Source organism: Chlorocebus sabaeus, chromosome 20, assembly GCF_047675955.1.
Source record: "Chlorocebus sabaeus isolate Y175 chromosome 20, mChlSab1.0.hap1, whole genome shotgun sequence".
Lineage (NCBI taxonomy): Eukaryota > Metazoa > Chordata > Mammalia > Primates > Cercopithecidae > Chlorocebus > Chlorocebus sabaeus.
The window spans coordinates 22694820-22765058 of NC_132923.1; the positions used below are offsets into that span (position 1 = coordinate 22694820).

The 70239-nt window shown below is 42.2% G+C and overlaps 4 protein-coding genes across 16 annotated transcripts in view; 3 read left to right on the forward strand and 1 right to left on the reverse strand.

Annotated features, from left to right (window-relative positions):
• Window positions 1-11878: 11878 nt before the first annotated feature.
• DCLRE1B (DNA cross-link repair 1B) lies at window positions 11879-18935 on the reverse strand. Of its 4 annotated transcripts, XM_037998066.2 has the most exons (5): window positions 18485-18935; window positions 17112-17277; window positions 16110-16292; window positions 12510-13217; window positions 11879-12216 (listed from the first exon to the last, which is right to left on the reverse strand). In XM_037998066.2, exons 1-5 carry the CDS (start codon window positions 18671-18673, stop codon window positions 12191-12193), a joined length of 1272 nt encoding a protein of 423 aa, XP_037853994.1. In that variant the 5' UTR covers window positions 18674-18935; the 3' UTR covers window positions 11879-12190. The 4 variants fall into 4 exon arrangements, with proteins under 4 accessions (XP_037853994.1, XP_037853996.1, XP_007975695.1 ...); XM_037998068.2 differs by lacking the exon at window positions 17112-17277; XM_007977504.3 differs by having other exon boundaries at window positions 11879-13217.
• A 192-nt stretch (window positions 18936-19127) lies between these two features.
• On the forward strand, window positions 19128-29181 carry AP4B1 (adaptor related protein complex 4 subunit beta 1). 5 transcript variants are annotated; one of them, XM_007977501.3, is made up of 11 exons: window positions 19128-19228; window positions 19467-19655; window positions 21396-21620; window positions 22389-22519; window positions 22890-23037; window positions 23848-24344; window positions 25439-25522; window positions 26307-26410; window positions 27774-27981; window positions 28201-28482; window positions 28748-29181. In XM_007977501.3, exons 2-11 carry the CDS (start codon window positions 19543-19545, stop codon window positions 29170-29172), a joined length of 2217 nt encoding a protein of 738 aa, XP_007975692.2. In that variant the 5' UTR covers window positions 19128-19228; window positions 19467-19542; the 3' UTR covers window positions 29173-29181. The 5 variants fall into 5 exon arrangements, with proteins under 5 accessions (XP_007975692.2, XP_007975691.2, XP_007975693.2 ...); XM_007977500.3 differs by having other exon boundaries at window positions 19216-19318; XM_037998065.2 differs by lacking the exon at window positions 19128-19228 and adding an exon at window positions 19253-19270.
• Window positions 29182-37563: 8382 nt separating this feature from the next.
• Window positions 37564-49548, forward strand: BCL2L15 (BCL2 like 15). The gene is made up of 4 exons (XM_073008114.1): window positions 37564-38236; window positions 38815-38936; window positions 44377-44601; window positions 45227-49548. The coding sequence occupies exons 1-4, from the start codon at window positions 38110-38112 to the stop codon at window positions 45242-45244; spliced, it is 492 nt and encodes a 163-aa protein (XP_072864215.1). The 5' UTR covers window positions 37564-38109; the 3' UTR covers window positions 45245-49548.
• A 5173-nt stretch (window positions 49549-54721) lies between these two features.
• Window positions 54722-70239, forward strand: part of PTPN22 (protein tyrosine phosphatase non-receptor type 22) — a 61436-nt gene continuing 45918 nt past the window's right edge. For 5 of the 6 annotated variants that reach the window (XM_007977506.3, XM_007977507.3, XM_007977511.3 and 2 more), the window contains exons 1-5: window positions 54723-55152; window positions 67255-67363; window positions 67637-67713; window positions 68451-68546; window positions 69254-69292. In XM_007977506.3, coding sequence (XP_007975697.3) covers window positions 55066-55152; window positions 67255-67363; window positions 67637-67713; window positions 68451-68546; window positions 69254-69292 — 408 coding nt within the window. In that variant the 5' untranslated portion in view covers window positions 54723-55065. Of the gene's footprint in view, window positions 55153-67254; window positions 67364-67636; window positions 67714-68450; window positions 68547-69253; window positions 69293-70239 lie in introns of all 6 variants that reach the window. The other variant, XM_007977509.3, reaches the window with a different exon arrangement.

Below are 70239 nucleotides of genomic sequence, written 5' to 3' on the forward strand. Positions count from 1 at the left end.
GATCCACCCGTCTCGGCCTCCCAAAGTGCTGGGATTACAGGCTTGAGCCACCGCGCCCGGCCACGTTTTCTTTTTTAAAAAATCATCCTCCCCACTCTAAGATTCTCACCTTTTCTTTGACCAACTGTTACACAGCATTTAGCATCTGCATTCCATATGTCTTTCCCTATCATCAATTTCAAGCAACATCTAAAACCAAAATAAATGGTTTGGGAAGGCACAGAGACCCACATGAAAAGGGCAATGAAGCAGAACAGGAACTTGAAATTTAATAATTGAATATTATTTTTGCTAAGTCATTTTGCACTTCCCACAAACTCAGAAATCCAAAAGCCCCAATGAAGGGTCCCCTGCCCAGCACAATTCCTTACACATGGTTGGTGCTATAACTGTTTTGATGAGTAAATTACTGAGTGCTTATTCACAGTGCTCAAAGCATCAGGAACAGTTAACTATTAGAATAGGGGTTAAGAAACTTCAAATGGACCCGGTACAATGGTTCCTACTTGTAATCTCAGCATTTTCAGAGGCTGAAGCAGGAGGATCGCTTGAGTCCAGGAGTTGAAGGACCAGCGTGGGCAACATAGTGAGACCTCATCTCTATGAGAAAAAATTAAAAATTAGCCGGGTGTTGTAGTGTGCACCTGTGGTCCCAGCTACTTGAGAGGGAGGCTGAGGTTGGAGGATTGCTTCAGCACAAGAGATTGAAACTTGTGCCACTGTACTCCAGCCTGAGTGACAGAGCCAGATCCTGTCTCAAAACAAAAACAAAAACAAAAAAGAGAAGAAGGGAGGGAGGAAAGAAGTCAGGGAGGGAGGGAGACCTCACATCAGTCACGCCTGTAATTCCAGAACTTCAGGACTGGGAGGCCGAGGCAGGAGGACTGCTTGAGGACAGGAGTTCAAGACCAGCCTGGGCAACATAACAAGACCTCATCTCTATTTTAAAAAGAAGAAACCTCAAAATAACAATTATCATCATTGACTGTGAATTTAATTTTTTTTATTATTACTTTTGTAAACTCACTTTGATGAAACCTGTAAGCAGTCAACAAGTGGTTCTTTTCACTCAGGGTAGGATAGGGGAATGTGCTCTATGAAAACCCTAGAGGGTAAATTCTCTGATGTGAAATAGGCTTTTACCTGACCAATCTCACTGCTCCTAGGATTCCAGTATAGAAAAATAGGAGCTTCAGAGCCTGACGTCCATAGGAATCCTGACTCTGGTAGGTATTAGGGTATGACGGTGGGCCTCTTAATGAGCCTCACTTTCCTCATCCTGAAAATGAAGATGATAATACCTTTTCCTTAACTCCCTCATTCCATCCATCAGAAAATGTCTTCAGTGGTACTTCCAAAAGATACCCTGGCTGGGCATGGTGGCTCACGCCTGTCATCCTAACACTTTGGGAGGCCAAGGTGGGCAGATCACCAGAGGTCAGGAGTTTGAGACCGGCCTGGCCAACACGGTGAAAACCCGTCTCTACTAAAAATATAAAAATTAACCAGGTGTGGTGGCAGGCACCTATAGTCCCAGTTACTTGGAAGGCTAAGGCAAGAGAATTGCTTGAACCCAGGAGGCAGAAGTTGCAGTGAGCTGAGATTGTGCCACTGCACTTCAGCCTGAGCAACAAGAGCAAGACTCCATCTCAAAAAAAAAAAAAAAATTCCTAAATTTACTAATATTCATCTCTACTGATACCACCTGTGAAATTAGAAAGTCTGTGAGAAGTGAAATATAGAATAACAAATATGGATACTTGATACATCTATGTTGTGTGGGAAACATTTAAAAATTTAAAAATATTGGCCAGGCACGGTGGCTCAAGCCTGTAATCCCAGCACTTTGGGAGGCCGAGACGGGTGGATCACGAGGTCAGAAGATCGAGACCATCCTGACTAACACGGTGAAACCCCGTCTCTACTAAAAAATACAAAAAAAACTAGCCGGGCGAGGTGGTGGACGCCTGTAGTCCCAGCTACTTGGGAGGCTGAGGCAGGAGAATGGCGTAAACCCAGGAGGTGGAGCTTGCAGTGAGCTGAGATCGCGCTACAGCACTCCAGCCTGGGCGACAGAGCGAGACTCGGTCTCAAAAAAAAAAAAAAAAAAAAAAAAAAAGGCCAGGCGTGGTGGCTCACACCTGTAATCCTGGCACTTTGGGAGGCCAAGGTGGGCGGATCACCTGAGGTCTTTTTTTTTTTTTTTTTTTTCAGATGGAGTCTCACTCCATTGCCCAGGGTGGAGTGCAGTGGCGCAATCTCGGCTCACTGCAACCTCTGCCCCCCAGGTTCAAGCAATTCTCCTGCCTCAGTCTCCCAAGTAGCTGGGACTATCACACCCAGCTAATTTTTGTATTTTTAGTAGAGACGGGGTTTCACCTTCTTGACCAAGCTGTTCTTGAACTCCTGACCTCGTGATCCACTTGCCTCAACCTCCCAAAGTGCTGGGATTATAGGCGAGAGCCACCGTGCCTGGCCCTATAATAATCTTAATAATTTAAAAATAAAAAGTAAGGGCCAGGCACGATTGCTCACACCTGTAATCCCAGCACTTTGGGAGGCCGAGGCAGGGGTGATCACCTGAGGTCGGGAGTTCCAGACCAGCCTGACCAACATGGAGAAACCCCGTCTCTACTAAAAATACAAAATTAGCCAGGCATGGTGGCACATGCCTGTAGTCCCAGATGCTCGGGAGGCTGAGGCAGGAGAATCACTTGACCCGGGAGGCAGAGTTTGCGGTGAGCTGAGATCATGCCATTGCTCTTGAGCCTGGGCAATAAGAGTGAAACTCCATCTCAAAAAATAATAATAATAAATTAAAATTAAAATTAAAAGTAAGAGTTGGGTGCGGTGGCTCACGCCTGTAATCCCAGCACTTTGGGAGGCTGAGGCAGGCAGATCACTTAAGTTCAGGCGTTTGAGACCACCCTGGCCAACATGATGAAACCCCGTGTCTACTAAAAATACTAAAATTTGCTGAGCATGGTAGTTCGTGCCTGTAGTCCCAGCTGCTCAGGAGGCTGAGGCAGGAGAATCACTTGAACCTGAGAGGTGGATGTTGCAGTCAGCCGAGGTTGCGCCACTGCACTCCAGCCTGGGCGACAGAGTGAGACTCCGTCTCAAAAAATAAATAAATAAATAAAAATAAATAAAAAGTAAGTAAGTACTCTCTGATTAACGAAGTTTTTCAAATTGAAGATTCTTAGTCTCTCAGGAAATGTAACCTCTAACCCCAAAACTTGTGTTGACTCCAAAGCAAGTAAAACATGCTATTTCTTTTAAGAAGATAGTTATAAAACATGCCTATTGTAGGAAATAATGTTAATTCATAAAATATTCCAATTATTTACTTATAAACTGGCTTACTCATTTCTTCCCGTTTTCTCATTCCCCACAAATATATGTATTTATATATTATTTTGTGTATACATATGGTTATAGATACACTTTTCCTTTGTGAAAGCTTTGGTGGAGGAAAAGGTATTCTTTTTCACTGTAACTGCTTGTAATAAAAAGGTGTTCTAAAAGATTCCTATCTAGACACAGTGTAAATCCAGCCAGGTGTGGTGACTCATGCCTGTAATCCCAGCACTTCGGGAGGCCCAGGTGAGAGGATCATGAGGCCGGGAGTTCAAGACCAGCCTGGGAAACATAGTGAGAACACATCGCTACTTAAAAAAATAAATAAATAAAAATAAATCAAATAGAATGTAAATTACCTTTCCCCAGCTCAGCTCACCAATATCTCTGATTGCTGTAAGAGCTTCCTAAGTGGTATTCTGTTTTTATTTTTGCCCCATTCTCTGTTGTTTTCAAAAATATATATCAGATCATATCACTCCCCTAATTTAAAGCACTCCAATAGCTTATAAGTACATTTACAATCAAATTAAAACTTCTTACTTTAAACTATTAAGTAACTTCTGATCCAACACCTGCCACCCTCTCTGACCTCATCTCCTCTTCTTCTCCTTCTGACACGCTCTTCTTTGTTTATACATATATCTTTTTTTTTTTTTTTTTTTTTTTTTATTTTTGGAGACAGAGTCTCTCTCTGTCACCCAGGCTGGAGTGCAGTGGCACAAACTCGGCTCACCACAATCTGCACCTCCTAGGTTCAATTCTCCTGCCTCAGCCTCCCGAGTAGCTGGGATTACAGGCATGCACCACCATGCCCAGCTAATTTCTTGTACTTTTAGTAGAGACAGGGTCTCATCATGTTGACCAGGCTGGTCTTGAACTCCTGACCTCAGGTGATCTGCCCACCTCGGCCTCCCAAAGTGCTGGGATTACAAGTGTGAGCCACCATGCTGGGATTACAAGTGTGAGCCACACTGTGTGTGTGTGTGTGTGTGTGTGTGAAATATATATATTTCAACTTTTATTTTAGATTCAGGAGGTACACATAATGGGTTTGTTTCATAGGTATATTGGATAATGCTGAGGTTTGAGGTATGACTGATCCCATCACCCAGGTACCAAGCATAGTACCTAATAGTTTTTCAACCCTTGCCCCCTGCCCAGTTGTCCCCAGTGGCTGTTATTGCCATCTTTCTGTCTGTGACCACCCAATGTCTAGCTTCCACTTATAAATGAAAGCATGTGGTATTTGGTTTTCTGTTGCCATGTTCATTTGCTTAGGGTAATGGCCTCCAACTGCATCGTTGTTGCTGCAAAGGAAATTATTTCATTCTTTTTATGGCTGCATAGTATTCCCTGGTGTATATGTACCACATATTCTTTATCCAATTCACTGGGTTATTTTTTTTTATTTTACACATCACAAGTTACCATTAACCAATCCACTGTTGATGGGCACCTAGGTTGCTTTCGTGTCTTTGCTATTGTGAATAGTGCTGGGTTGGACAGATGAGTGCAGGTGTATTTTTAGTAGGATGATTTATTTTCCTTTGAATATATGCCCAGAATGGGATTGCTGGGTCAAGTAGTTCTCTTTTAAGTTCTTTCAGAAACCTCCAAACTGTTTTCCACAGGGGCTGAACTAATTTCCACAGGGGCTTTTACACTGAACACCAACAATGCATAAGCGTTCCCTTTTCTCTGCAGCCTCACCAGCATCTGTTGTTTTTTGGCTTTTTTTTTTTTTTTTTTTTTTTTTTTTGAGACGGAGTCTCACTCTGTTGTCCAGGCTGGAGTGCAGTGGCACGATCTCAGCTCACTGCAACCTCTGCCTCCCAGATTCAAGCAATTCTCCTGCCTCACCCTCCCGAGTAGCTGGGACTACAGGCACCCGCCACCATGCCCGGCTATTTTTTGTATTTTTAGTAGAGACGGGGTTTCACTATGTTGGCCAGGCTGGTCTCAAACTTCTAACCTCATGATCCTTCTGCCTTGGGCTCCCAAAGTGCTGGGATTACAGGCGTGAGCCACTGCATCTGGCCATTTTGACTTCTTAATAATAGCCATTCTGACTGGTGTGAGATGGTACCACACTGTGGTTTTGATTTGCATTTCTCTACACTCACTTCTTGATGTTCCTTAGGCACAAAGCTCATTCCCATCCCATCACAGCCGCTGATTCTGCCTGAACCCTCTACCTATTCCCTACTCTCGGCAACATAGTGAGACCTCGTCTCTACAAAAACGATTTTTAAATCGGACCTCCCCACCAGGTCTTTACCTGGCTGGCTCATTACTCAGGTCTCATTTTGTTGTCAGTCCCACAGATGTACTTGAGCAAGTAAGCCAGGAGAAAAAGTTTAAAATTGAAGTTTCAGATGTAGTATAATTTCTGGTAATGACAGGGTGGTGAGGTAGAGGGAGAATAAGGTCTTTGAAGATGAGGTCAAGGAAGCTGAGTGGCCAGGGTGTTGAAATCATCCAGAATGATGACAGGGTTCTGAAGGAGGAGAAGGCTGTGAGTCAGCGGCTCAAGTCTTGATAAGTGAGGATGGGAAGGAGGGGATGGTATAGCTAGATAGTATGCACTTCATCTCTCATGGGAGGAGAGATGGTCACAGGAAGAAATGGCAATAATGGTTAGGAGGCAGCAAGGAGAGTAAGGAGAACATCAATGTCACCTTCTTACCTTGAGGTGGGGGGAGAAAAAAAGAGCCTGTATGTGAGAAGCTGGCTGGAAAGCAGTGTGCTCAGAGGAGAGCCAGTCTTCAATTTAGGCAAAGAGGGTGATGGATACTTTCAGAAAAGATGCTGAGGACATAGAGGAATTTGCTGATCACAGGGCAGGAGACTTGAGAGCCTAGTGAAAGAGGGGAGGGAAGGCTGAGGATCCGGCCTTAAAGACTTGAACTCCTGACAATGACTGGGGTTTAAACAAGGTATAGGGGGATTCATTCTGCCACCTTTAGGGTGAGGCTGGGTGACCAGACCTGTTCTTATGGTCCAGGGAAGTTGCCCCAGGGTGTCGCAGCTTGGTATCCTTGATGCTCAAAGTTGTCTTCCTAAGGCTTCACATGTTGTAAGAGTTTGAGTCATAAAGCTTTGTCATAACCACTGATGTACATGGGAGAGGAGGTGGATCGAGGGCATAAAGAGATGAGAAGCAGCTTTGAAAATACCAGAGGCTGAAATCTGTGGTGACACCAGTTGTATGGTTCTTTTCTCCAGTGGTTCTGCCTTCCTTCTGCAGGAGTTGAAAAGGAGAATTCCAGGACTGATCCAAGGTTGTTGGTTTATACAGCTGGTGTGGGAGAAGAATCTAGAACCAGACCAAGCATAGTATCTGGCCCTTAGTTTACCCACAATGTTTTGAAATGCACAGCCCAGACTGCTCTGCTCTGCACACCTCTTTGGATTCTCTGAGCCTCTGATTAACCACTTGTTCTTCTGAGGTGTTTTGGCTTTGCCTTAGGATTTTACAGTTAAATCTACTCAGCACAGCATCTGAAGCTTATCATGATTTCACCCTACTCGTTTTTCCATCTGTACAAATGCATCCTTGGATGCTTCGGGTAACTGCCCTTTTGGTTAGACTTGACTCCAGGAACCTCTCCCCCAGGAAGTAACTTCATCAGCCAATCTCTCAGATTTTTCTGGGTCAGAAAGGTAGGATTAGCCAATGGCATTATCCAGAGCAAGCACTGAACATGTCAGTCACTCCTCTGTAAACAGAATTTAAGGTATGTCAGGGAGTTTAAGGCCAAACATTTTTTTTTTCTGCGATAGGGTCTTGCTCTGTTGCCCAGGCTGGAGTGCAGTAGTGTGATCTTGGCTCAGTGCAACCTCTGCCTCCCTGATTCAAGCGATTCTCCTGCCTCAGCCTCCCAAGTAGCTAGGACTACAGGCACATGCCACCACTCCCAGCTAATTTTTGTATTTTTAGTAGAGACGGAGTTTCACTATGTTGGCCAGGCTGGTCTTGAACTCCTGACCTCAGGTGATTCGCCCACCTTGGCCTCCCAAAGTGCTGGGATTACAGGCGTAAGCCACTGCACCCAGCCAAAGGCAAAAACTTTTTCTTTTCTTCTTCTTCTTTTTTTTTTTTTAATGTATTGGATACTCTTGTGAAGTGCTTTGGTTGCTTTATTCTGTTTCATTCTCCTCCAAACCCTATGAGGTAGGCATTATTATTCCCACTCTACAAAAAGAAACTTTATGCCGGAAAGCTGAGTAGTTTGCTAGAGATTATATGCACAGCCAGTAAGTCACAGGATCACTATTCCAACCCAAGACATCTAACTTGAAAATCCATCTTTTCCACTATGGCCTACCGTCTTGCACATTGGGAGAATCCTGGGAGATAAGGCTAGAAGGATAGGTTGGGCCTTGTATCATGTGGACCTAAAATGTTCTGAATAGTTTGGGTTTTTGAAGGTGTATGAGCAGAGAAAATGTTCTCAGTAACAGGTTAATTGAAGGATTTTTATCCCACCATTGAAAGGGAAATTAGAAAGCAGATGGTATGAGCCTGGATGATGGGTGGGAATTTGAAGAAATTCAGCTGATCAAAGCTTTCCTTTCCTCCTGAAGACATGTTTTCTCCAAACTTTGTATCCCTGACTCCCTAAACAGCCCGCATCTGCTCTTGCTCTGGTGCTTTGTCTCCACAAAGCCTAATTAGTAGGGTGAGTGAGCTTAACCCAATTTCCTTAGCTCCTCAAAAACACACATTTCAATGAGCACATTGAGGAAGGAACAGCACAGGGGGCAAATTTTTCATCCCACACTCTCCAAAGTTGTTATAAATTAACCAGAGGAGATAGGACTGGTAAGAGAGCCATAATACAATAGTGTAAATAATGTAAGGCACAGGCGAACCCAAGGCTAGCCAGAAGTTTTGTGTGATTGAAAGATTATTCAATAAGCTATTTATCCAGAAGAAGAACCAAGCCCAGATATCCTGGGAGCTTTTTGTGATCCAGTAGGTCAAGGATATGTTCAAAGAAGACAAAGTTACCCAGGAATGAGACAGTCAAAAATGGAAGGGTAGAGCTAAATGAAAGCATTGTGGTCAAGATAAAGACAAGCTTAACCATTCTGAGAATGCCTCACAGGTAGCTGTAGACTCAGATGATTATAAGGGAGAGCAGCATCGTTCTTTTCGGGTATAAGTGGGATCCCCTGGGGAAGAGAAAGGGGAAAGTACCATGAATCTAAGACAAAACAGCTTGTGGTGGTTGGTGGTGGCTAAGGAGCATGAGGGGTGGGAGGCAGCTAACACACTGACAGGTGCTCACTGATGGTAACATTGAAAATATATGCACGTGGGCTGGGCTAGGTGCGGTGGCTCACGCCTGTGATCCCTGCACTTTGGGAGGCCGAGATGGGCAGATCACCTGAGGTCAGGAGTTTGAGAGCAGCCTGGCCAACGTGGTGAAACCCCGTCTCTACTAAAAATACAAAAATTAGCCAGGTGTGGTGGTGCACGCCTAATAGCAGCTACTTGGGAGGCTGAGGCAAGATAATTGAACCCAGGAGGCAGAGGTTGCAGTGAGCTAAGATAGTGCCATTGCATCCAGCCTGGGCAACAGAGTGAGACTACTTCTCAAAAAAAAAAAAAAAAAAAAAAAAAAAAAAAAAAAAAAAAAGAAAGAAAGAAAAAGAAAAGAGAAGAACAAGTGGAGTCACTCAGCTGTTTCCTACCACAAAGGGCAATCTGGGTCAAGAGTGAGAGATGGTCCCCCAACGCCAGCCAGGCAGATTTTTTTCTGTAACGGGACTTAAGCCACTGTCAGTCACCTTGTGGAAAAGTACAAGTTCTCCCACAGATCATCCATTAAATAACTAATGGATCTCTAGGGAACCTCCTTTTTCCCAGCACCTTCAAGCCTAATTGCAAGATCTTCATACATCTATAGGATCATCTTTAGAGCCTAAAAATAATTTAAATTGGCTATGTAAAGTATATGCAATGCAGCATTTTTATATGAGGGACTATTGGAAAATCAAACAACTGCTGATCTCTAGTATAAGAAGGCAGACATTTTTCTTTTAGAATAGTATGGAATTTTCCCATTATGAAAATGCAAACATGGCTGGGCACAGGGGCTCATGCCTGTAATCCCAGTACTTTGGGAGGCCAAGGTAGGGGGGATCACTTGAGGCCAGGAGTTCAACACCAAGACCAGCCGGGGCAACACAGTGAAACCTTGTCTCTACAAAAAAAAAAAAAAAAAAAAATTAGTTGGGTATGGTGGTGCATGCCTATAGACCCAGGTACTCAAGAGGCTCAGGTGGGAGAATCTCTTGAGCCTGGGAAGTCGCGGCTGCAGTGAGTTGTGACTGTGCCACTGCACTCCAGCCTGAGTGACAGAGCTAAAATCTGTCTCCCAAAAAAAGCCAAACAAATGCAAACATGCTGCCAACAACTAAATTCCTCAGTCTTTTGCTTCCCCTCCCCTATGTGAATGCATATAGAACCCACTTCAAGGAACAGGTGTGACACAGCATGTGCCAAGAGTAGACGGGCTCCCTTGTTGCTAGAAGATAACACCAATATGAGGACCCCTGTACCGAGAACTACCTTATCTCTCCCAGCCACCTTCAGCCACATAGAAGTGAGACAGCTGGAGGATGCTAGAGGAAGTCCGGCTAAATTTGCCCACACAGTTTAGTAAATATTTATTAAGTTAACACATGAGATGATTTTCCATGTGTTAACATGTACCGTTCTCGTGATCTCATTTAAACTTAAAGAGTCTTCAAGGTATTTTAATGCTATCCTGTCTGCAGAAAAGATGGTCAGGAAACCTTTCTGGAGGGCAATTCAGCACAATTGGTATCAATAACTTAAAACTATAATCTACCTCCAGTAATTTAAGGAAATAAAAATGCAAAATATATGCATAAGGTTGTTCACTGTAATATATGTCATTAGAAAAACAGTACACAAAATGTTGAATATAGGAATGGCTTAGTTAAGGAATACTCATATGATAGGGTATTATATTAATATTAAAAATGATGTTTTTGAATAATATCTAATGAGTGAAATGCTTAAGATATCAAGAAATTAAAATGTAGGCTATAAAATTATATACAGTATTATCCCCAACTTTGAAAAACATTTACATATTTAATACATCTACATGCACAGGAAAAAAAAACTAAAAGAAAGCAAATCAATTAATCTATGACGAATTAAAATTTTTTCTTTATATTTTTTTGACTTTCAAAGTTTCTTTTGTTATATACAGATTAGTTTCTTTCACGAACCAGAAGCTAAAGAAAACCAACATCTGAAAGACCCATCCTGTGGCAGACATTGACCTACGGGAATTTTACCAATTATTTGATCTCCATAGTAATCATGAGAGGTAGGCATCCCGAGTCCATTTTACAGATGAGGAACTAGGCTCCACAATTTAAGCAATTGTTCAGGGCTACACAGATTTGAGCCTAGGCAGTGCTCATGTTTCCTGCGGCACCAAATGTCTCACCTGCTGTGGCTCCTAACAGAACACTGGTACTTACAACAAAGGTCACTGACAAAACAGAGCTGTGTACAGCTTTCCCAAGAGCAATTGCTTTCTGAACTCTGTATTTCTCTCTCAAAGCAGAAAACTCTTTTAAATCCCCTGGACAAGAAACGGAACCTTTTTCATTGCTAGGGCTCGAGGTTCCATCCCAAAGCAGTTTTGATCCAGATGCCCAGCTCCACAAGTCTGTGCCCTCTCAGAGCCTATTCCCTCTAGCCGTGGTATCAGCTATCCTGCTTACTAGTTTGGCATTTTGTCAGGTTATGAGCAGAAGGACAGGGCAGACTGTACACCCCCACCCCTTCCAGCCAGCTGGCTCCTTGGTCTCTTCCTTGGATACTAAAACAAACAGGCTGTGTGCTCTGGCTCCCTACTCAATCCAAGGGGTGGGGGGAGCAACAAATATCCCAGCTATGTGAACAATTGGAGGAATATCTGACAACATATTTGATCTTTTGTAACTCTGCTTCAGTCAAATAGGGCCTCCAGGCCTGGGAGTCCCATCACACCCAAAGCCTTGTTGTTCAGCTGGGTTCTAGGTACTGCTAGAAAGTTGCCCAGCCCCCCACCTGGCTCTGTTCCACATGAATCCCAGTGATACTAACTGCACATCCTCATGAAGGACACAGAGGTAGAATTTTCACTACTGTTTCAAGACCTCTTCATCGCTTCCTGTTCCCTCCCAGAGGCAGAGACAGGAAATTATTTGGATGGAGGGTCACAGCAAGTCAGTGATGTTCAGGATTGAAGCATGCAGCACCATAGTTCATAATTTTAAAAATAGAACTCCCTAAGGATTTTGATCTGAGACGAGGCAGAAGGGGACATGGACAATGGCACATGACACCGCAAAACAGCAACAGGAATAACCTGGTCCTTTTTGTTTCAGACTCTTTTTGATTCAGACCCACACAAGAGGATTGCATGTTCACAAAAGTTCGAGAAATACTGGGTTAAACAAGGTTAAACAAATTAAGTTACTGTAGGACTTCAAAGAAATTTTAATTTGCTCACGCATACTCCAAAGATTTTAAAACAAAACGTATTTCTTAAACATAATCAATTATAAAATGAAGGATTCCATAGGCACGAGGACCCCAATGAACAAGTTTTGGGAAGTGCTGCTCCGCAGTGGGCCCATAAGAGTCTAGTAAAGATAGAAAGGCAGGCCCCCAAAACAAACTCTTTCCCATCAGCCATCAGTTACTATCTTCCAAATGGCAGTGTGGGCTCAATGTTGTCCTTCTGTACTCTGTCTTCAGCAGGGTTTATGGTATTTTTCCACTTGCTGGTCAAAGCTCCTGGAAGAATACCCTGCCTGGAAAAAGTTCACTGGAGTCAGAAGGTATTTGAGTGCTAGACCCCTGAATTCACTAGCAAGATGAGGGGTGCCCTTGCTGCTGTGGGACGGGGGAGAACCATGGCCCATGCAGGCACTCTGATTCTCTGTGGCTTCTGGAACTCCATCATCATCTCCCAAGGGTACCAAGGGGGACCCTAAACCAATTTCCTCCCTGGTTTTTAGAGAGATAAACTCTTCATCTGTAGACCTTAAGGGCACTGAAAATCCCAATGGGGCAGTTAACATAGTCACCCTCTTTTGGGACTCACAGAAAGGCACTGCCTTGTTCCATTCTTTGCTATAGAGGTCTGGGAACAACTGCTTCTTGGTCCGCAAAGGATGGTGGGAAGGCTGCTTCTCAAGGTATGCAGGCCAGGGAGAAAGTTTCTCTTTCTGGGTCTTCTTCGAGTCTCTGTCAGCTTGAGATTGATCAGCACTTACCTCAGGAGATTCAAACACAACACCTTGGGTTCTTGGCCTCTTTAGCCTCCTTTCTAACAGCCAGAGAAAGCTTGGTTTTCTAGAGGAAGAACTCATGTATTGCTGTACAGAGTCCGGGATCAGGGGCATGGAGATCCTGGGGCTCAGACTGTCCTGAAAGCCTCCACAGGGCTGCCGACTGACAATGGGTACCACCTGGCAAGGCTTCAGTGCTGCGACAAAGGCACAAAGCTCAGAGTAGGAGGAATGGTCAGAGTAAGGGATGATGTGGATATCAGGATGGGAGCTGTGGATTTTTCGGCTTGTGGGAAGGATAGCAATGGTAGGGTGGGTCTGGTTCCAACGCAGCATGTTGGAATGGCAGATCTCCATATGGCCTACGGCATGGATGCGGCCAGCCGTCTCCTCCACCGTGAACACATCTGCCAGGCCCAGTAGCTGCACCAACTCCAGGCGCCGAGGACTCAATACCACCCAGGTCTGAAACTCCAGGGCCAGCTGCTCCAGCAGTGATTCCTTTCCCAGGTTGTAGAGTCCTAAATAACGTTCAATGTATTGGGGAAAGTAAGAGAAGGAAGAAAATGAAGCTATTGGAAAATCCTAATAAATCAACAAAATGTTTAACAAAAATAGATACAATTCATGGAGAAATCCAGGGAGAATATCAAGGAAGAAGCGACATTTGAGCTAAGATATATGAAGGGGAATGAGAGCATCTAGCAAGCTTCAGGCACTATGAAAACTAATAAAGAAAGCTGTCAGCCCTCAAGAAGTACAATCTACAAGGAGACCCAGAAAAACCACAGTTAAGAGCAACGTAAAGATATGTATACAGGCCGGGCACTGTGGCTCACACCTGTAAGCCTACCATTTTAGGAGGCTGAGGCGGGAGGACTGCGTGAGCCCAGGAATTCAAGACCAACCTGGGCAACCTGGCGAGACCCTGTCTCTACAAAAATAGACAAATAAGCATGTTGCTGCACGCCTATAGTTCCTGCTACATGGGAGGCTGAGGCGGGAGGATCACTTGAGTCCAGGAGGTCCAGGCTGCCGTAAGGTGTGATCGCACCACTACCCTCCAGCCTAGGCAACAGAGTGAGACCCTGTCTCTTTAAAAAAAAAAAAAAGGTATACAGTATTGTATCTAACAGGTGATGGAATTAGGGAAAGTTAGGCTAAATCTTAAAGGATGGGCAAGTTTAACCTGGCAAGGAAAGGGTAGAAAGGGTATAGTGGAAAACATTTTAAGAGGGGTCAGTTTGTTGTTACTAAAGAAGGAATTGGTAAGATATGATACCAGAGAGGCAAGAAAGGGCCATATAATAGAGGGTCTTATATGTACCACTAAGAAGCTCGGACTTCATTGTGTAAATGAAGGGGAGCCCCTGAGTGTGAAGCAGGAAAATGGCTAATTCTAATCATAAGAATAACATGCTCAGAGCAGAGCTTTAAAAACAAAAATATGGTAATAATATTATTTGACTGCCAGGATGAGAAGAAGCTGGAGTGGAAGTTTCAATTACCCAAATAGTACTTACAGAGAAAGAAATTGAGACATTAATTTGGGTAATGGTTATGGTAATAGATATAGGAGATGTTTAATAGCTGTTCTCAGACCTTTTCTGAAGAAGTTTCAAATCCACAACCAGATTGTGAACGCCTTAATAAGAAGTATGTATTATTTATATCCACTTTATTCCTGATTAGGGTTCAAAATCTCACTCTTTGGGCACAAATGGAGCTGATTTTTCTTCTCTCTATATATATTCCCACTTCCACCTCCCCACAGGTCCTTCCCTACCAGACTGGGAGCCCTCCAAGTCAGAGACTGTATTTTATTCATCTTTATATCCCCACTGCCTATTGGATACTTGGTACTTAGTTGGTAGAAGCTTATTACATGTTTGCAAAATTAATCAAGACTTACTATAGCATCCTCCTAGCCAGCTTTGCTTCTTTGAGAAAATTCTGTATTTAAATATTAAGAATGGTTAGGTCTTTATGAGTAGTTAAGCAATCCTGAGAGTAGAGGATATTTCTCAATCAATTTGGTAGTCACCCTGGAAGGTATATAATTTTTTCAATGCCTTTGTTTAGTTTCATTTTGAAACTCCTTTCAGAATTGAGACATGTCCTTTTCAAATATTTATAATGGTGGCAAATCTTTGCCCTTTTGTAGACTCACAAATTTGGAAACAACCAAAAAAGTAATTTAGAACCAAATCTATTACATGTATTTATTTTATAAAACAAAAATTTATTTTCATAAACTATTCCAAATGGCAACTCCAAGAAAGAGTCCTCGACAATGTTTTATACTATTTATAATCAGTAGAAAAAGCACATAGCTGCTTTTTCAGTATACTTAATTTAAAGCACAATGCTCACTTAAATATCTATGTTCTGATAAATTTCATTCATTCATATTGAATGCATCTGTGTCAGGCATTAGTGGTATACCTATAATAAAACAAAGAGCCTGCCATAGTGGAATTCACATTCTAACAGGGGGAGTCAGACAATAAAAAGTCCAATAAATACATATAGAATATATTGCAAGGTGATGAGTGCATATTGTCCCTCTTCTACTTAAAATCCTTCAATAGCTCTTGGTTGGGTTTAGGATCAAGTCCAAAATGGCTTAAGAGCACTACAGCTCCTCTTGCCTTTTCAGCCTCCTTGCCCACTGTGTGCCTGTCATATTGGCTGCTGCCTCTCTGTTCCACAAACACACAAAGTCTCTTCCTATTTTCAATGATGCTCTTAAGGAGTTTATGCTTGTGTGTGTTTGTATGTGCGCGCGTGCCTATGTGCATGTGCCAGAGGAAGTGGGTGATAGGCAACAAGCAATAGCATATCTAAAAATGTATAGAATATATGAGTGCTATAAAAAAATGAAAAAAATGAATTGGTATAGGTGACCAGGAATTGGGAATGGGGATGGTGGGCAGGTTGCAGTTTTACTTATTTTATTCATTCATTCATTCATTGAGACAGGGTCTTGCTCTGTCATCCAGGCTGGAGTACAATGGCACTTACATGGCTCACTGCAACCTTGACCTCCTAGTGGACCCAGGCAATCCTCCTGTCTCAGCCTCCTGTGTAGCTGGGACCACAGGCATGCACCACGCACCACCATGCCCAACTAATTTTTAAATTTTTTGTAGAGACAGGGTCTTGCCATGTTGCCCAAGCTGGTCTCAAACACCTGGCTCAAGTGACCCTCCCGTCTTGGTCTCCCAAAGTGCTGGGATTATAGGTGTGAGCCACCATACCTGGCCAGATTGCAATTTTAAATAAGGTGGTCAGTGTAGGAGAAAGTGAGAACTGCACAAAGATATGAAAGCACAAAGATATTTAAGTGAGAACCCTTAAATAACTTAGTTCACTATGTACAGGTGACAGGAAACTGAAAGGAAACAACTCACCAATCTTTATGTTATGTTGTGGGTGTTTTCGAATGAGCTGGACAATCTGGTGGGCAGCTTCTTGTCGGGAAGGAAGAACCAGGGCTGGGTTGCAATTGGTGTTGTCTAGGTATAAAGTATGGATCTGTTTCCCCAGTGTCAGGGCTGGCTCCTTTAGCATGGATGGTGTGTATCGAAAATCACCTAGAATATGTATATGGGGGCAGAAGGTCAGAGACAAAAAAACAGAAGACAAGCCTCTCCTACCTCCAACAATAGATGGGTGTTTGCTTACTAGTCTGTGAAAAAACTATGTAGCCTGGCACTGAACTATGCAGTATAGCTGCATGGTTTCTTTGTTGAAATATCTCCATCTTGCTCCTGTTTTTCAATTACTCTTCACAAGGTTTGGACCCTTAAAGAATGGGAAATTGGCTGGGTGCAGTGACTCATACCTATAATCCCAGCACTTTGGGAGGCCGAGCCAGGTGGATCACCTGAGGTCAGGAGTTCGAGACCAGCCTGGCCAACATGGTGAAACCCAGTATCTACTAAAAATACGAAAATTAGCTGGGTGTGGTGGTGGGCACCTGTAATCCCAGCTACCTGGGAGGCTGAGGCAAGAGAATCACTTGAACCCAGAAGGCAGAGGTTGCAGTGAACCACCATCACACCACTGCATTCCAGCCTGGGTGACAAGAGTGAAACTCCATTTCAAAAAAAAAAAAAAAGAGTGGGAAATCAGTTGAGATGGGGTCACTATGCTCATATGTGATGAAGTTAGAAGGCCTTCAGCGCCTCCAGACTTCTATTGAGTTAAGGCTGCTCAAGAAAAGTCTGCCAGGTGTGGTGGCTTGTGCTGATAATCCTAGCTACTAGGGAGGCTGAAGCGGGAGGATCACTTGAGGTCAGGAGTTTGAGACCAGCCTGGGCAATATTGCGAGGCCCCAGTCTATACATTTAAAAAAAAAAAAAAAAAAAAGTAAGTCTAGAGAAGTCACTGGGATTCCTTGAGAGGCCCACCTGTGTAGAGGATGGTTCCAAAATATCCTTCAAAGAGAAACATGACAGAACCAGGACAGTGATTGGCATCGAGGAGGGTTACAGTCATGGTCTCTCGTCCAATTTCATCTAAGGGTAATACATGGCTCTCACCAATCTCCAGGGGTTGGATCCATTGCTTAGATACCTGAGAAAACAGTTAGTCATCCCAGTGACCACCGACTCCCCTCCCTGTTACTTCCCCAGGTCAGGGACTATGCTTTACATGAATCAGGAAAGCTGACCAAATCCTGAGTCACCGGGAGCAGAAGCTGTAATGGGGATTCCCAAGCAATCTGCCCTTCCTCCTTCCACTCGCCATCCCACCCTTTGTACAACTTAATTAAGAGTTCAGCTGGCCGGGCGCGGTGGCTCACGCCTGTAATCCCAGCATTCTGAGAGGCCGAGGCGGGAGGATCATGAGGTCAGGAGATCGGGACTGTCCTGGCTAACACGGTGAAACCCCATCTCTACTTTAAAATAATAATTAAAAAAAAGGTGGCGGGCACCTGTAGTACCAGGTACTCGGGAGGCTAAGGCAGGAGAATGGCGTGAACCCGGGAGGCGGAGCTTGCAGTGAACGGAGTGCCCTCCAGCCTGGGCAACAGAGGGACACTCCGACTGGGTGGGGTGGGGGGAAGAGTTCAGCAAACAGTCTAGTCAGCAATTTTCAAACTTACTCCTGATCTTAATATCTTGGAGACTTAAGGGTGGGGTGGAGAGAGAGCTGGAGAACCACCCAGCACGTTAGGTGGATTCTTAAGATAAGGCAAATTTAGGCGGGGCGTAGTGGCTCACGCTTGTAATCCCAGCACTTGGGGAGGCTGAGGTGGGCGGATCACTTAAGGTCAGGAGTTTGAGAACAGCCTGGCCAACATGGTGAAATCCCGTCTCTACGAAAAATACAAAAAATTAGCTGGGCGTGGTGGCGTGCGCCTGTAATCTCAGCTACTCAGGAGGCTGAGACAGGAGAATCTCTTGAACCCGGGAGGCGGAGGTTGTAGTGAGCTGAGATCGTGCCACCGCACTCCAGCCTGGCAGCAACAAGAGCGAGACTCCGTATCAGAAAAAAAAAAAAAAAAAAAAAGGCAAGTTTGGGAAACATCAGCCTAGCTTATGTATAAAGGTAGCAATAGTTTCCTTGGCTGGACTAAAATATCTCCTCAACTTATAGCTAAATATCTCAAGTTGGTCACTTGGAAACCACGTTCCTATTCTGTGTTAAAGATGCATTTTTGGGTTCAAACAACTTCCGCATCAGTCTTGGTGGCCATTCTATGACTCAAAGAATGACAGGTCGAAGTCCCAACCCAGATGCCTGGACCACCTCTCAGAGACTGACTCCAGCCCCATACCTGTAGGTGACGATGCAAGAGGTGGGCTGTAATCGGGGAGCAGTAGAGGGGCCGGGCCCAGGTGCTAGACAGGCCCACGGTGTGGTCCGAGTGCATGTGAGACAAGAAGAAGAGCCGTGCGGTGCCAGCCCGACGTAGGCTCCAGAAGTCCACTGCAATGGGCGTATGGGGGATCAGGACCCCATTCATGGTGGCAGGGTTGTAGTCACCAGTGGGATCTTCTCCGTGGGGGCAGGGCTCCTGCGTGAGGCTTCCACAACAGCGCCCCGATAAAAGTCATGCTGGGGCAAGAACAGGGCCAGATACCCTAAGGGAAAGAGCCCAGCAGAGGAATAAGTCACTAGAGTGGGCAGAAAAAGGAAGTGACCGTGCCGGCGGGAGCCCAAATAGCGGAGGGCGCTCGACACTCCCAACCGCGCGGGAGCTGAGGCCAAGCCGGGCACTCAAAGCGCGCGCTGCTGGGAGGAGACAGGCCGAAGTAGCCGATTTCCGATTGCCCGCCGCAGCTCCACCAGAGGGAGCCGCGCGACTGCGCCTGCAGGGTGAGAGGTTGGGGGAAGGGCATCCTAAGGTCGGAGTCGGGACCAAGCTCAGCCCTGGCTCGCTGGGAGACCGGCAGCGCGCTTCTGTTTGGTCTCTTGACAAGGGGGCGGGACTTCCGCAGAAAGGAAGATTGGGCCTATCTGCGATGAGAACGGCTTGAAGGCGCAAGAAAGGCTGGAACTGGAGAGGGAGGGGTCTGCGGTCAGTCGGACGCGGCGCTGGAAATCCGGCGGAGGGCCTAGTGTTAGCGGGAGCGATCCGTGGGCGGGGCGAACGGCCTGCCGGGCGAGGGTAGGGCCTGAAGAGCCCAGGGTGGGGCTCGCGGGGTCGCGGAGGGCGTGGAAGTGTGTCAGGGCCAGCGTGCCGGCCCTACGGAAGCCGAGCCTGAGGCGAGATTTCGTCTTTAGTATTTTCACTGACTCATATTTCCTTTACTCAGGCTCCCACATCAAGACGAGAAGGAGCCCACGAGTTACCGTGGGAGCTGTGGGAGCTGCCCTGTGACTTTTAGGAAGATGCCGTACCTTGGCTCCGAGGACGTGGTGAAGGAGCTGAAGAAGGCTTTGTGCAATCCTCACATTCAAGCTGATAGGCTGCGCTACCGGAATGTCATCCAGCGAGTGATTAGGTATCACCTAACTCCCGTCGCGTGCTGTTTGCTCCCTTTGCAATCCCCATCAGGGCTCACTAGCCCCAGTCTCTCTGAAAGGGTAAATTAGCTTTCACACGTGGCAATTATATGGTTCGGTCTTCGTCCTGCTGCTTTGGAGTACCCTCTCAGTCTCTCCTCTGCAGCATCTTTTACTTACTTGGGTAGTTTCCTCCATATCACAGGCTTGAACAATTACTGCTAACTCCTGGATCTATAATATAGCTAGTACAGACTTCTTTTTTTAGCTTCAGACCCACGTATCCCACTGCCTGCTTGGCATTTCCATGTGCATGGTTTATCAAAAGTATGTCCGAAATAGCACGGACATTCTTCCGTCTTCCTCAAACCTGTTCTTCGGCTTACATTTGTGTTGATGAATGCCACCAGCAGCGACTATGCGTGGGAGCCAACCTCGAGGACACCCAATCCCCACTTCTCATGTCAGATGGTTTGAATTCATAATTCTAAATATCCACCCTCTCTTGTTTATTGGCGTTGTTGTTCTGGTCCAGGCCTTCATCACCAAAGCAATTGCAGCAGCTTACTAGTAGGCCACCTTGCCTCATTTGAGACAGAATTTTTGCATTATACAAATCTGAACACATAACTCTTGCCTACAGCTATGGTTCACAAACTTTACTGTGCACAAAAATCCCTGGGGGTGCTTTTTGTCATCCAGTCCAGGGATTGATTCTGATTTCAGTAGGGTAGGAGGGAACCCAGGAATCTGTATTTTTAATAAACATCTCAGCTGATTCCAGTAGGCGACCAGTTTGAGAAACAATGAAGTCCAAACTTACCACAGCACCCAAGGAACAAGCTGTTGAATTCAACTACCTACACACTCAAAAAAATGTATGCCGCTCCTGCTCATGTCTACATACCTCATACCTTCTGTTACATCTATTACATCTGGGTAATGAGCTCCTGCTCATTCTGGTAAAGTGTTACTTCCTCTGTGAAGAAACATTTTCTGACTTCCTGCCGGTGTTTGACCTCTGAATCCCCTCTGTGCCTTGTACAATACTTCTGTTTAAATACTTATTTATCATACCATAATTAACGGTATTTTTATCTGGCTCATTAATAGATCTGAAGTTCCTAGAGGTCTGAGACCACACCTTCTTCAAGATTACGTCCCAAGAGCATGTCCCTGGATGTAAAAGTTGAATTTCACCAAAGTACTAGGGATTCAATAAGTGTTTGTTGAGGCTGGGCACGATGGCTCACGCCTGTAATCCCAGCACTTTGGGAGGCCAAGACGGGTGGATCACCTGCAGTCAGGAGCTCGAGACCAGCCTGGCCAACGTGGCAAAACCCCGTCTCTACTAAAAATACAAAAATTTAGCCAAGCATGGTGGCACGCGCCTGTGGTCCCAGCTACTCAGGAGGCTGAGGCAGGAGAATCACTTGAACCTGGGAGGCGGAAGTTGTAATGAGTCGAGATTGTGCCACTGCACTCTAGCCTGGGTAACAGAGCAAGACTCCATCTCAAAAATAGTAATAAGTGTTTGTTGAATGAATAGAAGAATAATGTTTATTGCAGGCCTATGGTATGAAGTACTGTGTGATATAATAGACAAGGTAATCCTGGCTGCTACCCTCTAAGAGATCACAAGCTAGTTGGGTAACCAGGACATATGTAAGTAAAACTCCCTCCATTGTTAGTTGAGGATTTTGCATTTTACTTCTTTCTGTCATGTGCGTTGGTTTCAGGTACATGACTCAGGGCTTGGACATGTCTGGTGTTTTTATGGAAATGGTGAAGGCCAGTGCCACTGTAGATATTGTCCAGAAGAAGTTGGTTTATCTGTACATGTGCACATATGCTCCCCTGAAACCAGATCTGGCTCTTCTGGCCATCAATACGCTGTGCAAAGACTGCTCAGACCCCAATCCAATGGTGCGAGGGCTGGCGTTACGGAGCATGTGTAGCCTCAGGTGAGTACCGTTTTCTCTGTCTGGTCCTAAATGGCTGATGACTTCAAGAAATCACGGGGTAGGTTTTTAAAGAGGATAATTTATTTGAGCTCCTTAATACTGGGGAAAACATTATTGTACCCTGAACTTAGATTTTCAGCCACTGCTTTGGCTTAATAACCTGTATCATATAATTTTATTACAGGGAGTTTTTGATTCTCACTCTAAGTAAAATAGTCCTCAATTTTGGTTAAATATCTCTAAACAATTATGTGTATATATTTTTTGCTGCCTGTGCATCATTATTCCAAATGAAAAGTCAAATTAGGCTGGGCGCAGTGGCTCATGCCTGTAGTCCCAGCACTTTGGGAGGCTGAGACAGGAAGACTGCTTGAGCTCAGGAATTCGAGACCAGCTGGGCAAGATGGTGAGACCCTATATCTACAAAAAATTAAATGGGCATGGTGACATGCACCTGTAGTCTCAGCTACTAGCTAGCAAGGCTGAGGCAGGAGGATGGCTTGGGCCCAGGAATTAGAGGCAGCGGTGACCTATGATTGGGCCACTGCACTGCAGCCTGGGTGAAAAAGTGAGATCCCCATCTTGAAAAAAACAAGAGAAAAACAAAAACGTCAAATTATGGCTTTTTAAGCTTGATAGAGGCTTTCTGCAATTCTTCATGATCTGATGGGTGTAGCATCTACTAAACTCTCTGTTAGGTCAACAGGGGCCGATGTATGTCAAAATTAGTATTTCCGAATCTGGCTGACTCCAGGATGTGTTGCTTAGGATGCCTGGTGTGCAGGAGTATATACAACAGCCTATTCTCAATGGTCTGCGGGATAAGGCTTCGTATGTCAGGAGAGTGGCAGTCCTTGGATGTGCCAAGATGCATAATCTTCATGGAGACTCTGAAGTAGGTAAGTTCAGTGTAATCCATCATGGTCAATGTGCCTCCATTATGTATAACTTTATAAAAGATTATGTAGCTTTGGTAGAAAATAATAATGTGGCCCCAGTTCTGTACATATCTCTTTAAGTAGGATGCAGGGCTTGGTATCTTCTGGAGATGAGAAGTCCTTTCTCTCGGGCCCCAGTGAGATCCTTTGTATTAGCTGCTTAAAACAGTCTGGACATGGCAGGTTTTTTTTGCCTTGCACTTTAGTATGGCCTTTGTCATTTTTGTAGCAGAGAAGTTCAACTTTGTCTACTTGGAGCTATTACTTTGGCTACATCCCTGTTACTCTGAAGCTTTTCTTCTTTATCTAAGAACTTTGTTCTTTTTTATAGATGGTGCCCTGGTAAATGAATTATACAGTTTGCTGCGTGACCAGGATCCAATTGTAGTTGTGAACTGCTTGAGGTCTCTAGAGGAAATTCTGAAACTGGAAGGAGGCGTTGTCATCAATAAGCCCATTGCTCACCATCTCTTAAATCGGTATGGATGCCTCAGTGCTCTTTTTATTATGAGATCTGCGTCCTTGTGGGATCTTGTTGATGTATTGAACAACTTACGTGAAGTAGAAAAGAAAGTTAACCATTATTATTATTATTTGAGACGGAGGTTTGCTCTTGTTGTCCAAGCCGGAGTGCAACGGCACTATCTTGGCTTAGCGCAACCTCCGCCTCCTGGCTTTAAGCAATTCTCCTGCTTCAGCCTCCTGAGTAGCTGGGATTATAGGCATGCACCACCATGCCCGGCTACTTTTGTATTTTTAGTGGAGACAGGGTTTCTCCCTGTTGGTCAGGCTAGTCCCAAACTTCGGACCTCAGGTGATCTGCCCATCTTGGCCTCTGAAAGTGCTGGGATTACAGGCATGAGCCACCGTGCCCTGCCAGTTAACCACTATTAACTCCCTCACATTTCACTAGAGAATTTCTTTTATTTGCCTTAGTTTCCCTTATTGATATAGGGAAATAGAAATATACTGTGGGAATAGGTTCCACCCTTCTCTAGTCATTATGTCCCCCAAACTAAGCCATTTATAGTGTCTTAAAATGTAGGGAACCTGGACCTAGCATATGCTGATCATGTCTTTGGTCTTAGATGAGTGTGCATTTGTATTAACAGCTCATCTTGGAATTTTAAGCCTTTTTTGTGTAAACTTTAAATAGTACATGAAAAGAATGATTTAATTATGAATTCTCCCTTTGTTATGATGAACAACCAACTGGTCATATGGCAGTGGCATGGAAATGGCCCTAATTTTGTTGCTAAAATAGCTCTTTTGTTTTCTTTTTTGGATAGAATGTCAAAACTGGACCAATGGGGCCAGGCTGAGGTATTGAACTTTCTGCTACGCTACCAACCCCGCAGTGAGGAAGAACTATTTGACATTCTCAATCTGTTGGATAGTTTTCTCAAGAGCAGTAGCCCAGGTGTGGTGATGGGAGCTACCAAACTTTTTCTGATCTTGGCAAAAAAGTTTCCCCATGTACAAACCGATGTCCTTGTGCGGGTCAAGGGACCTTTGCTAGCTGCCTGTTCTTCGGAGAGCCGTGAGCTGTGTTTTGTTGCTCTTTGTCATGTACGCCAGATCTTGCATAGTTTACCAGGTCACTTTAGCAGCCACTACAAAAAGTTTTTTTGCTCCTACTCGGAGCCCCACTACATCAAACTACAGAAAGTGGAGGTGCTGTGTGAGCTGGTGAACGATGAGAATGTGCAGCAGGTGCTAGAGGAGCTTCGAGGGTACTGCACGGATGTGTCTGCGGACTTTGCACAGGCTGCCATCTTTGCCATAGGTAGGTGTCTGCTGCTTTTCCTTCTTGAGAGACCAGCCAGCGAGAAAGCTGTGGTTAGAGGAACCATAGAGAGCAAAGGGCATGAATCTTGCTTCAGAAGCGAAGTACTATGCACTAAATAATTGGGTCAGTGACTACAAACAAGGGGGAAGAGAGTTGGTTTTTTTTTCTTTTTTTCTTTTTGGTCAAGATTGGTGTTGCCCTATCTTCCAGGATGGAGAATACAGGTAACTCAAACTACAATACTTAAAATTTTTGTTGTCTTGTATCCAAAATGCTTTCCTATACGTCATCTTACCACAGTCTCATGAGACAGTCAGGAAAAGTAGACAAATGTCATTAACTTCATTTTAAAGATGAAGAAACTCAGGCACAAAAACAGTTATCAAGTTGCCAAAAGGACATACAGTTTTAGAAATGGGACTGAAACGCAACTTTCCTGACTCAAAGTCCTTTGTTAATCCACCAGTCGTTTATTGAGCTTCTACTATGGGCTGTGTATTATGCTGAATATAGAGAAACAGAATAATTCCTAAATCTTACAGACTTTTTCATAGTACCCTGTCTGGAATTTAAAAGGCTGGAGGTGACTCAAAAACTGAAAACAGCTGTTGAGCTAAGTTTTGAAGGATTTCAAGTATAGGAGGAGGAGAAACCCTCATATTTGGAATAAAACATGGTTATTGTAGGGGCAGAGAAGAGGGAGCAAAGAGGAGACTAGAAATCCTTAGGAGACTGCTGTCAAGTGTCCCCCGCAAAAATACTCCTTTGCAAGTGTGCTGCAACAAAAAGGGTGTCTCATATCTGGCTGCCATGTAAATACCTTTGTTACTATAAGTTTTCAACCTTGTTTAATGGGGAATTGTTTTGATATGAGCTTTTAATTTTCTAGTAGTCAGTGAGAAAAAATGATTTTTACCAGAGTTCCCTTTATAGCAAACTTATATTCTTAGTTCATCAAAGAATGATTTGTTTTTTCTTTTTTTTTTTTTAGATAGCTCTGTTTCTTTTGTCTTTGATTGGTGGGAGATGATTTTAGATTGAGGTACTAATATTTCACTTGGCAGTTTTCTCTTCTTTCCCTTCTTTTGTAGGTGGCATTGCCAGGACTTACACAGATCAATGTGTTCAGATTCTAACAGAGTTGCTGGGTCTTCGACAAGAGCACATTACCACAGGTAATGCCTGCCTTTTTAGGATTTTTGATTTTTTTGTCAAGTGCCTGGCTTATAGTAGTTGCTCAAAACATGTTTGTTGTTGAATGAATAATATAGAGATTTGAACTTTTCCTTGCATCATCATCTGCTGCTGTTAGAGAAGCATAGGGTCTATAGATCTAATAGGATATTGAGTCTTTAGGCTGCCTTGAGTCTATAAGGCTGTACTATAGACAATGAAGGCTACTAGGATGACCTTGCTTGATATTTCACCAATTTTACTTCTCCTTTTGTTTTATGGCAGTATGCCATAGGCAGTGGCTTCCAGGGTTGGGACTAGGGTAAGTCAAGCAAGATGCCTAGGATGCAAAATTTAAGAAGGCAGTCAGTCTTAGGTTCCTGCAAGAGCCAATCCTGCATGTCTTCTTCAATTTTGAACCCTAGGCACCTCACTTGCTTTATCATTTTCCCAAGCCAAGCCTGGTGGTTCCATTTATACTGTCTTTAGTGTTTCATTCAACAGCAATACTACCCCACACACATTTGTATATGGCTTTACGTTTTACAAAGTGCTTTTTCATACATTAGTTCATTTATCCTTACATCAATCTGATAAGAGCAATATGCAGTCAAGAAATTATTGCTCATTTCATTACATTTCTTAGATAACCATTGACCACACCTCCAAAACCCATTTTATAGAAATCCATCCAGAACCATGAGTCTGAATACATGACTGTTCTTAAGATTCCTCCCTACCTGGAGGCTCTAATGCTGTGCTTTTGTACCCTGGCCTGTATTGTAGTGGTGGTGCAGGCTTTCCGAGACCTGGTTTGGTTGTGTCCTCAGTGTACTGAAGCTGTGTGTCAGGCCCTGCCCGGCTGTGAGGAGAACATTCAAGATAGTGAGGTAGACTATAATTCTCCTTTACTTCTAGTTAGAGGGAGAATGCTTGAACCCTTGCCCTTTAAAATGGAATCTAATTATTCTCTCTACCCTGTGTTTGAAGTGGACACTCTTCTAATTGATTGCCACCTTAGATTCTCTTTTGGATATAGATGGCATATAAATTATAAAAATAAGATTTATCTGACAGTTTTTATTACAAAACTCTGATACCATTGTTCTCTTGAACAGTTTTGTTTTGTTTTGCTTGAGATAGAGTTGCCCAGGCTGGAGTGCAGTGGCGCGATCTCGGCCCACTGCAACCTCTACCTCCCAAACTCAAGTGATTCTCCTGCCTCAGCCTCCCAAGTAGCTGGGATTACAGGTGTGCACCACCACGCCCATCTAATTTTTGTATTTTTAATAGAGTTTTGCCATGTTGTCTAGGCTGGTCTAGAATTCTAGCCTCAAGTGATCCACCCGCCTCAGCCTCCCAAAGAGCTGGGATTACAGGCCTAAGCCACTGCGCCCGGCCTCTCTTGAACAGTTTTGAGTCAGAGATTTAGACCATGGAGTTTTTAGCTAGAATGAGAATTAGAATCATTTGTGAAATTTTTACAAAGATTTGGACGTAATCACAGGTCTACTGACTTAAATATTCAGGGGTGGTGGACCTAGACAGATAACTTTTTTTTTTTTTTTTTTGAGACAGAGTCTAGCTCTGTTGCCCAGGCTGGAGTGCAGTAACGCCATCTTGACTCACTACAACTTGTGCCTCCTGGTTTCAAGCAATTCTCCTGCCTCAGCCTCCTGAGTAGCTGGAACTACACGTGTGCACCACCACGCCTGGCTAATTTTTGTATTTTTAATAGAGACAGGGTTTCACCATGTTGGCCAGGCTGGTCTCGAACTCCTGACCTCAGGTGATCCACCCTCCTCGGCCTCCCAAAGTGCTGGGATTACAGGCACAAGCCACCGTGCCCAGCTGACAGATAAATTTTTAAGAAGCTTCACAGATGAATTTGATGTGCACTCTAGGTTAGTAGCCACTTCTGTGAAAATTTTAGAGAAATTCTTCGAGCAACTTCCACTGAAACACTAAACCCCGATTGGGCCAGAGGCCCCAAACCTGAGGAAACCTTATTTATTGCTTAATCCAACATAGGCTGTGAAAGTTTTGAGTTTCCTCTTGTGTATTAGAATTTCATTCCTGTTTGTAATAGAGAGTATAGTATAGTAGGGGGAATTGGTAAATTAAATGAAGTAACTAAAGATTATACCTTTTCTGCTGGCACTAAGCAAAAAGCAAAACCAGTGGCTGTCTACAATCTCCTTTGTTTTAGACGGTCAAGTGTTGAGGGCTTGCTGTTATTCCTTTATTCTCTAGGGGAAGCAAGCACTTATTTGGCTACTTGGTGTCCACGGGGAAAGAATTCCTAATGCTCCTTATGTGTTAGAGGACTTTGTTGAGAATGTGAAGTCGGAAACATTTCCAGCTGTTAAGATGGAGCTGCTCACTGCTTTGCTGCGCCTTTTCCTCTCTCGACCTGCTGAGTGCCAGGACATGCTGGGACGTTTGTTGTATTACTGCATAGGTGGGTTTTGCAGGAGGACATAGTGCTTGCCACGACCCATAGTAAAGATTCTTAATAGCTTTCATTGTTTGGTGAGTCATGTCTGGGACCCGAGAAGAAAACGTTAATGCTTCCTAGGGTTTCCTCTCTCCTTCATTTTTTTCTCCTATTATGGTTGGCACAAAAGTAGGAGGAAAGTGGTTTTGTTTTTAATGAAGTCAATCTGTTGTCTTACCTCAGAGGAAGAAAAAGATATGGCTGTACGGGACCGAGGTCTCTTCTATTATCGCCTCCTCTTAGTTGGCATTGATGAAGTTAAGCGGATTCTGTGTAGCCCTAAATCTGACCCTACTCTTGGACTTTTGGAGGATCCAGCAGAAAGACCTGTGAATAGCTGGGCCTTGGATTTCAACACACTGGTGCCAGTGTATGGCAAAGCCCACTGGGCAACTATCTCTAAATGCCAGGGGGCAGAGCGTTGTGGCCCAGAGCTTCCTAAAACTTCATCCTTTGCTGCGTCAGGTAAAAACAGTCCTTACATTAAATCTTGTCATGATAAATCTTTACCTTTTCAATGATTGGCAGAAAGTAGAGTATCATAGCACTAAAGCTCAGACTGTTGTCTGAATTTGAAGCATTTGTGAACAAGAAAGAGGTTCATCATTGGTTATTTCAGCCATTTATCCAAAGATGAAAGTCACATTGTGTACATTTGGGAATTTGGGTAAAAAACTTAGCTCCTACAGATTAAGAGTATCTTTCACACAAGTTTTCTGTCTCTTTTTAGGACCCTTGATTCCTGAGGATAACAAGAAGGAACAAGAACTCCCTGATTCTGGAGCCCTCATGCTAGTCCCCAATCGCCAGCTTACTGCTGATTATTTTGAGAAAACTTGGCTTAGCCTCAAAGTTGCTCATCAGCAAGTGTTGCCTTGGCGGGGAGAATTCCATCCTGACACCCTCCAGATGGCTCTTCAAGTAGTGAACATCCAGACCATCGCAATGAGTAGGGCTGGGACTCGGCCATGGAAAGCATACCTCAGTGCCCAGGATGATACTGGTTGTCTGTTCTTAACAGAACTGCTATTGGAGCCTGAAAACTCAGAAATGCAGATCTCTGTGAAACAAAATGAAGCAAGAACCGAGACACTGAATAGTTTTATTTCTGTATTAGAAACTGTGATTGGAACAATTGAAGAAATAAAATCGTAACAGATTCTTGTTGCTTGTCCAGAGTAAGATGAATAACTATTACAGTTTCTTAGTCTTTCTTTTTAGAGCTGCCAGTAAATCCAGATAATATCAGATACAAAGGAGAGTGGAAAATCTAGAAATCAGGATTCTTAAGTTTTTGGCCAAAGAACATTGATTCATTCCTTTCATTCCTATTGGCAATTGACCCCATTTTTCAATGATGATGTTGTAAAGGTTAATGTTGGTAAGGGAATGGGGTAAGGATGGGATTTGGATTATTTCCTAATCAATTTTAGGAATTGTGTTAGTAATTAAAGATGGCTGATGTGTGGAAACTGACAGGGGTCATCATTTATGGGGGTCATCTTTTCTTCCCTGGATTATTATAGCAAATTGCTAACTGTTCTCATATTTCCAATCATGCTTTTTAGGCCAGATTCCAAAGTCCTTAATGTCGTCTAAAGTACCTCTTTGGTGTCAAGTCTTGCCACTCCCAAAATGCCTTCTCTTCTGGCAGAAGCAAACCATTTGCATTGCAGTTCCCTGTATACACCAGCTTCTTTCACCTCTGTGCTTTAAACCTGCTTTTATTGTCTAGAACATTTTTTCACCCTCATATCTTCTTGAATTAACACCTTGTCTATCTTTCAGTGTTCAGCTCACTCATAAGCTCCTTCAGGAAGTTTTCTTTAACCCTCACTGCCTTCATTAGGGATCTCCTTCAAGCTGTGAAAGTAGCTACAGCATACCTCTAGCAGTAGTACTGTGATTGTTTTCTTGTTGCTTGTCCTCAATTTTTATTCTGTTCTTACCTGACCACATTTTGTGCATTGAAGCAACTTATGGCAAGAACAAATCTAATAAAATGATGGTAAAATATAAAGACTAGCGAATCCAGAATGGGAAAAATTAAAATACCAGTTAAGACCAGCTGGGTTAGGGATGGGGAAATACACAAATGTTCAGGCTGTTTGGGCCTATTAGGTGATACAGTTGAGCCTTGATTTGTCTCTATAGGCGATTTAGCAGTCATAAGGGAAACAGTTATAATTATCATCAGAGAGGAAGAAACATTGATTTCTAAAAGAAATTTACGTGTAGTTTCACATAGGTGGTACTAAGATATGTGCAAGATCCTATGAGAAGTTAGTAATGGGTTTCACATGACTTTCTTACAGTATTCTTCAACGAAAGCAGAGACGTTAATATAGAGCTTAGATTGGGTGCAGTCGTTCATGCCTGTAACCCAGCACTTCAGGAGGCCAAGGAGGGAGGATTGCTTGATGCCAGGAGTTGAGGACCAGCCTGGGCAGCATAGTGAGATCCTGTGTGTAAAAAAATTCAGTTGGCCAGGCATGGTGGCACATGCCTGAAATCCCAGCTGCTCAAGAGGCTAAGGCAGGAGGATTACTTGAGCCCAGGAGTTCGAGGTTACAGAGAGTGGTGATCACACCACTGCACTCCAGCTCCAGCCTGGGTGACAGAAGGAGACCCTATCAAAAAAAAAAACAAAAAACAAAACAAAACAAAAAAACCATACAAAAAAGTACGCTAGACATGGTGGCTCATGCCTTTAATCTCAGCACTTTGGGAGACCAAGGTGGGTGGATCACTTGAGGCTAGGAGCTTGAGACCAGCCTGGGCAATGTAGTGAGATCCCCATCTCTACAAAAGTAAAAAATTAACCAGGTGTGGCAGTGTGTGCCTGTAGTCCCAGCTACTTGGGAGGCTGAGGTGGGAGCACTGCTTGAGCCTAGGAGTTGAGGCTGCAATAAGCTATGATCACACCACCGAACTCCAGCCTGGGCTACAGAGCAAGACCCTGTCTCAATAATAATAATAACAACAACAACAACATGGTGCTTAATGAAGGCATTTCTTCAAGGACTTAACATGATCCAAGAATATAGCCGCCATCATCCAGCTTAATTCAAGGATTTCTACTATCTAGATACACAGATGAACACATACCCTTCAGAAAATTTTTCACCTATCACTTCTCTCAATTAGGCTCTATTTTTTTTTTTTTAATCTGAGACGGAGTGTTGCTGTGTCACCCAGGCTGTAGTGCAGTGGTGTGATCTCAGCTCACTGTAACTTCCACATTGCAGGTTCAAGCCATCCTCCTGCCTCAACCGCCCAAGTGGCTGGGACTACAGGCATGCACCACCATGCCTGGCTAATTTTTGTATTTTTAGTACAGATGGGGTTTTGTCATGATGACCCAGGCTGGTAACTCCTGACCTCAGGTATTACCCAGCCTCAACTAGGCTCTTAATAGGAGTAAATAACAAACAGTATTGAATTTTCTGGTAAGAGCCTGGGTTTTGTGAGTTGTTTATTGAATGGTCTTCCCCATTGAACAACTTTTTTTTTTTTAAAACAGAGTTTTGCTCTTGTTGCCCAGGCTGGAATGAATGGCATGGTTTTGGCTCACTGCAACTTCCGCCTCCCGGGTTCAAGCAGTTCTCGTACCTCAGCCTCCCGAGTAGCTGGGATTACAGGTGCCCACATCACACCCAGCTAATTTTTTGTATTTTTAATAGAGATGGAGTTTTACCATGTTGGTCAGACTGGTCTCAATTTCCTGACCTCAGGTGATCCACCTGCCTCCGCCTCCCAAAGTGCTGGGATTACAGGCATGAGCCACTGTGCCTGGCCTGAACAACTTTTAAGAATGATTCTTGCCTGGTGTGGTGGCTCATGCCTCTAATCCCAGCACTTTGGGAGGCCAAGGTGTGTGGATCACCTGAGGTCAGGAGTTCGAGACCAGCCTGGCCAACATGGTGAAACCCCGTCTCTACTAAAAATACAAAACTTAGCTAGGTGTGGTGGCGGGCACCTATAATCCCACCTACTCAGGAGGCTGAGGCAGGAGAATCGCTTGAAACCCGGGAGGTGGAGGTTGCAGTGAGCCAAGATCGTGCCATTGCACTCCAGCCTGGGCAGCAAGAGCGAAACTCCGTCTCAAAAAATAAAAATAAAATAAAATAAAGAGTGATTCTGTCTTTCCTTTTATTTCCATAGTGCTTGCCACATAGTATTACTCAGTAAATCTTTATTGAATGAATGGCTGTATATAATTAGATTCTGATGTGTTTTGGGATTGATGTTTGAAATGAGTTTTACGATATTGTATCAACTATATGGAAAATAATGGAATTTCTTCTAGACCAGGATTTCTTAAAAGTGGCAATACTGACATTTGAGGCCAGATAATTATTTGTTGTGAGGGGCTTTCCTCTGCACTGTAGAATGATTATTAGCAGTATCTCTGGCCTCTACCCACTGGATACCAGTAGAATCCTCACTTGTGACAACTAAAAATGTCTTCAGACATTGTCAAAGTTATGCCGGGACAGGGAGCAAAATGGCCATTACTTGAGAACCACTGATTTAGACCATGGATCCTCAGGGGTAGGAAAGGGAGGGATTAGAACAACTTCAGAATTGCATTTTCTGTATTTTTATGGTTCAGTTAAATGGTGAATGTTTACATACTAGGAGAAATAAAATTGAAGTGCTGCCAATTCAAAGCGTAGCAAGGGGCTGGGCGTGATGGCTCACACTTGTAATCCCAGCACTTTGGGACGCCGAGGTGGGTGGATCACAAGATCAGGAGTTCAAGACCAGCGTGGCCAACATGGTGAAACCCCATCTCTACTAAAAATACGAAGAATTAGATGGGTGTAGTGGCGGGCACCTGTAATCCCAGCTACTCGAGAGCCTGAGGAGGGAGAATCACTTGAACCCGGGAGGCAGAGGTTGCAGTGAGCTGAGATTGCGCCACTGCACTCCAACCCAGGCGACAGAGTGAGACTCCATCTCAAAAAAAAAAAAAAAAAAGTGTAGCAAGGGAACAGGATGCAGGTGGTGGAAACTGAGTAAATTGATTGACTTTTTAAAATTAAAGACTATAACTGAAAAGTTGATCTAAAGAAAATTAGGTATGACTAAGCAACTGAATAAATGAAAATACTAAAGTAATGCCAACTATTGGAGCTTTTAGAAGACTATGTTCTTCTTGGTCACTTTTCTGTAATGTAAGAGGCATACATAGAATATGAAATTGTTGCTTTTGGAAAATATACTTTTAAGATTATCTCAATGAAGAACTGATTTCTCCTATAGCCTGGCTTTACTAATTTATAAGCAAAATGACTAAAGCTCAAGTATACTATTAAGTTAATTCTTTAATATTTTCCCCTCTAGGAACTCTCTGTAGCTTCTGCAGACATGGGGTTTGATGATGTGATATAAGTAGATGTTTATATTTTACAATCCATGAAGGTAGTCCATACTGTGCTCTTAAAGCAGCAGCCTTCTAGTATCATTCTTAGTTGACAGGTAAACAGAATGTTATGTATGTAATGAGGTCCCACAAAGACAATAGTGTTTTGGAACACCGCAGAGGCAATAATTTGCATAGTTACCATCATTTTATAGTTATGTATCAGTGACTGTGATGTATTTCCGTTCCCCCTATTTTTGAACAGGTGTTCTGTTAAAAGTATTCTATTCCTTTCTTAGATATCGGGTGTTTAGGGGAGAGGGGACACATTGCTTGTTTTCTTAGTTACAAGTCTCCATGTTGAGAGGAGTTGCACCCAAGGATCTTCATCCACATGCGCATCTGGTACACATGACAGGATCCTGGACTTTAAGCCAATGATACAATGAGACAAAGCTTTTCGGGGAGGGATGTAAATTGTTGTGGTCAGAGGGTAGCAAGAGAAACAAGTGACGGTGAAAAAATTCTGGCCTCATCATTTTTCAGTAATAATTAAGAGCACAATAGGCCGGGCGCGGTGGCTCAAGCCTGTAATCCCAGCACTTTGGGAGGCCGAGTCGGGCGGATCACGAGGTCAGGAGATCGAGACCATCCTGGCTAACACGGTGAAACCCCGTCTCTACTAAAAAATACAAAAAAATAGCCGGGCGAAGTGGCGGGCGCCTGTAGTCCCAGCTACAGGGGAGGCTGAGGCAGGAGAATGGCGTGAACCCGGGAGGCGGAGCTTGCAGTGAGCCGAGATCCGGCCACTGCACTCCCGCCCGGGCGACAGAGCGAGACTCCATCTCAAAAAAAAAAAAAAAAGAGCACAATATTACAACTGCAAGGGTGAAGGTATGTGGGCTGATGGAAAGGGATAGTTTTGGAGGGTGCTTTATTGAAGGCCCAGAAGAAGTAAACAAACGTGGAAAATTTACTCCACATTGCCAATGACAGGCTGTACTCTGTTTCTATAGCTTTACAACATTGATTATAGAAGACAATGCAAAGGAGTTGAAATTAGATTTTTTTTTTTTTTTTAGATAGAGACTTGCTTTGTCATCCAGGCTGGTGTGCGGTGGTGTGACCATGGCTCAGTGAAGCCTTGATCTGGCCTCAAGTGATTCTCTTGCTTCAGCCTCCTGAGTAGCTGGGACTATAGGTGCGTGCCGCCACCCCTGGACTCAAGATTCGATTTCAAAGATGGCATGAGCATATTGATAATGAAATGAGGAAGGTGGTTTATTACTGTGGGAAAAGCTTCAGTCTGATGTAAGACAGACTTGGTTTTATTCTGCCACTTACTGATGTGTGGGGTCCGCGTGTTTCCTAAACAAAGGAATGAACACACAAGACAACACAAGACAAGACAAACATGGCGGCCGCCTCGAATGGCGCGCTCTGCTTTATTTTATACAGTCGTTTGTGGAATGTTGCCAAGTCACAAGACACATTGTTGTTTTTCTGACCTTTCCCTGACTTTCTGGATTTTCAAGATGTTTACACATGAACAAGCCCCCAATGCCCTGCTTCGTTTGCAAGAGCAGGACTTATCGGGAAGTCTCGTTTTCGAGCACCTAGTCCTCTTGGGCAAGCTATTTAATACCAGCTGGATGGTCTCATAAATATTTTCGTTTTTTATATATTGTTTTGGGAGTATGTCACAAATGTATTTTTTAGAATCCTTCAACTGTCAGTGGCTAGCTCTAATGTGAGAGGAGGCTAGCCTACAATTTTCTCTGAGTGCCCTTCTGATGTTAAAAATCTGAAGCCTACTTAGTAATAATGGAGGTTTCAGCCCTTTTGTCTCTAGAGAAAATGAGCAACAGATAACGACAAATGAAAATAGCGCTTTTTTAGCTACATGGGAACGTAATTTGTGTTCTTACTCCAAAAGCAATTTATGATCATTTTTAAAAATTAAGACTTTTTAAGAGCAGTTTTAAGTTCAAAGCAAAATTGAAACAAAGGTACAGAGATTTCCCATATACCCTCTGCCCCCACACAAGCATAGTCTTCCCCATTATCAACATCCTCAATCAAAGTGGTACAATTTGTTTTAAACTGATGAACTTACCTCATCAATTATTACCCAAAGTCCAATTATCACCCAAATTCCTCCTCATCTTTTCATGGCCTGATAGCTCATTTCTTCTTTTATTTTTTGAGATGGAGTCTCGCTCTGTCACCCAGGCTGGAGTGCCGTGGTGCCATCTCAGCTCACTGCAACCTCCGCCTCCTGGGTTCAAGCAATTCTCCTGCCTCAGTCTCCTGAGTAGCTGGGATTACAGGTGTGAGCCACCGCGCCTGGCCAGCTCATTTCTTTTTAGCACTAAATAATGTCTTTTGTCTGTATGTATGACAGTTTATTTATTCATTTACCTACTGAAGGACACATTGGTTGCTTCCAAGTTTGGGCAATTATTAATAAAGCTACTATAAACAACCATGTGCAAGTTTTTATGTAGACAAGTTTTCAGCTCCTTTGGGTAGATACCAACGAGTATAATTGCTAAATCATATGTTAAGAAGATGTTTAGTTTTGTGAGAAACTGCTAAACTCTTCCAAAATGGCTGTACCATTTTGCATTCCTACCAGCAATGAATGACAGTTCCTGCCCCACATCCTCACCAGCATCATCTGGTTTTGCCAGTGTTCTGTATTTTGGCCATTTTAATAGGTGTATAGTGGTTGTATGTGTTTTCAAATGGAACAGAAAACACAAGATTGGCTTTGATATTTTGCAAGATAGAAATTCCATTCTGAATAACTGACTTACTGTTTATGCCTGAATCTTTTCTCTCTCTTTTTTTTTTTTTTTTTTGAGACAGAGTCTCGCTCTGTTGCCCAGGCTGGAGTGCGGTGGCGTAATCTTGGCTCACCACAACCTCCGCCTCCCAGGTTCAAGCAATTCTCATGCCTCAGCCTCCCGAGTAGCTGGGATTACAGGCACGCACCACCACACCCAGCTGATTTTTGTATTTTTAGTAGAGATGGGTTTTACCATGTTGGCCAGGCTGGTCGTGAACTCCTGACTTCAGGTTATTCACCCACCCCGGCCTCCCAAAAATGCTGGGATTATAGGTGTAAGCCACCGTGCCCGGCCTATGCTTGACTCTTTTATTAGTTGGAGCTGTTAATAACTTCACCAGGTCAGACAGGTTGAGTGGTAAGTTTGCTGATAGATTTGATTTGGGTCTGAGACCCAGACCCAAAATCTAGGTTTAGCTACATTAAAAAGGCAACCGCTACAGATAAGTGTCCAATCATGAGATCTCTTAAAACAGTGATGGAGTCCGACCCTGTTAGGAAAATCCTTTTGCTAGAGAGAGAATCTCAGATCTCTTTCATCCTGGTCATTATGCCTTGTGCTAAAAGGAGGACATTTAACATTTATTGTATGCCAACAGTGCTAGGCCATTCTGCATGTTATCTTACTTAATCTTCATAATTTATCTGTGAAATATTTTCCATTGTCCCCATGTATAATTCCAAGTTGTTTGAGTTTTTTTTTTTTTTTTTAACTTTCCCAGACTTTATATCTGCTACCCCTCCACCTAGAATAGTATTATGCCTCCTTTTTGCATAGTGAATACCTACTTATTCCTCAGAGCTCATCTCAGATGCTACTATTTTAAGGACGCCTTCCCAGTCCCCTGGGCTTGTTTCCCTATTAAACTGATCAAAGGCTTGATTCTCTATTACACTTCACTGATCAAAGTGCACTGATCTCAATAGCACAAATAACTATGTGATTAGTCACTTAATATCTGTCATTTCTGCTGAAATATAAGCTTCATGAGCACAGTAACTGTGCCTGTATCATTTTTCTATGTTATAGTGCCAAGTATTGTTCCTTGTTTGGTAAATAATTATTATATGATTATGGCAAATAAATTCCATAAACAGAAGGTTTTTTTTGGGGTTTTTTTTTTTTTTTTTTGAGACGGAGTCTCGCTCTGTTGCCCAGGCTGGAGTGCAGTTGAGCGATCTCCGCTCAATGCAAGCTCCACCGCCTCCCAGGTTCACGCCATTCTCCTGCCTCAGCCTCCTCAGAAGCTGGGACTACAGGTGCCCACCACCACGCCCGGCTAATTTTTTTTTTTTTTTTTTTTTGTATTTTTAGTAGAGACGGGGTTTCACTGTGTTCGCCAGGATGGTCTCGATCTCCTGACCTTGTGATCCGCCCGCCTCGGCCTCCCAAAGTGCTGGGATTACAGGCGTGAGCCACTGCGCCCGGCTGCATAAACAGAAGTTGAATGCTGGTCCGCTGTAACTTCAAAACCTTCCTTTAAATTATGCCAGATGCAGGACCTAAGAAGTAAAGGAAGTATTTCTTAATAAAATTACCCCAGAGGCTCTTCCTGAACTCTGTTTCAGTTCTAGATTGGCTATCTAACGATAAAAGTTAAGCATTAACTTTATGTGGTTAGGGTGTGGTCGGAGATAAAGAACCTAAAGTCTTTGAAGTCTCCCCAGTTCCAAGTAGGTAATCCCTTCCGAGAAGTCCCACCTTTCTGAGCAGCTGTGTTTGAAGAAAGCTAGTGGGAAAAGTTCCAGGACTACATGTCAGGAAACTACAAGAGTTAGAAACATTTGTTGATTTACAAGTGTTTTTAACTTCCTGCTGGGCTGAAAACTGCTTGTTTTGTGGAAAAGCGAAACTTGGCAGCAAACATCTAAAATGAAGAGCCCCCAAACTTTTGAGGAAAAAACGGAATGCATTGTTAACGCTCTACTCATGGACTTCTTGGCCCCAACATTGCGGGTTGCCAACCGGAACCTATGCTGTGTAGATGAAGTAGGTTCAGGTAAGGCTCCTGGCCTAGGTGGTGATTGCAGGTCAATAAGAGTATGTTTTCGGCTGGGCACGGTGACTGACTCCTGTAATCCCAGCACTTTGGGAGGCCAAGGCAGGTAACTTGAAGTCAGGGGTTTGAGATCAGCCTGGCCAACATGGTGAAACCCCATCTCTACTAAAAATACAAAAATTAGCCAGGCATGGTGACTCACGCCTGTAGTCCCAGCTACATGGGAGACTGAGGCATGAGAATTGCTTGAACCTGGGAGGTGGAGGTTGCAATGAGCAGAGATCATGCCACTGCACTCCAATCTGGGCCACAGAGACTCAGTCTCAAAAAAAAAGAGTATGTTTTATTTATTTCCTTTAAGTTTCAAAAGGCAAACTCTAAGTTTTCAGTAACACCTAAAGGGAAAGAGGTTCTCAATGAAGGGAAACTTTCTGACTATTGGTGTTGACAGAACATTTAAGCTCTTGGGAGATGATGTGAAAATTATGTAAAAACAAGACCACTTTTTCTCATTGCCCAGATTCCTGGGACTTGCCATTGCTTCAAGCATTGTAACAAATGTGTTCCCTCTGTCGTAGGAGAGCCTTGCTCTTTTGACGTGGTTATCATTGCTGGTCGCCTTCGGATGCTGGGTGACCAGTTCAACGCAGAATTGGAAACTTACGCCAAAAACATCATTGCAGAAACCATTCAAGGACAGGTCAAGTTTCTACTTCATGCTATTGTTTGCTGCTTTTTTTCCTATCTCAAACTTCCTTTTCTTACTACTCCCATACTATGGTGACTAGGAATGTTCTATGAAAATATTTGGGGGCTTATATTCCAAGGAGGTATAGCAAGAATTCTCCAGTTGCTAAAACCTAAGTGGTATGGAGATGGAAAATTTTTGGCATAGGCTGATGAACCTTCAGCTTGTCTCTACTTGGTCTTCATCAGAGCTGTGCTTAGTGTGCATAGAGCACATTTTATAGCACTTTATTCTTGGCAAAGTATAGCATTTTTTTTTTTTTTTTTTTTTTTTGAGACAAGGTCTTACTCTGTCACCTAGGCTCAAGTGCAGTGGTGTGATCTCAGCTCACTGCAGGCTCCACCTCCTGGGCTCAAGCGATCCTCCCACTGCAGCCTCCTGAGTAGCTGGGACTTCAGGCAAGTGCTACCATGCCCATCTATTTTTTATTTTTACTATTTTTATTTTTAGTAGAGATGGGTTTTTGCCATGTTGCCCAGGTTGGTCTTGAACTCCTGAGCTCAGGTGATCCACCCACCTCGGCCTCCCAAAGTCCTGGGATTACAGGCATGAGCTACCACACCCAGCCTATGCTTTTTTTTTTTTTTTTGAGATGGAGTCTTGCTCTGTCACCCAGGCTGCAGTGCAGTGGTGCGATCTTGGCTCACTGCAACCTCCATCCCCCAGGTTCAAGCAATTTTCCTGCCTCAGCCTCCCAAGTAGCTGGGACTACAGGTGCACGCCGCCACACCTAGCTAATTATTTTTTGTATTTTAGTAGAGATGGGGTTTCACTGTGTTGCCCAGGCTGGTCTCAAACTTCTGAGCTCAGGCAATTGGCCTGCCTCGGCCTCCCAAAGTGCTGGGATTACAGGCGTGAGCCACCACACCCGGTCCCAGCCTATGCATATTTTAATATTTATTTTGTTGGAGGTGGGCACTTTTTTCCCCCAGGGTCCAGCAGGGAAGTATATACAGGAATGACAGGCAGTCTACAAGTTTGATGCAATGAGGGATAAGCCCTACAGCAGCTCACTGGCTTTTCATCAGAATGCTGATTACTGGCAGTAGCACTTGGACTCTGTTTCAGATGTAAAGACAATAAGGCAGTATCTAGGAGATGTTGCTGATATATATCAACAATGACAACTAATATTAACTTATCACTTACAATGTGCAATTATTATCTCATTTAATCATTATGTCCCTGTATGAGTTACCATGGAAGCTATTATCGCCGCAGCAACCTCTCCCCATCTGCATATAACACCACAAAAGCAAACATCTAACCTGTTTTGTTCACTGCCATATTCACACAACCTGTAACAGTGCCTTATATATAATACGTCCTCAGTAAGAATTTCTTTTTTTATTTTTTTTGGAGACAGACTCTCACTGCAACCTCTGCCTCCCGGATTCAAGTGATTCTCTTGTCTCAGCCTCCCAAGTAGCTGTGATTACACGCACCCGCCACCATGCCCTGCTAATTTTTGTATTTTTAGTAGAGATGGGGTTTCACCATGTTGGCCAGGCTGGCCTTGAACTCCTGATCTCAGGTGATCCACCCGCCTCGGCCTCCCAAAGTGCTGGGATTACAGGGGTGAATCACCGCGCCTAGCCCATCTGGGTGGATCACCTGATGTCAGGAGTTCGAGACCAGCCTGGTCAAAATGGTGAAACCCCCATCTCTACCTAAAAATACAAAAATTAGCTGGGCAGATAACTTGACGTCAGGAGTTCAACACCAGCCTGGCCAACATAGAGAATCCCTGTCTCTACTAAAAATACAAAAATTAGCTGGGTGTGATGGCCCATGCCTGTAATCCCAGCTACTTGAGAGACTGAGGCAGGAGAATCACTTGAACCCGGGAGGCGGAGGTTGCAGTGAGCTGAGATCACGCCACTGCTCTCCAGCCTGGGCGACAGAGCAAGGCTCTGTCTCAAAAAAAGAACCACACTCTTAACCGTTATGCTTTATTCTTCCCACTATACATAGCTTGGGCAGTGTGCCTACACTACTTCCAAGCAGAACTGGACCTGTTACTTCCAGTTACTTGCCCTGAGGCTGTCCTAGGTAGTTGATAGCTGAGTTGACTTTTTTTTCATTAAACAGATTTTTTTTTGGCTGGGTGCCATGGCTCATGCTTGTAATCCCAGCACTTTGGGAGGCCGAGAGGGGTGGACTGCTTGAGGCCGGGAGTTTGAGACCAACCTGGCCAACATAGTGAAACCCCATCTCTGCTAATAATACAAAAATTAGCTGGGCATAGTGGCGCACACCTGTAATTCCCAGCTACTCGGGAGGCTGAGGTAGGAGAATCGCTTGAACCTGGGAGGCAGAGGGAGGTTGCAGTGAACTGAGATCTCGCCACTGCACTCCAATCTGGGCAACAGAGCGAGACCCTCTCTCAAAATAAATAAATACATACATACATACACACATACATACAAACACAAATACAAAAATTAGCCAGGCATGGTGGCACACAACTGTAATCCCAGCTACGCGGAAGGCTGAGACAGAAGAATTGCTTGAACCCGGGAGGCGGAGGTTGCAGTGAGCCAAGATGGTGCCATTGCACTCCAACCTGGGTGACAGAGCAAGACTGTCTCAAAAAAAAAAAAAAAATTATTTGACTTGAACTTGTTTTAATAAAAAAAATATTTTGAAACAGCCCTAAACTCAGGGAAAAGTTGCAAGGATAGTACAAATTCTCTCTTTAATCATTTGACAGTAGGGAGTTGACATGATATTTCATCAACCCCTAATACTTTTATACTTCCTTCAAACAAGGACATTCTCTAACGTAACCACATTCTAACCATCAAAACCAGGAAATTAACACTGATTCATTTTCATCTAATCCTTAGATCTCTTTCAAGTTTTGCCATTTTTCCCGATAATGTAATGTATGGTAAAAAGTTGTAGGCCAGAATCACATATTGCATTTAGTTGTCATTTCTCTTTAGTTTCCTCCAATCTGGAATTTTTCCTCAGTCTTTCCTTGATTTTCATAACCTTGACACTTGAAGACTATGGTCTATCTTGTTGAATGTCCCTTAATTGGGTTTGTTTGATGTTTCTTCTTGGATAAATTAAAGATATGTACCTTTGGTAGGAATATCACTGAAGTATTGCTATGTTCTCAGTGCATTGCATCAATTGGCACAATATTTCATTTTATCCCAGTATTGATGTTGTTAACTTTAATCACTTAAGATGGTGTCTGTAAGGCTTCTCCTCTATAAAGTTACTCTTTTCCCCTTTGTAATTAATAAGTGTTTTATGGCGAGGTACTTTGAAACTATGTAAATATTCCACATCTCATCAAAATTTCAATGCATTCATTTTTTATCAGCATTGGACCCATGAATTCCTACTTTATTCAGTGGGTTATAATCTGTTAACGTCATTATTAATTTAGATGCTCAAATCATCCTAGTTTTAGCTAGTGGGAGTGCTTTCACTCTAGACGGCACCTCTTTGATGTGTCTCTATTTTTATTTGAGTACTTCCTTAATTTCTGACAGAAGATCTTATACTTCCCTAGCCCCAAACTGAAATCAACCATTCTCTAGAGAGCGCTGGTTTCTTTTATTGTTTGAGACGAGTCTCACTCTGTTGCCAGTCTGGAGTGCTGTGGCACGATCTCAGCTCACTGCAACCTCTGCCTCTCGGATTCAAGCAATTCTCCTGCCTCAGCCTCCCAAGTAGCTGGGACTACAGACACACACTGCCAAGCCTGGCTAATTTTTTTTTTTTTTTTTTTTTTGTATTTTAGTAGAGACGGGGTTTCACCATGTTGCCCAGGCTGGTCGCGAACTCCTGGGCTCAGACAATTCGCCCGCCTTGGCCTCCCAAAGTGCTAGGATTACAGGTGTGAGCCACCGCGCCCACCTTTTTTTTTTTTTTTTTTTTTTGAGACAGAGTCTTCGCACTTTCGCCTGGGCTAGAGTGCAATGGCGCCATCTCCGCTCACTTCAACCTCCACCTTCCGGGTTCATGTGATTCTCCTCCCTCAGCCTCCAGAGTAGCTGGGATTACATGCGCCCGCCACCACGCCCAGCTACTTTTTTGTATTTTTAGTAGAGACGGGGTTTCACTACGTTGGCCAGACTGGTCTTGAACTCCTGACCTCATGATTCACCTGCCTTGGCTTCCCAAAGTGCTGGGATTACAGACGTGAGCCACCGCACCCGGCCTTTGGTTTGTTTTAATGGAGAATGATATTTAGAAATCAAGATTTAGGTGCCCTCCCACATGGATGTCCTTTTCAGCTTGTTTGGGCTCCGATATTCAGCTCTGGCCAGGCTTGACCCCCCCTAAATCCCCACAGATCTTGCTTGGACCCACCTAATGGCTTTTGGATCCCATATTTGAAAAGGAAAGAGGAAAAGGAAGAGCTACTCAATTATTTTAATTAATTATTATTTTATTATTAATTCTAATTAATTACTATTTTTGAGACAGTCTTTCTCTGTCACCTAGGCTGTAGTGTAGTGGCTCAATGATAGCTCACTGCAGCCTCAATCTCATAGGCTTAAGTGATCCTCCCACCTCAGCCTCCTAAGTAGTTGGGACCACAGGCATGTGCCACCATGCCTAGCTACTTTTTAAAATTTTTCATAGAGACAGGGTCTCAATGTGTTGCCCAGGCTAGTCTTGAACTCCTGACCTCATGTGATCCTCCCACTTTTGCCTCCCAAAGTGTTGGGATTACAGGTGTGAACCACTGTACTCGGCCTTTTTTTTTATCTGAGACAGAGTCTTGCTCTGTCACCCAGGCTGGAATGCAGCGGCGTGATCTCGGCTCACTTCACTTCAACCTTCACCTCCCAGGTTCAAGTGATTCTCCTGCCTCAGCCTCCTGAGTAGCTGGTATTACAGGCCTGCGCCACGCTGCCTGGCTAATTTTTGTATTTTTAGTAGAGACAGGGTTTCACCATGTTGGCCAGGCTGGTCTTGAACTCTTGACCTCAGGTGATCTGCCTGCCTCGGCCTCCCAAAATCACACCTGGGATTATAGGTGTGAGCCACCGCGCCCGGTCTTTACTTGAGAGTTTCCCAGACATTTCCTAGTCGTTCAAGCAATACCTTTACAATTTAACCAGCTGGACTATCACATACTTAATATTTTTCTTTCAAATCATTTTTCATTTATTTTGTTTAACCTAAGCAATAATACCTGAAATCATGGGTTTGATGGACTACTTATGTATTTTCAAATGCCCATTAATATAACAAAATATTAAAACGAGAAAAGATTATCCATCTACCCTCTGAGATTTCATTAGTTACCACCAATTGCACATTTGGCACTCTAAGAAACAATCGCTCTACTGGATTCCTGCACCTGCAGCCTCCTGCACTTTTTGAGGGATACTCTGTTGATATTTCCTTTGTCTTTCCTCAGGCAGGAGCTATACTCCAGAACACAGTGGAATCTCTCAGCAAGACCTGGTGTGCTCAGGATTCCAGCTTAGCTTATGAGAGAGCCTTTCTGGCAGTGGCAGTGAAACTTCTTGAGTATATGGCTCACATCGATCCTGAAGTAGTGGGACAGGTGGCTATCCCCATGACGGGTATGATCAATGGGAACCGAGCCATCCGAGAGTTCATCCAGGGCCAGGGAGGTTGGGTAAGTGTGTTGGGGCTCCTGGTTTTGCTAGGTATTTGCACTGTTTTTGTACTAATACCTGGGATTCCAATTCATGACCCTTTTGGTAAATTGGAAACCAACAGGAAAACAGGCTTCCCTATTTTGCTGAAAATGCCTAGATTTTCTTGCCATGGAAAAGTGGAGCAGACAGAAGATCAGCCTGTGGGTGTTGGACTCCAGAGTCATGCTACCTAAAATATTGACTGCTGACTACTGTAAAGCTAATCTTCATTTCCTACACATAATCATCTATAAAGTATATTCGTGGTAGAGTTCTAATTTCAGCCTGGCTTCACTCTGTTCCCTTGTAAATTTCTGGGTCTTTCTTCTTCTAACATCTTTATGTGTGTGTTAGGGAAGTCAGAATCACCTTAATAGTATCTAAGAAAAAACAGTCTTTGCTGTAGTTGTAACCATAGAAGGTATTCTAAGCCCATGTTTTAGTAATCATTAGAACTTATGCTGTCATAGAGCATTTACGGAGTCAGTGGAAGCCTTAATAAGAGCTACATTTCCTGGAGCTATCTGCAGATCATTTCCTGGTTTCTTAGGAAGTTCCTGAAAGCAATTCCTTTGACTGTAGGATTTTCACTGTCTTTCCTAGGAAAATCTGGAGAGCTGAAGAGGTGGAGCTATTCACGAGACTGAACATCACTTCCTTGTTGACTGATTGGGTGATTAACTCCTGGCAATTCAAACAAACAAATAAAAAAACACTTTTTTCATTTTATCAGAACTGAACTTAGCTGAATAAGTTATTTTTTACTGATTGTTAAAGTTGGGAGCAGCTGCCAGAGGCCTACAGAGTTGGTTTTTGTTTTGTTTTTTTGTCAACTTAACGCAAACCACAGAGATTTTCTACTTTGTTTTCACATGAGTTTTAATGAGGTTCTGTTGAAGCAAAGACCTCTAGACACAAAGTAATGACTTGTTAGTAGTGGAATTATAAACAACAGGGCACGCCTTTGCTGGAGGTATTTTGAGAGAAAGGGAGAATAATGGAAACTATTCCTTCAGATTTAGCCCTGTCCTTTGGTAAGAATCTTGTCTACTAATTTTGCAATTTAAAGGATTTCAGGAAGCTTTTTGGTTGAAAAATCTTGTTTTTTTTTTTTTTTTTTTAAGACGGAGTCTCGCTCTGTCACCCAGACTGGAGTGCAGTGGCTCGATCTCAGCTCACTGCAAGCTCTGCCTCCCTGGTTCACTCCATTCTTCTGCCTCAGCCTCCCGAGTAGCTGGGACTACAGGTGCCTGCCACCATGCCTGGCTAATGTTTTGTATTTTTAGTAGAAACAGGGCTTCACCATGTTAGCCAGGATGGTCTGGATCTCCTGACCTCGTGATTCGCCCGCCTCGACCTCCCAAAGTGCTGGGATTACAGGCGTGAGCCACCATGCCAGGCCTAAAATCTTGTTATTTTAAGTTGAGTATTTTCATTCAAAAATCATCCCTAAACTTCATGTTAATTTCACCTGAGGAGGACGATTTTATGCATTTTAGAGGTTGTAAGCAAAAAAAAAAAAAAAAAAAAAACCCAAAAAACAAAAAAAAAAGTTGTTTCTACTAGGAAGGTCAAAGAAAATAAAAGTTACTGCATTGTTACTGCCACAGGATGCAGGAAGTGCTGGCCCACATCTAGGACAGCAAGGCCACCCCAGCTGACATGAAGCTAGCTGCGTAGCATAGAGCTTTAAAAATGTGGTTCACACACCACTTGTGGACCTTATTAAATTGCTGATTCGCATTTCTAGAGATTCTGATTCTGTAAGGGTAGGCTGGAGCCTAGGAACCTACCTTTTAAACTAGTTCCATAGGTCATTCTGATGTACATATAGAGTGTGACAGCCATCACTTTAGAGAATGGATTGACAAATTACAACCCACACGTCAAATCTGGCTTGCTGTCTTATTTTGTAAACAAAGTTTTATTGGAATAGAGTAACATTCACTTGTTTACATATTGTTCATGGCCACTTTTGCGCTACAATGGCAGAGTTGAATGATTATGGAAGACCATATGACTGGTTAAGTCCAAAATATTTACTAGCTGGCTCTTTACAGAAAAAGTTGGCTGACCCCTTCTCTAAATCAACATTTCTCCTTGGTAATTGAAACTCTATTACAGTCCTGACAATTCCAGCAAACACAGCTGTGGATACAGGGTTTAAACTCAAAGATATTTAACTCTTTTTTGGGAACTTAGTCTCCATATGTTTGTTAGTTCTTGCATAATCCACAGTTTCTCTAGGTCTTCAGCCAATCAGAGAGCTCTGTAGCTCCTAAGTAGTCCATTTCTCTGGCCCTACAAGTGAGAGTGACTAGAAGAAAAACTTATGATTTGTATGATCTTATATCTCAAAATAGTCCTTAATGATCTAACAGATTAGTAGGCAGTCATCAGGTTGAGACTTCAAAAACCAGACTACTTTCCTGAATGTCAAGAAGAAAGGCATTGCTACAGTGATTCACGAAAAGCAGCATTAATTACTTTGGCTAAAGTTTAATAAAGCTAATCACTTCCCCTCTATCAGCCAGCCAGCCATCTATCCCCTCTAAATTCAGAGAAGTAAATATATAGTGCTGTTAATATATTTTTGCTTTTTAAAGTTATGCTTTGGCCTGGTGCGGTGGCTCATGCCTGTAATCCCAGCACTTTGTGAGGTCAAGGCGGGTAGATCACCTGAGGTTAGGAGTTTGAGACCAGCCTGACCAACATGGTGAAACCCTGTCTCTACCAAAAACACAGAAAATTAGCCAGGCTGGGTGGCATGTGCCTGTAATCCCAGCTACTCAGGAGGCTGAGGCAGGAGACTCACTTGAACCTGGGAGGCGGAGGTTGCAGTGAGCTGAGATGGCGCCACTGCACTCCAGCCTGGGCGATGAAAGCAAAACTGTCTCAAAAAAAAAAAGAAAGAAAATAAGTAAAGTTATGCTTTTTCCTTTATTCCTAGTTAAATCACAACAGGTTAGTAATCTGTAAATGATGTGTCCTGTTTCTCTTTAGTAGAAATTATATTTTTGGCTAACCATTAAGAAACTTGTACTCCTTTGTCCCTTATGTTACTATAAACTCAAGATGATGAGTTTTGTGGTATTTGACTTCATAGGCAAAATCAAAATACTTTGATTGTTGCTATTCTGTTTTATGAAATAAACTTCTGTCTATGCATTTGAACTAAGTTTCAGCAAATTCAATCTAAATTGAATAATTCCAGCTCCCAGTTTTATCCTGTGTTGCTCATAAAACAGTTCCAAGTATACTGCATTATCTTGAGATTTGAAGATATGGTGCCCACGGGGATTATACTAGGCAAATGCATTAAGCAGCTCTGGCCTAGGTGTTGTGTATTTTAGGAGACTCTATCTTAGGAGAGTTTAAGTGATTGGGCTGCAGGAAGAAGACATTGTAACCCAGGAATTAAAAATGGATTCAGATTGCCTGATTTTAACACTTTAGTTTCACTATAGGCTAATTATGTGACATTGTGTAAGAGACATAATTCTTCTGTACCTTAGTTTCTACATTTGTAAAATAGAGATGATTTGGTAACTTTTTAATAAGATTTTTGTGAGAGATAAATAAAACAATACACTTTGTAAAGGGCCAGTGCCTGGAATATTTTAAACACTGTGCCATTAGCAATTTGGAATTCTATGTTATGGAGTTCATAAGGTTCTAGCTTGACTTTTTTCTCTCTCCATTAACCCTGGCTCTCACAGATGCAAACCACTCTTACCTTTCACATCACTGTGAGTGATTCCTAAATATGATTGATTTCCCTTCTCAATTCCACAGCCACAGACGCTTATTATTTATGTGTACCTTTCTTATCCCTATACTCTCCATTTGCCATACAACTAGCTCAAAACCTCAGTCATTTTTACCTTGTCTCTCTCTCTCCAGTCCAACTCACCCAACAGTTTTTCTCGTTTGTTACTTCCTTTTTGTCCTGGTTCTTCTACCAGATTTATTAGCAACTGCCTGGACTATTAATAAAGCCTCCTACTTAGGCTTTCAATAAATTGTTCTTTTTCTGCTCCATTCCAGTCTATCCTATATACTGACATCAGATTGATGAAAGCTATGGTTTGTCTATTGTTTTGATTCATTTTTGTATATGGTATCATTCATTTTTAAATTTAACATACCAATGAAGATTATAGGACTTAAACATTTTATCAGAAGGGGGCATTTATTTGTTAAATCAAGAAATAACTTTTCAAAAGCATTGCTTTGAATGCCATTCTCTTAAAGTCCTTCAGTAGAACTTTTGAGGGTGATTAGATATGTTCATTATCTTGATTGTGATTTTATGGGTGATTTCATACCAACTTACCAAACTGTATACTCTGATTGAAATGTGTAGTTTATTGTACATTAGCACTACCTCAATAAGGTTGTTTAAAAAAGAAAATCTTCAGCGGCTCCCTACTGTTCATCAAATAAAGCCTGACTTTCAGTCTGATATTCAAATTCCCCCAGGATCTGGCCCTAACTGCCCTATATAGCCTTAATCAATCATGATTCTCCTCTACAATCCCAATGCTCTAGTAAAACCGAGCCAGTCACTAAAGCCATCCTCCTACTGTTCTCTGTGTTTCATACTGCTTTTTTCTGAGGCTTTACCTGTAGACATCGTCAAGACCCAACCCAATTGTCACTTTCTCCATGAAGGCTATCCGTATAACTAGAACAAGAAGTGGCCTTTGCCTCCTTGAACTTTTGTTTGCACCACTTTTAAGTTTCTTATCCAAAAAATGGCCTTAAATTGTAATTATCTGTATAGTCATCTTCCCCACTAGGATAAAGGATCGCTGAAGGATACAATTTGTTGTATACTTCTGTAACACCCCTCCTCTTCATTCTCTGTCATGTACATCGATATTAAAAATATTCATTACATGAATGAATAAATGATTGACTCAGATGAGACTTCAAGTTTGATTATATTTGAACAGGATGCTAAGCTTTAAGAGTCCTGATGCTCTTGGCCAGGCGCGGTGGCTCACACCTGTAATCCCAGCACTTTGGGAGGCTGAGGCAGGTGGATCACAAGGTCAGGAGATCAAGACCATCCTGGCTAACACTGTGAAACCCCATCTCTACTAAAAAATACAAAAAATTAGCCGGGCGTGGTGGCGGACACCTGTAGTCCCAGCTACTCGGGAGGCTGAGGCAGGAGAATCGCTTGAACCCGGGAGGCGGAGCTACAGTGAGCTGAGATGGTGCCACTGCACTCCAGCCTGGGTGACACAGCAAGACGCTGTCTCAAAAAAAAAAAAAGAGTCCTGATGCTCTTTATTTAAAAAAAAAAAAAAAAAGCTTCAGGCTGGAGTTGGTGGCTCATGCCTGTAATCCCAGTACTTTTGGGAGGCTGAGGCGGGTGGATCACCTGAGGTCAGGAGTTCAAGGCCAGCTTGGTCAACATGGTGAAACCCCATCTCTACTAATAATACAAAAATTAGCTGGGTGTGGTGGCTCACACCTGTCATCCCAACTACTCAGGAGGCCGAGGCAGGAGAATTGCTTGAACCCGGGAGGCGGAGGTTGCAGTGAGCCAAGATAGCACCATTGCACACCAGCCTGGGTGACAACAGCAAAACTCTGTCTCCCAAAAATAAAAAAATAAAAAGAAAAAAATGCTTCAATTGCAATTTACTGGTTGCCCTTTGCCTCTTGAGGATTCTGAAACCAAAGGCAGAGTATGCTTCCCTGTGTAGTATGTGGGAGGTTGACTATGAAGTCTGCAGCAGGTGAACTGAAGGACTTAGTGAAGTCTCAGAATGCTGTAGTGACAAGCAGTGGATTAGAAGATGGGTAGGGGAACTTTTCCTACCATGGATGACGTGAAAACATGAGAAAATGAAACAAGCTTAATTAAAGGCATTTTATAAGCCTCTTCCGTGTTCATTTATAAAAGAAGAAACAAGCCTGTTCTAGAGATAAAGGAGGTCATTTATTTTTGGCTATTGCAGTTCTTCAGAGATGGACTCTGAAGCTCAGTATTGACACCATTCCTTTCATAATAATAGCCTTGCTGCTTGGGCAGCAGCATTCAGGAAAGTACCCTTTGCCAGGTTCCTGTGCCTCCATGTAGGAAGGCCCATCTGCTCCTGGCATAATGAAAGTGCCTAGCTAGAGACAAGAAGCACAGACTGTGCCAGGCAAGAGATTTGAAGTAATTGATATAATGAGTAACCAAGTGAGAGTAGATCCCTCACCAAAGTGTAACCACATTAGCTTACATTATCACAACAGACTTATTTTAGGTATGTATTCTCAAGACCATGTTAAGCACTGTGGGTTACACAAATGCATAGAAGACACTATCATTGCCTTTGATAAATCTGAAAAACAGGGGGCATCTTTTGAATAAACTCTTAAACTTATAGGAGACAAGGAAATTGAATAAACGAAGAAAATGTCTATAGCTGTATATACAGATTTATATTGAAGAGATTCAGACTAAGGGAAGATCATGGTGAAACAGTTAAGGGCAAGATTTTTGAAGAAAAAGTAATTGAGCTTTATGGCTTTATTTTCATCGTGGTGAAACTTAGGGGTAAAGGTGAGAAGTAGAAAAAGAAGTAGTAGAATGAACAAGCTCTGCAGGTGATGTGCTTGGATAGGCTGGCTGGGGATAGTTGACAGGGAGGGGCTTGGTGACAAGCTAAGGAATCTAGACTTGTTCCCATAGACCATCAATAACTATTCTGATTCTTTAGCATTAAAGTGCAGTTTTAAGAACTTTCATCCAGCCTTGGTTAACAGGAGATACTAGAATGGAAACATACAGATAGGAAGATAATATAAGTTTATTGCTATAGGGATCCAGGTGTGAAAGTGGGAATGGGACTAAGTGGGAATGGAAAAGACAGGTTGAATCAAAATACATTGAGGAAAAATTTCCAATAGGTCTTGGTGATCAAGAGAATGCTTACAAAGGACTGAATGTTTCACAGACAATGTATATATCCCATATCAAATCAGTGACCCTGGGATGTAGGGAAAGGCAAGAGTAGTGAAACTAAAGCTAAGGTTGGGTAAGTATCTTCTCCAGGGTAAAACATGTCTCTTCCTCATCCAAAAGAGAGAAGGATGTTCTGAGAATCCTGAATGTTTTTCCTGTTGAATAGTTTATCTTATCCTTGTAGTCTTTCCTGAAATTCTCTTCAACTAACGTGTATTGTAATCTAATTCCTGACCTCCATGATACTGATATTTCTCCTTAAACTAGCATACTCCCCTCTTGTTGGAACAGCTGACATGGTGACCAGCACTCTTCTCTATTGTGTTCTTCCTTCTGACCAAACACTACAGCCACATGAGGCAGCAGTGAGATGTGGCCTTGTCACTCCTCTTCAGGTGCTCATCCACAATTTACTTCCCACAATTTACTTGATGGTTCTGGCAAAATGTTGGTAAGTCTTTTTTTATTGCATGGAATTGTTGTGTTCACTTAGGTTTTATGCCAGACTGGTTTAAATGACTCATCATAAATTCTGAAACTCTTTTAGGTATTTGCCAACCTTTACTGCAAGTCTTCTTTCCCCTCCCCAGCTCTTTATCTTCCCGCAAGATACAAATGAGTCAACACAATCTTCATCAAAAAGCATTATGCTCTTACTGCCCTTCAGTATCTGTAGAAGGAAGTGTGATAAATTAAGTAGTAGCTTATTTAAAAAATAATAATAATAGCTCCAGCTACTTGGAAGGCCGAAGTGGGAGGATCACTTGAGCCCAGGAGTTCCAGACTAGCCTGGGTAACATAGCAAGACCCTGTCTCAAATCAAAACAAAACAAAACAAACAAAAAAACCCAAAACAAAAAAAATTAAAGTTTTGTGTTTTCTTCTTCAGTTTGTTTTTTGCTTGCTTGAGTGGTCTGCTCAGGAAATGGCCTCGTAGCTAAGTGGGTTTTGGGGGTTTGGTTATTTCACAATGTCTCTATACCTTTTGGGTTTACAGTTGAATAGAATCTTAAAAATTGCTGCTTGCTTTTTTAAAAAGTGTGAAGTTCTACCAACACACTATTTACAGATTCTTAGATTTTGAAGAAAAGGACTATGGAGGCATCTAAGCAAAAATTTTTTTGTTATTTCCTATTTATTTTTATCTTCTCCCTCCTTAAGAAGAAACAAGAAAGTTAGTAAGAGATTGTTCTGAAATATAGGCTTGAGAAAAATAGATTTAAATTTTATTAGGCAGGTTTGCCTAATCAATTAATAAAAATTAATAAAGTTTTAGTTTTGGTGTAATTGAGGACATTCTAAGGGTACAGAGAAGTTATAAAACTATATTATCTTATTTGTCCAAACATAGAAAATCATTTTCCGTTTACAATTATGCTTTGCTACTCTGCAATTAAGCAAGTTAGTTTAGAATATATTTATTTTTATGTTCTTTCCCAAAGTTACCTAAGGAATGTTTTAATTTTTATCAGTAATCATGTCTGTATCTTTAGTTCTGAGGTGCTTTACTAACTGGCTATGGATTTTTTTTTTTTTTTTTTTTTTTTTACCATATTCTGGCTTTCTCAGTGTTTTATGCCCATCTGCTAAGATAATGTTTAGAATTTAGTAGGTACTCAATAAATTTGTTGAACAACTTAATGGATTTTTTAAATGTTTATTTCTAATTTTAAAAACAGTATAATAATTTTAGAAAGCAAACTTTATCCCATCACACTTATACAATTGATTCTTTTTTGCATCTTTTAGTCTTTAACTATGTACATACTTTTACATGGTTTTAGTTATTATAAACTTGAAATTTTGTATTCTTATAAATCAAAGATTTCCCATATTTTATGTTTTAAAATAGCCAAAGTAAACATCACATTACTTAGAGCAGCGAGAAATTCTCTCTTAATTCTAGGTGGGAATAATTTGAGAAATATACTATTCCCAACAAATATTGCTGAAGAATGAGGGTTTAATTTATGTGTACTGGGATTGAGTTTCTTTATTTGAAATATTGTCTTTAAGTCGCCTATAACCAAGATATCTCAATGATCTTTCTTTTCTTTTTGCAGTACTTAGTAAAGAGCATGCAGTATCTTTAATATTCAGAATAAACAGTGTTCGGAATCATGATATCCTGAAAGAAGTTTGAATAATGTTGCAAAACAGAAAGGATTGCTAATATCTTAAATAGAGGAAGCCCTAACAACACATTTCCCAGTTTTCCTAGGATCAAGACTAATTTTGTTAACATTTGTTGAACTTCTGCCTTCAACAAAGATGATATGCTGATTTTGGGATGTTCTCACAGTGAATTAGGCACTTGGGTAGACTTGTACCCATTGAGAGGTTATGCAAGCTGAGATGTGGAAGCTTTTTCTAGAAGAGCCTGCCTTTCAGGGCCAAAATGCCACAGGCACAGCATAACTTCCTGAAACAAATTTATTTCCTAAGACATTGGTTGCAGAGTAGAAATGTGTTCTTTAGAAACAGTTCTTCAGGCTTTCTGCCCTAAAAGTTACAATGTTGTCAGCAAGGTGGTTGATTTTACTTTCTTTTCTTTCCATCACAGTTTACCAGCATTACATATGCAGCATATTGTGCTAACTGCCTGGTCAGGTGCTCCTTGTGGGGGTCACTTGCTCTAGATCCTGTATAGACCAACACTCTTAGTCTTTATATCCAGAATCCAAGCGAAGCTTCAAAGGCTACTGGGAGGGTTGAAGAGATGCTGAAATGAACACTTCCCTTAATGGAGGTCAGCACTTCCCCAGTCCTGGGGGAGACACAGACTGTCAGAAGCATCTGACCTTGCTTCATTCAAAAGAGAGTTTGAGGTATATATAGCAGACTTAAAAGTTATGAATAAAAACACCTTCTGTAATGAACAGAAGTTTCTCATTGATCACACTGACAAGAAACCTTTTGATGAACAGTCCGGGTAGAAGACATGTAACTCTAAATGGTGTCTGTCTTCTTTCCTGGGCTAACTGAACTTTGCAGAGTTCACCTGGAACATAAGGAAACAGAAGGTGTCAACTGGTCCCTTGTGCTCACTGGGGAAATGGGGAGAGACAGAACTCATGCAGGAGACCTGTAATTCTGCTCTTTCTCTGGGAGGCAAGAAGAAAGGTGGGTTTTGCGTATGGGTGATGGAATGGAATAGTCTCAGAGTTAAGCAGACCACAATTTATGTTCCGCTTAGCCTCTTGTTTGTTAAAAATTTGAGTTGTAACCAGGTTCCTTTGCTGAGAAGGAAGGCGCTAGGGCCCTGGAGCAAGATGATGGCTGTGTTATGTGACCACAGAAGGTGGTTACGTACTAATTTCCTCTAGGGCTTGTGATGAAGTCAGTAAACCACAGACTTCAGCATGCTCTGCTCAGGCGGCAGCAGTGGCTTTTTGGAGGTGTCTCGGCCATGACACACATTTGACATGCCCTCCCTCAACCTGCTTATAGACTATTTCTCTTGCTCTGCAGCATGGACCAAAGAGATATTCTGCAGAAGTTCCTGGATGAGGCCCAAAGCAAGAAAATTAACAAAGAGGAATTTACCAATGAATTTCTGGTGAGTTCTGTGTGTGACCCTCTCAGGGTAGTTATATACACTATTTAACTGACTATGGGGATCCAATTTTCTGAGACCAAATTGCCCTTGGGATAAAGTAAATATCAGGCCTTGAAGGGGAAGACAGAAAAAAAGGCAACCTAAAGTCTGACTTCTCTGAGTGGTTTGCATGTATTTTACGTATTCTCTCAAAATTACTGGTTTTAATATTTTGTTTGCTAGTTCTTTGGAGTTTGGTTAGGAATCCTACAGAAGACATATACAACTCCAGATATAAAACCACTAATATTAATTGAACATCCAGATTTCCCCAGATATCATCCAGATATCTGAGTTGTGGTTTATGCTTCATATTACTAATTTTAATTAATATTAAGAAGAAAGAGACCAATGTTAACTTTTCATACAATATTACATTTTTAGCATCCCCTTGGGATTCCATTTGGCTGACAAAGGTTTTTGAAGAGCACCAAAACTACCCACTGCCACAGTTTTTTTTTTTTTTAAGAGTCAGGATCTTACCCTGTCACCCAGGCTGGAGTGCAGCAGTGCAACCATAGTTCACTGTAGCCTTGAACTCCTGGCCTCAAGTGATTCTTCTGCCTCAGCCTCCTGAGTAGCTGGGGCCACAGGTGTGTATCGCCATGCCTGGCTAATTAAAAAAAAAATTTTTTTTTTTTTTGGAGAGACGAGCTTTGCTTTGTTGCCCAGGCTCGTCTCAAACTCCTGGCTTCAAGCACTCCTCCCATCTCGCCTCCCAAAATGCTGGGATTACAGGCATGAACCACTATTTCTGGCCATCATTTTCCTTTTCTTTTTCATATGAAAAATATATTATAACGTGTTTTTTCAATAACAGGCCTTCCTTAACTTCTTTTGCTTGGAGAAGTGGAACGGCTAGGATGGAGAGTAGAGACAAGCGTAGGTCACAGAGAGAAACATGAGTACAGGATAGGTTCAGGTTGGGTGGATTAGATTACCCAGAAGAACAATGCATCTCCTTTGAGAGAACTGTGATTATTGATGCAATGGCAGCGGGGTAGGCCTCATGCACCCTACAAGCTGAGACATCAGATAACATAGGGTGTCTAATAGTACCTATCATGTATTTTAGAATACTTACAGCTGGTGTTTCAGAGATATAAGAATTTTAAACCTTAGCTCTTCAGCTGTGAAGAAATGGGGGGGAAAGGGAGAACTGAAGTACAAACCTGAAATTTAATCATGATTTTTTTCACCAAATTACCAAGTATTTGACATGTTCTTAAATCTTTCTGTTTTCTAACTTATAAAATGGGGATAATAATTAATGTCCTACCTATCCTCACAGGATTGTTGTGATGATTAAATATCAATAACAATAATTAAATGTGGTCATTTACTGAGTACTATTTATTGAACACTTAGTAGGTACCAAGTTCAGTTCTAAGCACTAAAAATACAGCGGTGAACAAAAAGAACCAAAACCTTTGCCTCTTGGAGCTAACACTCTGGTACCAGATAATAGATGTGAAAACACTCTGAATGTCTTGAGTAATTAGATATTATTGAGTGATTAGATATTATGACAGGAACTCCGATGTCAGCTCAACATGGATAATCTTGTGGTACTATGAAAAATGTGCTCTCACTGCCACTGGCTGAGCAGTCTGAGCCCCTCTGGTAGAGTTACCTGAAAGGAGTTAAGGAGGAGGTTCTAGCACATGTGTATACATGTCCCTGCCCCTGCACTATAATTCCTAAGCCAAAGTAACCCAAGGCATAGATGTAAAAAGTGGGCTGAGGGGCAGTGCCGGGCCTCTGTTTTATTTTGGTTGTGTTTCTAAAAATAATGCAGACTGGTCAGGTCCAGTGGCTCACGCCTGTAAACCCAGCACTTTGAGAGGCCGAGGTGGGTGGATCACCTGAGCTCAGGAGTTTGAGACCAGCCTGGCCAACATAATGAAACCCCTACATAATGAAATCTCTACTAAAAATACAAAAATTAGCTGGGCGTGGTGGTGGGCACCTGTAATCCTAGCTACTCAAGAGGCTACTCAAGAGGCAGGAGAATTGCTTAAACTCGGGAGGCAGAGGTTGCAGTGAGCCGAGATACAGCTGTTGCACGCCAGCCTGGACAACAAGAATGAATCTCTGTCTCAAAAAAAAAAAAAAATAATAATAATGTAGACTATATCCCTAATATTTTACCTTTTCTCAGCTAAAGTCATTGTAGTTTCTCACTAAAATATAGCAGCTACTTCCTAACTGGCTTCTCTGCATCTAGCCTTGCCCCACCTTCAATCAATTTTCAGTTCAACACCCAAGTGCTCTTTTAATCATACAAATTTGGTCTTTTTTTTTTCTTGGAGACGGAGTTTTGCTCTTGTCACCCAGGCTGGAATACAATGACACGATCTTGGCTCACAGCAGCCTCCACCTCCCTGGTTCAAGTGATTTTCCTGCCTCAGCCTCCCAAGTAGCTGGGATTATAGGCATGAGCCACCACGCCTGGCTAATTTTGTATTTTCAGTAGAGACAAGGTTTCACCATGTTGACCAGGCTGGTCTAGCCACCCAGGTAATCCACTCGCCTCAGCCTCCCAAAGTACTAGTATTATAGGCGTGAGCCACTGCGCCCAGCCAAATCTGGTCATTTTTTCTCTGCTTAAAAACTTGTTATAGTTTTTTTAAGCTGCTTAATATTGTTCAATATAATACACATTTAGAAAAGTACATAAAACATCTAAGTATAACTGTAAAGCAACCATTAGCAGTGCAACCACCACCCAAGTCAAGAAACTGTCAGATCCCCCAAGACCCCTGCCCCATCAGGTCCCCTGCCCCCATCCCACCCTGTCCTGCCCTACCCTGGCCAAGGGATAATCACTATGCTGACTTTTATATTAATCACTTCCTTGCTTTTCTAGCTCCTGATTTTAAGGACCTTGTTTTTGGGTGGTGATTAAGTGTAACCTCACTGTTCACTGACTCATGTCCTCCAGTGGAAAAATAGTCTTCCTCTCAGCTCCATCTAAAGGTTTCAGATGAGACACCAGAGAGAGAGCTTTGGGGGAGTAGAGGAGTGGCGAATGAGGCTACATTGCTTGCTCGGACAAGGAAAATACTGCCACTAAATCGGAGGGCTTTCCATCTGGTCATGTTCCATGTCCCATCTTAAGCCTTTAATGTATTCTCGCAGGATTTTATATTTCTGAGGTTGGAGGACCAATTCTGTGACACAAGGCCACTGTTCACTTAACTGGTGGTACCTTTAGGGGAATTATCAAAATGCATATCTATTTCCAGGTAGATTCCCTGTGCATCCTAAACCCTTTACCCTCTCCCCATGTCCATGGTTCAGATTTCAGTCTCCACTTCCTTCTTGGCCAGACATCTTTGTACAGAGAACAATACAGATGGCCCTCTGTATCCCCAAGTTCTACATCCTTGGATTCAACCAACTATGGATCAAAAATATTTGAAAAAATACCAAAAATAACACAACAACAAAAAATAAAAAATGTAAAGCATAACAACAATTTATCTAGCATTTACATTGTATTAGGTATTACAAGTAATCTAGAGATGATTTAAAATATACAAGAGGACGTGTATAGTATGTGTAAATACTATGCCATTTTATATGAGGGACTTGAGCATCCATAGATTTTGGTATCTTGAAGGGGGTAGTCCTGGAACCAGTCCCCCACAGATACTGTGAGAGGACTGTATTCATAATTCGATGTGGCAGTCCTGTTATGACAGCTGAAGCCAATGCCGTGCTGCTTAGGTCTTTTCCCTGTGCCAGGACTAAATTCAGTAACTTTTCTGTAGTTGAAGCTACCACTGACCACCCATCTAAGGTTTTTATACATTCATATAAACATTCATTGAGTGCTTATTGTGTGCAAAGTAATGCCCTAGATGCTAGGAAAGCAATGCAATACTCCATGCTTTAGTGCAGCTTATTTTGTAAGACAATAGATATGTCTTAGAGAGGCAGACATTAAACAACTAATTAGTATATTAAATATTTAATATAATTGTGACAATCTGGGTGGGGTAGTCAAGGAAACATCAACATTCATTTTCTTATTTACTATTCCTTAAGAAAACCCTGTGAAATAGCTACAACTGTGATTTCTGACTTACAAATGAGGAAACTGAAGCTCTGAGAAGTTAAATAATTGGCCTAAGCTCACTCAGCTGTTCAGCCATAGGGATGAAATTTAACTCAGATCTGTCTTATTACAGAGCTGTGAAATTAATCCTTATCCAATAGCGTTCTACTTCATTCAATGACACTAAGTCTCTCAAAGGACCTAGTTTTAGGGTAAGTGCATAGTGCATAGTTAGTATAGCTTCTACACAGCAGAAACAGCAGGATGCAACTATACTGTTGAAATTTCTAAAGGTACTTTCAAACATTCCTTATTATTGTTATTCTTATAAAACAATGTTATTGAAAGTTAAAAGAAAGTAAACTCACCATAGTACCAACATTCTAACAAATCAAAACGTTTTTTGTAGATCTTGGCCAGGTGAGGTGGCTCGTGCCTGTAATCCCAGCACTTTGAGGCGAGCAGATGGCTTGAGTCCAGGAGTTTGAGACTAGCCTGGGCAACATGGTGAAACCCGTCTCTACTAAATATAAAAAATTAGCCAGACGTGGTGGTACATGCCTCTAGTCCCAGCTACCTTGGAGGCTGAAGAGGGAGGATCGCTTGATCACAGGAGGTGGAGGTTGTAGTGAGCTGAGACTGCACCACTGCACTCCAGCAAGGATGACAGAGTGGGACCCTGTCATACACACACACGAAAACCAACAACAGCTTTTTTGTGTGGATCTTCTAGTTCTTGTCCATTTATATAATTTTTTATATTATGGTAATTATAGCATAGGTACAATTTTGTATTCTCATATTTTCACTTACCATTATACCAAAATTATCAGGCTGATTAAAATGTATATAATTTTTAATGGTTGATGATGCAGCATCATCACATGCACATGTATTTGTCCATGTGGGTTTTTGTTGTTGTTGTTGTTGTTTTTTGAGAAGGAGTCTTACTCTGTCACCAGGCTGGCGTGCAGTGCCGTGATCTCGGCTCACTGCAACCTCCTCCTCCCGGGTTCAAGCTATCTTCCTGCCTCAGTCTCTCGAGTAGCTGGGACTACAGGAGTGCACCACCACACCCAGCTAATTTTTGTATTTTTAGTAGAGACAGGGTTTCATCATGTTGGCCAGGATGGTCTCGATCTCTTGACCTCGTGATCTGCCCGCCTTGGCCTCCCAAAGTACTGGGATTACAGGTGTGAGCCACTGCACCCAGTCTGTCCATCTGGTTTTTATAATGAAAGAATAATAATCATAATAGAGAATGCTTCTATACCTCTTATAGACACTGTGCTAAACACTCATATATCAACTCATTTACTCCATTGAGGAAGGTACTGTTTTCATTTCCATTTTATAGGTGAGGAAACAAACAGAGAGGTTAATTAACTTGCTCAGGGTCACATAGCTAGTAAGTGGTGGAATTGAATTTCAAGTTCAGGTAGTCTTGCTTTATCATCTGAAGTCATAAAAACTTCGGAGTCATATAAATCTTGCTTTGAATTTAGGTTATGCCCATGATTAGCTGTGTGACCTTTGATTAAGTCAGTAATCAAATAATTACTGGGAATAATATTCACTTTGAAGAACTGCTGTGAAGATAATAAGTATATAAACTTCCTGAGACATAGTAATATCCAAATAATTTAATTATTTCTCCATTGTTAGACATTTGAGTTATTTCTAATTTTTAATGATTATTGATAACACTAATATGAATATATTTTTCCATGTGGTTTTTCCCTTCTTTTGGATTAATCCTTAGGCTAGATCCCCAAAAATGTTATTACTGGGTCAAAGACTATTAGCATCTAATTGGTTAAGTATTACCAAATGTATTTCCAAAGGAGTTCTTCTAATTTGCAATATGTGAATTTATCATCTTCTCTACCACTCTGCTAGACTTAATAAATATAAAAGAGAATAAAAGATGAAAAAATTTTGCCTACTTACTATGTATTAGGCAATCTGCGAAGTGCTTTGCCATATATGATCTCATTTAATCATTACAACAACCCCAAGAGGAAAATATTATGTTCATTTTACCCATGAAATGGCAAAACCCAGATTTGAAACCAGTCTGTTTTTTTTCAAAGCCTCTTAACCTCTTTACTTAAACTGTATCAGGTAAAAATCATGTTTTTTTTTTTTTTCTGATATAACTAGCATAAAATAGTACTTTATTATGCTAATTTCACTCATTTGATTTCTGAGCCTGAAAATGTTCCATGATTATTTTAAATCTGCATTTCCTTATATACGTTTTCTGTTCATCTACTTTCCACAGTCACAACAGCTAATCCATAGAACTGTGTTCCAGACTCTGTGCTAAAAGTGCTTCACAAATAGAACTTCATGTACCTCCCAAAGAACCTTTTAAAATGGCTACCAATATCCTACATAGTGTCTCTCCAGCTTCTTATAGCATGCTCATTTTCTTGTCCTTGCCATGCTTCCTCTGCCATAGGGCCTTGCACACATGTTGTTACCTCTGCCTTGAACATTCCTCACACTCCTCTTTACCTAGATAACATTTAGTACTTTTACTTTATTTTATTTTATTTTATTTTTTTGAGACGGAGTCTTGCTCTGTCTCCCAGGCTGGAGTGCAGTGGCGTGATCTCTGCTCACTGCAATCTCTGCTTCCTGGGTTCAAGTGATTCTCCTGCCTCAGCCTCCTGAGTAGCTGGGACTACAGGTGCATGCCACCATGCCCGGCTAATTTTTTGTATTTTTAGTATAGATAAGGTTTCACCGTGTTAGCCAGGATGGTCTCTCGATCTCGCGACCTCATGATCTGCCCACCTTGGCCTCCCAAAGTGCTGGGATTATAGACATGAGCCACAGTGCCTGGCCATTTTTTTTTTTTTTTTTTTTTGAGACAGGGCCTCACTTGATCATCTAGGCTGGAGTCCAGTGGTGTGATCATGGCTCACTGCAGCCTCAACCTCTGGGGTTCCCATCTCAGCCTCCCAAAGTGTTGAGATTACAGGTGTGAGCCACCATGCCCGACTAATAATTCTTTAGATCTCAATTTGGTGGTCACTTCTTCAGAGAAAGCTTTCTTTTCTTTTCTTCTTTCCTTTTTTTTTTTTTTGGAGTCAGAGTCTTGCTCTGTCACCCAGGCTGGAGTGCCGTGGCTTGATCATAACTCACTGCAGACTTGACTTCCTGGACTCAAGTGATCCTCCAGCCTCAGCCTCCCAAAGTGCTGGGATTACAACCATGAGCCACCACATCTGGCCAGAGAAAGCTTTCTAGACCTCTTTGAATAGATCAAATCTTCTATTATAAGTTCTTATTAGCACCATATGTTATTTTTCATAGCACTTACCACAATTTCAGTTTTTTTTTTGTTGGTTTGTTTTTTTGAGACGGAGTTTTGCTCTTTTTGCCCAGACCAGAGTGCAGTGGCGCGATCTTGGCTTACCACAAGTGATTCACTGCAGGCGAAGTTGCAGTGAGCCGAGATCGCGCCACTGCACTTTAGCCTGGATGACAGAGTGAGACCCCATCTTAAAAAAAAAAAAAGGCATTTATTAAATATGAACGATTCATTGAATCCCAATAGAAAGAAGATAACTAGTTCTGAAGGCCAGGTTTAAGTGCTAACGGTTTAAAATATACTAGAATTCAGACGGGTACTATAGCAACTTCTGGAGACTCAATAGAAGACCAGAGACAGATCAAAGCTCTGGTTACATCTTGGTTCTATAAAGGAGACATAGATGCATCCTGGTTCTGTATGTATTACAGTAATGATACTAACCAAACAGTTATCAACATGGTACATCCTACAGAGCAAGTGCACAAACATCTATGAATTGACACTACTCATTCCTAGGAATCAGCCTATCACTTGAACATATCTATCAGCATTTCTTGACCTTTTTGCACATTAATGTGCAATTTTTAAAAATGCCACCACCAGAATAAATGTATCATATCACCTCTGAAGCTGACTTCTCTAACTCCAACTCCAGTCTCTCACTAGGGACCATCTAGTCCTATATTTTCATTTACTCACAGGACACTTAAAACACATTTCTTGGCTAAGCACAGTGGCTCACGCCTGTAATCCCTGCACTTTGGGACTCTGAGGCGGGCGGATCACTTGAGGTCAAGAGTTCAAGTCCAGCCTGGCCAACGTGGTAAAACCCCATCTCTAAAAAAAATACAAAAATTAGCTGGGCACGGTGGCAGGTGCCTGTAATCCCAGCTACTCAGGAGGCTGAGGCGGGAGGATCACTTGAACCTGGGAGGCAGAGGTTGTGGTGAGCCAAGATTGCGCCACTGCACTCTCTGCTGGGCGACAAGGCAAGACTCTGTCTCAAAAACAAACCAACCAACAAACACACACACACATTTCTTGCCATTTTCTCACATTTTATGTATCTAAAGTTGAACCTCTTGGTTTACTCACCCCAATTTAGCTACTGCCTACCCACCTACCCATTTGCCCCACTATTGCACTGGAAACTAACCTCGATAAGTTTGTTGATCTTGTTGAAGATGATTGCATTGCACGCTCAGACAATTCAGTCTTGTCCTCCATTCCTGTTGGTAGTTCTCCTGATTACTGGATTTAGAGGCCTGAATTCCTAATGCCATTCCTTACCACTCGCGCTTTTTCTGTCCTGATGGAGGCTTGGGATAATACTGACCTATATTTGCAAGGCACGGAGGAACTACCTTGCAAAGTTCTGGAGACAACCAAACTTTGTGTTCTCCCACCTAGCACAGGAGGGCCAAGTTTGATTTTCCTCTCTCTAAAATGTCTCTAAAATGCTATGTCTTCTATCCAATAATGTAGTCCTTCAAGGCAAAGATATCGTGGTCTTGTACTTTCTTTTACTTTCTGTTCTTTTTTGGGAGTGACTTTATTTTATTTTCTAGTCTATGAGAATAACATGCAAATGACTCAATCCGAATTTCTAGAATCTAGTACTCCTTGTTATACTGGCCAGGATCCCCGTTCTCCTCTCCTTTCTTGAAACAAAAGGGTTAGTATCATCTACAAACCAAATGAACTTACTATTAGCTTATCAAGCATACACAGAATCTGGTTTCTCACATATTCCACCCTATTTCAGGGCCCACAAGGGATGCTGAGCTCTCTCTTCACTTTATTCTCTTTTTTATTTTTATTTTTTTTGAGACGGAGTCTCACACTGTCACCCAGGCTGGAGTGCAGTGGCGTGATCTCGGCTCACTGCAACCTCTTCCTCCTAGGTTCAAGCGATTCTCCTTGCCTTAGCCTCCTGAGTAGCTGGGATTACAGGGGTCAGCCACCACGCCCAGCTAATGTTTTTTTTGTTTTTTTTTTTGTTTTTTTTTTTTTGTATTTTTAGTAGAGATGGGGTTTCACTATGTTGGCCAGGCTGATTTCGAACTCCCAACCTAGTGATCTGCCTGCCTTGGCCTCCAAAAGTGCTGGGATTACAGGTGTGAGCCACCACACCCAGCCTCTTCACTTTATCCTCTTGGCAACTATTCCCGCCTTCTCTTGATGGTACCTCTTCTAGGGAACTCACACCCCCTACCTTGTACTTGGCAGAGAAATAACTTCACCCTTTAGATCTCGTATCTTTTCTTCCCAAACTTAAACCCATCCCCATAACCCTGCTTCCTCTTTTATACCCTTTTGCTTTCTACTCTCAGAGTTCCTCCTTTTCTGGTGTAGTTTATCACTTCTTCTGCCCTAATTCTGCCCTAATGTGTTCTTTGTTGGGGTATTGGATCCCAGGTGTCTGGCAGGAAGAGAGGTGGAAGAGAAAAATGAAGCCTGCCGGGCGCGGTGGCTCACGCCTGTAATTCCAGCACTTTGGGAGGCCGAGGTGGGGGGATCACCTGAGGTCAGGAGTTCAAGACCAGCCTGACCAACATGGCGAAACCCCATCTCTACTAAAAATACAAAAGAAAATTGACTGGACGCGGTGGCTCACGCCTGTAATCCCAGCAGTTCGGGAGGCCAAGGCAGGCAGATCACGAGGTCGGGAGATCAAGACCATCCTGGCCAGCATGGTGAAATCCTGTCTCTACTAAAAATACAAAAAATTGGCCAGGCGTGGTGGCAGGCGCCTGTAATCCCAGCTACTTGGGAGGCTGAGGCATGGGAATTGCTTGAACCCATGCTGCAGAGGTTGCAGTGAACTGAGACTATGCCATTGCATGCCAGCCTGGGCAATAGAGCGAGACACTGTCTAAAAAAAAAAAAAAAAAAAAAATGCAGAAAGAAAAAGGAAGTCTTCACAGTGGTATGACCTTAAGATGTTTGAAGGAAAAAAAATCAAATCTTTCATACATTACAAATGAATTATTCTGTAAGTATTTCCTATGTGACGTTTTGCTAAGAGTGTCTCCCTTTGTCATCCAGCTAGATTACTCCAGGGGGAGAAAAGGAGTAGGACAAATAAAAGCCATTCTGCCTCATTGTTGAAGGTGGCAGTGAAGGCAGCTAAACAAATATAGGACACATACACACACATCCATCACATTTATCTATAACATTTTGCCAAATTAATTGAAGCATATCTTACGCAAAGGAGTTTGTGTATAGCATTCTCCCTAGAAAGCTTTCCAAAAGCAAAATAAAACAAAAATAAATAAAAGCAGTATAACAAGGAGTATGCACTGAGCTTAGTTCTAGAGATTCCTAGAAGAAACTGTTCTGGGACTTGAGATCTTTTCAGCAGCCCTGGGATCAGCAGCAACCTGAAAATGATCATTCTGGGGTTGCTTAAGAGCAGGGAGATTTGAAAAATTGGTGTAACTTCAGCTGAAATTCAGCATAGTCTTTCATGTGTCCTTAAATTCCCAAATTAGTCCACTTATATCCATATCCATCTTGAAGTAAAAATATGGTATAAAGATAGTTCAATAGCTTCTTGGGGTTCAAAGTAAAGCAAACAAACAAACAAACAAAAAGATATCAGTTCAGTATCTCTCCTCTCAAATCCAGTTCTGAAAATCTAGAGGAATTCAAATTACAGTAGGCTCTCTCTACAGAGGATGTGTTTGAAGACCTACAATAGATGCCTGAAACTGCAGATAGTACCAAATCCTATGCATACTATGTTGTTTTTACCTATACATACATATCTACAATTAAAGTCAATTTATAAATTAGGCACAACAAGAGATTAGCAATAATAGCTAGTAATACAATAGAACAATTATGATAATATACTGTAATAAAAGTTATGTGAGGCCAAGGAAGGTGGATTGCTTGAGCCCAGGAGTTTGAGACCAGCCTGGGCAACATGGTGAAATCCCTTCTCTACTGAAAATACAAGAACTATTCGGGTGTGATGCTCGCGCCTGTGGTCCCAGCTTTCAGGAGGTAAGGCTGAGGTGGGAGGTGAGGCTGAGGTGGGAGGTGAGACTGAGGTGGGAGAATCACCTGAGCCCAGAAAGTTGAGGCTGCATTGAGCTGTGACCAAGCCACTGTACTCCAGCCTGGATGACAGAGTGAAACTCTATTTCAAAAAAAAAAAAAAAAGTGACTGCTTTTGGAACTGAAATCTTTGAAATTTTGCTAGATACAGACAGATTTTATTCAGCTTAAGCTCCACTTCTACTTGGGAAAAAAAAAAGTGATCTGAAGTAAAAAGACTAACGGAACTTAATAATTTTCCAGTTGACCATTTAACTAAAAAGCAGTTATGAAGAAAGTAAATTAAGCTTTTAATATCTGCCTGTTGGGTGGAGCATATAGCTTGCTTCCAGAAGATATTTGGTTCTTAAAATATTCACAACTTTCACCTTTAAGTTCACGCTATCTATGGCTCAGCTGCAGTAAGTGTGATCTTTTCACTTCCCCAAATGTCACTGAACTCAGGTCTCTTTATGCTCTGCAGCTCTGTCCTGAATGGAGTCAGAACCAGAAGATAATAAAAGGGTTGAGGTAGAATGTTTTGCCAGTGGAAAAGGAAAGCTCTTTAGAGATAGCTTCTTACCTCATTTCTCTATGAAGATTAATTATTCTTGGAATCTTATTATAGAAGCTGAAAAGGCAATCTACCAAGTACAAGGCAGACAAAACCTATCCTACAACTGTGGCTGAGAGGCCCATGAATATCAAGAAAAACAGATATAAGGATATTTTACCCTGTAAGTTCCATTTCTCTCTATAAACTCATACTTTCTCCCAAACTCAATCATTACTATCTCTTTGTACCCACTGCTTACTGATCCTGATCTTGGAACATAGTATTGACAACTTAGTTTGTACTATTTATGACTGCAAAAGAATATTCATTCATTCATTCATTCATTCATTCACTTGTTCACTCATGAGCATACACTATTCACAGTGTTAGGCCCTGACTTAAATCTGCTGACTAAGCTCTCTTAATTATACTATGTCTGTCTTTTGTATTATAGATGATTATAGCCGAGTAGAACTATCCCTGATAACCTCTGATGAGGATTCCAGCTACATCAATGCCAACTTCATTAAGGTACAGTGAAAGAAAATAGCCGGGCACAGTGGCTCATGCCTGTAATCCTAGCACTTTGGGAGGCCAACGTGGGCAGATCACCAGAGGTCAGGGTTTCAAGACCAGCCTGGCCAGCATGGTGAAACCCTGTCTCTACTAAAAGTACACAAATTAGCCAGGCGTGATGGTGTGCGCCTGTAGTCCCAGCTACTCAGGAGGCAGTGGCAGGAGAATTGCTCGAACCTGGGAGGTGGAGGTTGCAGTGAGCTGAGATCAGGCCACTGCACTCCAGCCTGGGCGACAAGAGCCAGACTCCCATCTAAAAGAAAGAAAAAAGAAAGAAAATAAAAGCAGTACACATTTCTCTAGATACCTAAAAAAAGGGGAGGGCTGGCTGGACTCAGTGGCTCATGCCTGTAATCCCAGCACTTTGGGAGGCTGACGCGGGAGGATCACTTGAACCCAAGAATTTGAGACCAGCCTGGGCAACATATGAGACCCCATCTCAACAAAAAGTTAAAAAATTAGCCAGGTGTGGTGGCATGTGCTTGTAGTCCCAGCTACTGGAGAGGCTGAGTAAGGGGATTGCTTGAGAACAGGAGGTCAAGGCTGCAGTGAGCCGTGATTACGCCACTGCACCCCAGCCTGAGTAACACAGTGAGACTGTCTCAAAAAAAAAAAAAAAAGGGGAAGGGGAGGACTAGGTGAGAACACGGTATTATCTGTAGTCACGCCACGTAATTTCTGTTCCCCTTTAGGGAGTTTATGGACCCAAGGCTTATATTGCCACCCAGGGTCCTTTATCTACAACCCTCCTGGACTTCTGGAGGATGATTTGGGAATACAGCATCCTTGTAAGTATAGCGTTGCTTCTGTTACTTTATTCTCTACTTTATTAAAAACAGTGCCTTTAAAAAATTGGTCAGTGGAACTTCAGGGTTCAGGCCTCTTTTAGTCAGAATCACAATGCCATTCTTGTCTAAGGAAATGAAAGTTCTCAGGCAGGTGTACTCTGGGAGGCCAAGAGGGGTGGATAGCTTGAGCCTAGGGGTTCTAGACCAGCCTGGGCAATATGGCAAAACCCTGTCTCTACAAAAAATACAAAAATTAGCTGCGAATGGTGGTGTGTGCCTATAGTCCCGGCTACTCAGGAAGCTGATGTGGGAGGATTGCTTGTGCCCATGAGGTTGAGACTACAGTGAGTTGAGATTGTGCCACAGCACTCCAGCCTGGGTGACAGAATGAGACCCTGTCTCAAAAATAAATAAAATTTAAAAAATAATACAAATAAATTTAAAAATTAGAAAGTTCTTACCTTGACAGGTTCATTTGGTAACAAGATTACTGGTTTGAACAGAGAAAGGGGAAGTATTGTCAGAATGAAGGAAGAGTAAGAGCAATGTTTTATAAGTTACCAGGATTTCTTTTTTGGTTTAAAAAAAAACACACACACACAAAAGAAAAAAGAATGGTTAATACTTTCTGACTCTGGGATCCATGTATTAACTGCTCTTTCTAACTATATATGAATGTTTAAGTTTCTATCTGTTTCATCCCCCAGATCATTGTTATGGCATGCATGGAGTATGAAATGGGAAAGGTAAGTTACTTACTAGTACCTGCTGACCTACAAACAAAGGAAAGAAGAAAAAGGAGGGTGAAATTGGCAGCAGAACTTACCTAAGTGTGCCCAGATAAAACTTATGTCATCTTTCTAGTTTTCAGTTTTGCAATGCCACGTGATTCTCAGGGGATTTTTTTTTTTTTCTCATAAGAATCCTATTTGTTTTCTCAGTAGACCCTATGTTTTAAAGTTAAAAACAAAATATGCTTTCAAGATTAACAAATCACTTTCCCATTTCTATTAATCAGATATCTTTAACTACCAGCTGGAGCTTTTAATCCTGTGCTGTCCCATATTGCATCCACCAGACACATACAGCTATTGAGCATTTAAAATACAGCTAATGTGACTGGGGAACTCAATTATTTTAATTGATTTAAACTTAAAAACTGACATGCAATTCAGCTATCAGAAAGCTGTTTGAGTATGTGAAAATTTTTCAGATGTTTTATTAAATCTAAATGGAAATAAAATACTTCCAAAATTTGGCATCCTAATTGAGATTAGCTATAAATATAAAATACACACTGGATTTTGAAGACTTAGTAAAAAATGCCAAATATCTGATAATTATTTTATATTGGTTACATGTCAAAATGTTTTGATATGTAGGGCTAAGATATGTTATTAAAATTAATTTCACCTCTTTTCATTTTTTAATGTGTCTATTTGAAAATTTAAAATTACATTTGTGGCTCACATTATATTTTTACTGGATATCACTGTTCTACTGTTGCCATTCTGAGTTGACAATTCTAATCAAAACCAAGGAAACTAGGTATTTCACTTAGCTTGTGCAGCTGTTTTAGTAGACATGTAATTTCTGTTAGTTCCTGTGAAATACTGAAAATAGGTCAAAGATTTCTATTTCTACTTTTTCAGACTCCCAGGAAGTCTGTAATTTATATATCCTTTAATGTTTG

Coding starts and splice junctions, on each gene's coding strand:
- DCLRE1B (XM_007977504.3), bottom strand. CDS start 18,673: ATGAATGGGGTCCTGATCCCCCATACGCCCATTGCAGTGGACTTCTGG. Junction 17,278..18,484: donor TCTTGCATCGTCACCTACAG/GTATGGGGCTGG, acceptor CTGTTTTCTCAG/GTATCTAAGCAATGGATCCA. Junction 13,218..16,109: donor ACAACATAACATAAAGATTG/GTGAGTTGTTTC, acceptor AACGTTATTTAG/GACTCTACAACCTGGGAAAG.
- BCL2L15 (XM_073008114.1), top strand. CDS start 38,110: ATGAAGAGCCCCCAAACTTTTGAGGAAAAAACGGAATGCATTGTTAAC. Junction 38,237..38,814: donor TGTAGATGAAGTAGGTTCAG/GTAAGGCTCCTG, acceptor CCTCTGTCGTAG/GAGAGCCTTGCTCTTTTGAC. Junction 38,937..44,376: donor CAGAAACCATTCAAGGACAG/GTCAAGTTTCTA, acceptor GTCTTTCCTCAG/GCAGGAGCTATACTCCAGAA.
- AP4B1 (XM_007977501.3), top strand. CDS start 19,543: ATGCCGTACCTTGGCTCCGAGGACGTGGTGAAGGAGCTGAAGAAGGCT. Junction 23,038..23,847: donor GCTCACCATCTCTTAAATCG/GTATGGATGCCT, acceptor TTTTTTGGATAG/AATGTCAAAACTGGACCAAT. Junction 27,982..28,200: donor TTTGTTGTATTACTGCATAG/GTGGGTTTTGCA, acceptor GTCTTACCTCAG/AGGAAGAAAAAGATATGGCT.